Genomic DNA, 67,670 nt, shown 5'->3' on the forward strand with positions numbered 1-67,670 from the left:
AAGTTGTTAAAGGAAATATGATGGAAGAATAGGTGGGAACATTATCAAAGGAGTTCATAAAACGAAAAACTAGGTTAAACCCATTTGTTCCTCCCTATGTTAAATTATCAGATTCGGGCCCTACCTCCTTTTCTAATAATGTGACCAAAAGTCAAAAATCTACAGTGGACTCGTTGGAAAATAAGTTATGCTTTGGATGTCACATTAAGGGACACGTGGCAAGTATTTGTCCCTTGAAGAAACGACTACAAACAGAAGAAAAAGGTAAAACAAACGCCGAGGCAACAATAAACATATCACAATACAAATTCTCGCAAAATGTATGTTCCAAAAACTAACCAAAGGATTTGGTTTGGTCCTCGTTTCCATAGAAACCAACCACCATTTTTCGTGAACACTAAGGTTAATTATATTAAACAAGATTTTATAATAATCGGCCTTGTCAACCCTTTTTCAACGCTCGTGGTCATTTAATAAATTATATTAGGTCCCAAGGAACACCAATTATGCAAAGTAAAATAAGTGGACGACCCAAGACCTCAATGGCTTGGGTCCCTCATACTAATTAAGTTCTCTTTGGTGTGCAGGAACAGTCGGAGAGAGCTGTGAACAACAAGTGGGTTGTAGACAGTGGCTGTTCGATGCACATAAATGGCAACAGAGATTTGTTGTAGGATTGGAAAAGTATACAGGGAGGATGAGTTAGCTTTGCGGCTGAAAATGGCGACGCTATAAGTGGTATTGGTATTATGACAAATGGAAAGTTCAAATTGGAAAAGATCGATTCGGAAGAAGAATTGGCAATCAAGATGATGATCATTGAAGGAGAAGCTTCAATCCTCAAGATCCCAGACACGAGTGATGTTACACGAAAAACACCTAATGTGGAAACAACAATCAACTATGACTTTCACAATCCTTTCCACACTCAGACATATACTGATGAAGTTGAAGCGAACTTGGGCGAGGACTTGGTAGTTGATCTATTTCCAAACCTAAAAGTTCACAAAGATCACCCAGTCGACGACATAATTGGTAATCTGAACGACGGGGTACAAACAAGAAGGAGCATTGTAGATAATGTGTGTATTTATGTGGAGATTCAAGAGTCGTTAATCATTGATGAATGTCTTTACTCGTGCTCCATTAGTCAAGTAGAGCCTAAGAATTATCAGATGGCTCTAAAGGAAAGCTCATGGGTTGAGGCAATGCAAGAGGAGCTAGCTCAATTCAAGAAAATGGATGTATGGACGTTAATGGAGAAACCGGATAATGTTCATGCCATTGGAACAAAGTGGATGTTTTTGCGCCAATTGCAAGACTGCAGGCTATTTCTAGCCTTTGCAGCCTGTAAGGATTTCAAGGTGTTTCAAATGGATGTGAAGGGTGCATTTCTAAATGGAGAAGTTGATGAGTTGGTATATGTTGAGCAGCCACTGGGGTTTACTGATCCAAACTATCCAGACCATGGGTATCGTTTGAGCAAGGCTTTATATGGGTTACATCAGGCACCTAGAGCATGGTATGATACATTGTCAAAGTATCTTCTAGAAAATGGTTTTGTGATAGGGAAGATAGACAACACTTTGTTCATCAAGTGACACAAAAGAGACTTTCTGTTGGTCCACATTTACATAGACGACATTATCTTTGGTGCGTCAAAGGTTGAGATGTGTAGAGACTTTGAAAAGGTAATGAAGAAGAAGTTTGAAATGAGTGCATTCGGGGAGTTGACTTTCTTTTTAGGGTTGCAAGTTGATCAGAAGGAAGATGGATTGTTTATTCATCAAACCAAATATGTTTATGATATGCTTAAAAAGTTCAACATGACGGACAGTCAACCCAACGAATCTCTAGTTTGCGTAAATCATAAGCTAGGACCTGATGCAGGCAGTCCAGAGGATGTGGAAACAATAATCAACTATGACTTTCACAATCCTTTCCACACTCAGACAGATACTGATGAATTTGAAACTAATGTGGGCGAGGACTTGGTAGTTGATCTATTTCCAAAACTAAAAGTTCACAAAGATCACCCAGTCTACAACATAAATGGTAATCTGAATGAGCGTACAAACAAGAAGGAGCATTGCAGAGAATGTGTGTGTTTATGTGGAGATTCAATAGTCGAGAATCATTGATGAATGGCTTTACTCATGCTTCATTAGTCAAGTAGAGCCTAAGAATTATCAGATGGCTCTAAAGGAAAGCTCCTGGGTTGAGGCAATGCAAGAGGAGCTAGCTCAATTCAAGAAAATAGATGTATGGACATTAATGGGGAAACCAGATAATGTTCGTGCCATTGGAACAAAGTGGGTGTTAAGTGCAAGAAGTATAACAAAGGAGTAGTGATCAGAAATAAAACACGTCTGGTGGTAAAGGGTTTCAACCAACAAGAGGGTATAGACTATAATGAAGTTTTTGTGTGAGTTGCAAGACTAGAAGCCATCAGGCTATTTCTAGCCTTTGCAGCCTGTAAGGATTTCAAGGTGTTTCAACTAGATGTGAAGAGTGCATTTAATGGAGAAGTTGATGAGTTGATATATGTTGAGCAGCCACTGGGATTTACTGGTCCAAACTATCCAGACCATGGGTATCGTTTGAGCAAAGCACCTAGAGCATGATATGATACATTGTCAAAGTATCTTCTAGAAAATCGTTTCGTGAGATGGAAGATAGACAACACTGTGTTCGTCAAGTGGCACAAAAGAGACTTTCTGTTGGTCCAGGATTACGTAGATGACATTATCTTTAGGGCGTCAAAGGTTGAGATGTGTAGAGACTTTGAAAAGGTATTGAAGAAGAAGTTCGAAATGAGTGCAATGGGGGAGTTGACTTTCTTCTTAGGGTTGCAAGTTGATCAAAAGGAAGATGGATTTTTTATTCATCAAACCAAATAAGTTTATGATATGCATGAAAAGTTCAACATGACGGACATCGCACCCTATGAATTACTCCAGTTTGCGTGAATCATAAGCTAGGACCTGATGCAAACAGACTAGAGGATGTGGATCCAACCCTCTACAGCTCAATGATAGGTTCTTTAATGTATTTAACTACTTCTATACCTGACATTATGTTTGCAGTTTGTTTGTGTATTCATTTTCAGACAAATCCGAAGGAATCACACGTGAAGGCAGTAAAAAAGATCTTGCGGTACGTGAAGGGAAAGCGGAAACTGGGATTGTGGTATCCAAAAGGAGGCATTTTGGATTTGGTTGCTTACACAGATTATGATTATGGTGGGTGTAATCAAAACCGGAGATCCACCACAGGAGGTTGTCAGTTTCTGGGCGTAAGGCTTGTTTCATGGCAGTGCAACAGCAGACCTCTGTTGCGATATCTACATGCGAAGCTGAATATATTGCAGCCTCTAGTTGTTGCTCACAAGTTTTGTGGATACAATAACAAATGCGTGATTATGATCTGAATTTCACTCATACTCCTATATTAATTGATAATATTGTTGCTATATCCGTCACTAACAGCCCCGTTGAGCACAGTAAAACTAAACATATAGAAATTAGACATCATCTTATAAGAGATTCTGTTGAAAAGAAGTTAATTGTTTTAGAAAAAATCGACACGTTGGATAATTTGGCAGATCTTTACACTAAGGCATTTGACCGAACCTGCTTTTCTAAACTAATCCAACTGAATGGCATGATAAATCCCGAGTAACTAGTTTTTCTTGTTTTTGTTTGAAAAATTTAGGGAGGGTTTGGCTTTGAAAGTTGCTCACCTTGCTTTACCTGTTGTACCATTTTACTTCTCTGCTATAATTATACAAGTGTCTGTTAACTTTCCACGTGACTTCTACACACTGGACCACCATCTCCACTCTATCTCACTCTCATTTATGTTACTGAAGTGATTTATTTTATTTTTATGATTGTTTCAAATTTCAATATTGCAAAATAACCTCTCGCCGCAATCATCATTCACTTTCGTTCCTCAGCCGATCTCCGGTTCATCCCGTCATTGTTGGATGAATGTTTAAAGTTTGGTGGATGAGGTATCACTATAAATAAAAAGTCATTTAATGGCACACAAAAAGTGTCACAAAAAACCAAAAAAGTGTCACTAAAGAGCCTTGTTGGAATGAGTGACACAAAAAAAGCCCACTAGAAGAGCTACCACTAAAGCCTTTAGTGGCACTTTTTTCGTCTGCCACTACAAATTTTTAAGCTTTTAGTGGCACTTTTTTCGTATGCCTATAAGTGGCATAAAAACATTTTTTTTTATGCCATTGAAAACATTTTGGACTTTAGCGGCACTTATTTTTGTGTGCCACTACAAATTTTTTGGCTTGTAATGACACTTTCTTTTGTCTGCCACTACAACTTTTGAGCTTTTAATGGCACTTTTTCGTATGCCATTAAAAATTATTTTTGGACTTTTAGTGACACTCTTGTTTTCAACTAACACTAACAACTTTTTGAATATAAGAATCATAATATCTTCACCACAAATAAAAGTTCGATCACATTCCAAACACATAGAAAACACCTAATAACTCTCAAATCAAGACAAAATATCTAACATATAAAAAGGAAAGTAACATATTTGAATAAAACTGAAAACTTGCTCACGCTCAAACAACCTCTTTCACTATCTTTAATCTTTAGGTGAGATACCTAATAAGAAAAATAAGACTTTTAAATATGTAAACAATATGGACACTGTTGAATTATTTATATACTTTTTATTTAAATACCAAAGTGGTGCGCTAAAAGATGGGATGTTTTGTTGCATAAATGAAATATACATAAACCTACAAAATCGGTATATATCTTAAGTAAACTCTTGAGCCCCTAAAAGAAAAGTCTGCATTTGTACCTTCTTGTTTGCTGTGTTTCCACTTTGAATCAGGAAGAGTTTTTCCCAAATGAAATATATCAACCAACAATTAATAATAATTTCGAATTCCAAAACCAGATTAACTAAATTCAAAAGGCAAGTAAATGATAGAAAAACAAGACCAACATACATTTCTAGTAGATAAGAAGAGGAAGGAGAGCATGATACCATTTTCGAGAGTTGACCGTACACATGCATTAACCATGTATCCAGATATCTTAATGACTAATACATAGCCAGAAATAATGCTAGATTTTGTTAAAATTGTGTTTGACATTAAAAACATATCAAATAAAACCAATCAAACCTTGAGCTCTAGGATTCGTTGAAACTCAAAAGGCGTTCCCTCATGTAGTAGTGCACTATATGTATCTGCCACTGAGTCAACCGGGGATATAATAACTTGTACATGACATGAAAAAAACATTGCAAACAAAACTTCAAATGCAAATAAAGACTTTTTAAATAGTTTTATGAGAGAAAATGAGACACTAGGTTAATCACAAACCTTTAATAGTGCTTCCGCTTTGCTAATCTCATGACTCACAAACATTGAGTAACTAGCAGCTCCTGATCTCTGTTCAGAGCAACTTATAATAAAATAAAATTATAATAACAAAGATATTAAACTTATCGTAACAATAAAATAAAGTATATCAACATACTTGTTGAGCTCTGCTCAGATATCTGCATGAAAAAAACAGGTTATAAACCAATGGGCATGCACATCAATAATATTATAATATAAATATGAAATAAGGCTATTCATCTTGTCTAAAAAGAACGGGAAACAAACTGAAAAAAGATGGCTTCCAAGTACAGGGAGGCCACCATCTAGAATCATTTTTATGTTTGTAACATACCTGCAAATACAAAAAAAATGTAAAAAATAATGCGTTAGCAAAATAATTTTAAGTTTAATATGCACGACTCGCGATTTACTCTAATTTTAAAAAATAATGTCTTAGTGCAATACTTTTAAGTTTCATATACACAACTCACGGCTTACTCTGATTGATCTCCCACACTTTCAAGGGGTACCCCATGGTACACGTGCCATTGCAGCCATTTCAATGTCAAAATTGGTTACTAATGGGTCCAATGCTTTGGCTGTAACTGCTGAAAACTCATCTTGTACGTACAATACTATATTAAGTATAGCTATAAGAGGCAAATAATTATGATATACGTGTGTGTATTGACATAATAATAATAATACAAATTTACCTGTGCTTCTGACATATCCACCACATCAGCCAACAAAGGGTATTTTTTTATGGCTCTAAACTTGATGACCCGCTAGCAGTGGCTCGAGCCCGTGTCACATGGCAAGTGGACTCTCTACTAACTCATTTCTTCATATGAATAAAGTTTAGTTTTGAAATAATTTCACTCTATCTGCAACAATATAAAATGCCATCAAAGAAGAGATCCGTAACTTTCGAAATCAAGTTCAGTTGCAAACAAATTTGAAATAAAATTGAATAAACTGTGTTATTTAACTAACTTTTATCTACTATGTACCTTATAAATTGCACAACATATTTAGACCCAATTAGGAGTGTAAATGAACCGAGTTGAGCCCAAGCTCGACTCATTTTTGACTCACGAGAGCTCAAGCTCGGCTGAATTGAAGCTCTTTCTAGGCCTTGAGCTTGGCTCATTTCAAGCTTATTTTCTAAAGCCCGAGCTCGACTCGGTTGAAGCTCTTTTTCTAAACCTCGAGCCCTGTTCGTTTAAAGCTCGAGCTCGGATCGAGATCCATTTTTTCAAACTCAGGTTCATCTCGTTTATTATTTATTAATTAGTTTACATACACTTTTAGTTATTTATATCTTGAGAAATCACGTAACAAGCCTAAGCTTGAAACGATTTCGTGTGCAGTACCATAAACAGGCCAAAGCTCGGCTCAAGATTGTTATGGAGTTAGAACTTAAAAATACATTAGGCTTGCTACGGTTCAACAAGCCTAAACAATCTTCCCATACAAAACTCAAATTCAGGCTCAACACCTCAAATTAAAGTTGCATAACTCAAATAAATTACCTGATTCCATCCTACAAGCATGAATTATGTAACCTTCACTCCAGCATGGATGTGTTCATCAACTTGCCTAATTAATCTTTCAGCTCGATGTATTAGCATCAAAATTACACCCTAATTACCTCAATAATTCTTCAACCTATCTATATTAACTAGTTTTCCAAAATCACAATAGCAGACATCACAATTCCATAGCTAACCTACATAATCTTCCACTATCAATCAAATATTAACAAATCTAACAATTTAATCAATAGATAACAAATCATCAACAAAGCCTCTACCTTCGATGGAATACACCAAGCGACACCACGCTCCTCGATACACGTAGTTTTGAGCCCTAATTGATCCACGTTAGTCGCCACCACATATTCGCCAGGTCTCTCGCCGATAATAACGATGTCCTTCTCATCAGATCCAACGCAAATGGAGAGATGGAGAAATGGAGTTCACATGGACTCGTGGTCGGAGATGGAGAGATGGAGCATTCAAGAGCCCTAACCCTAATTTTTAGAATGTGCGTGGGATTGTTAGAAATATGACACATTATCAATGTTGTCTCCTATGCTTTTTTGTTTCTTTTTCATTTTTCATCATGACGTTGAATGGTGAAAATGCCTCTCCACTTCACTAAGGCCACTCCAAACCAGTAACACGAGCAGGGCTAAATGTTATTAGAAACTTAAATTTGTGCATATCAGCTCAATGCCATTAAAAATATGTGCCATTATACTTTTAGTGGCATAGGCAAACTGCTACGAAAATCATAGATTCGTGGCATTAAAACTAAGTGTCACTAAAATGTGTTATAAAAAATTAATTATTACATATATAAAGTGTCATAAAAACCCTAAATTAGTAGCACAAAAGCTATATGTCATTAAAAACATGTGACACTAGATCTTTAGTGGCATAAGCAAAGTGCCACTAAAATACAAAATTAGTGACACTAAAACTAAGTGCCACTAAAAATATGTAATAAGCAAAGATGACATACGCAAAGTGCCATTAAAAACAGAAATTACCATCACAAAAGCTAAATGTCATTAAAAACGTGTAACACTGTACCTTTAGTGGCATAAGCAAATTGACACTAAAATACAAAATTAGTGACATTAAAATTAAATGCCACTAAAATGTGTTATAGGCAATGATGGCATACGTAAAGTGTCATTAAAAACCTAAACTAGTGACATAAAATTTAAATGCCACTAAAAACATGTGACATTAGATTTTAGTGGCATACGCAAAATGCCACTAAAATACAAAATGAGTGCCATTAAAACTAAGTGCCACTGAAAATGTTTTATCGGCAAAGATGGCACACGAAAGTGCCATTAAAAACTAAATTAGTGGCACAAAAGCTAAGTGCCACAAAAAAATGTGTGCCACTAAATGCCTGATTATTTGTAGTGTATGTAGTACTTCCTGTAAGTCAAGTTTTGATTATATTTTCTTCAACAATAATATTTTCTGCATCATTTACAAGTAAATTGATATGTTTTTCTTAGCAGGAAATCAAAAAATATAATAATGTCAATCATAATCAAAAAGAAGAATTCAGAAGATCAATATCATGTGCTAAGGCGGTCTTCTGGTGGTAGAGGTGCTGTCACGATGGCAGATGGTGGGGTTTATTGTTGGTGGTGATAAAACGTATAAGATGGTTTCGTTTTTGTACATAATAGTCTCAAATGCTATAAATGAATGTTAATCATCATCTAATGTCGTGGTAACGCTTAGACGTCTATTTGCTTACGGTTTGACACCCCTCTCCCCCGCAACGCGGGGGGTCAAGATCCTAGTTAAAAATAAAAAAAAGGGGTTCCTTGTTATGTTATATCTGGGAAATAATATAAATCTTCGTGTGAACAGTGAGATCAACACCGTACGACATTGTAGCAGAGACGGACAGACTCTGTCATCCATGTGTCGGTAGACTCAGCCCAAGAGATGAAAAGTTGGTCTGACCGTTGACTTGTTGGAACCTAATTGAACTTGTTATGTGTTAGATCTTGAGATTATAAGTTCATTTAAAATTATTACATTTGGTTCACACTTAAATATACTTATATTTCCAGACCCATGAAGATCACATACTTTATATATTTGATATGCAATGTTTGCTCAAATTAGTAACATGTTGGTATCAAATCACCAACTAGTTCATCCTTTTTTAGCAAAAGTCTCTTGTGTAGACATGATTAAACAAATTCATACAATATTTTGAAAACCATGTCACATTCATACAAGATAAACATGTAAACTTTAGAGGAAAAACTTGTTTTAGTTGTGTTAATAGCCTTCCTTCTATGATTTTATGCATTATTTTGTGGGTGATCTATCATACAAGATTTCAAGTCTTGTAATATGTCAAGAGAATAAAAGAACAAAAGGGGTAGAAGCTCACTCTGATTAAGGAAAGAGGAGATAACAATATAGACATATGTAAGAACAAGTAGAGATCTTCAAGTTCCTAGCTCCAAATCCTCGCTAGTCTTCGTTCTTGCCGTTAGATCTCCATCTTCATAACTTGTAGGCTTGATTTGCACTTGAATCATGAAATGTAAGTTGAAAAATGGATGAAGATGTGTTTGTGTGTGTGTGTGTGTGTATGTTGGGCCGGTTACAAAGGAGGAAGAGAGAGAGAGAGAGAGAGAGAGAGAGAGAGAGAGAGTTGTTTGGAACTTTTGAAACAATGAGATTGAGTGTAAGAAATGTGATGTCTTTATGTGTTTGTGTAGGAGGAGACATAAACTTCCTAGGGAATACAAGATAGAAGAAAGTTTTACAAGAGGGAGGGGTCCCTTTGGGGACATACAACCAAGAGGGATGGGTTGGGGGTTGGTTTAGTTTTTTTACTGGTGTTAGCATTCTAGTTAGTTTGGTTTAGTTGGTTAAGGCCTCTGGTTCACTTGGTTTTTATTTATAACTTGTTTAGGATGTAATTATAACTAGGTGTGGTAATACGTAACTAGTTGCCTAGTAATATGTTTCATGTGTCTTACATGGGTTATACACACATTATACAAGTTTGATCATGTGTAGATAGAATTTTTGACATAATTAAGATCATGCATTTACGATCATGCGGGCCATTTGTTGTGTATTAGACGATATAATGTGAGATTTCAGTGCATGATATATTGTTTGAGTGTTATGGATCAATGGACTCCATTTTAAAAGTTTATATTACTCTGGGAAATTTGTATTCGTGATGCGGTAATTCCCTAAATTACCTAATGTATGATCAATAGTGATGTGTATGGCTTTGCTAAATCCTAAATGATCTAATTAATTCAAATTAAGTCGAATATGAACTTGTGACATGAAATCACTTTTAAAAGTGTCAATTGTCACAACAACTTTGGACAATCGGTTTTGGTATCTTAATTATATTTAATCATCCCCCACTGGAAATTGTACTAGGCAGTGTTGTGAATCACATCATCTAGAAACTAAACCGTTTCAACAGCAAACTACCAAAATGTTTACTTAAACCTTCTGTTGGACCGTACCACAGTGTCAAATTTTCCGGTAAATTTTGTAGCTGACCCGCTTATGAATAAAACACGAATTTGTGACCCAAAATAAGAACCCGTTAACAAACAAATAACCTTTTGATAAATCTGAAATCCCAAATTTGGACCACTTAACACAAACTCAAATATGAACTTAGTTAAAATTAAATTTCCAGCAGCAAACTTCTAACACCTTGTAGTTTGACTTCTAAAAGTCAAACTGTCAAACCAATTGTATAAAGACCAGAATTCTCCTTTTCGACCTTTAAAACCCCGAACCGATCATAATCCGCAGTTACTGGACACACCTGCTGCAGTCCGTTAACTCTTTCAAATAATTACAAAAATTCCCCTGCTGTTACCAAAATACTGTTGTTTCTGAAACTAGAACCGAAAATACCCTATATTTGAATCGTATGATATTGACTTATCAGAACCCATGAAACAAGAATCAATTGTTTTGTCTACAATCTATCATGGAAGACTTGTTCACATAATCTTTTCGATCTACTTTTCGAAGTAATATGCAAAATAGATATTTGTTGCCTTGATCCAAATTTTTATATTGATCATAAGATATCTATAGGCATGTTTGGGTTTGACTTTGAGAACAACTTATTGGCTTAGGTTTTTCGAAAAGGCATTCTAAAAAGTCATGATTTGTGGTTTTAGAAAACAACTTTTGACCTTATCAAAAAGCTAAAATAAAAAAAAACTTTAAGAATTGCCAAACATTTTTTAAACTTATTGATTTTTTGGAAAAACATACAAGCCAATAAATTGTTTTCAAACCCAATTCCATATATGCCCCATATCTTTTTAACTATAGAGTATTTTAAAACATCAGGACAAAAACACACACACACACTCCTTGGATCTCAGAATCAATATTTGTGATATTGTAGAATAATAATTATACAAGTGCCAAATGGTTTATTACAGCCGGTATTAAGATGTGTGAGAGTGAGTTAGTTATACATGAGATTTAATGTTAGGTCGTGCTTTGCCATAGGGCTGGTTATTATGCGAGTGAGTGTTAAAATTTTCCATGCTAGATATCAAAGATATGTTCTCATGTGCCCAACCCGTAAAAAAGATAAAAGACAATTATACTGAAATGTAGTAAAAAAAACGGAAGCTTCAACCACGTATACGTGTGTGCTTCAACGTGTTGTACATTATCACCTAAGGCTCATTTCTAAAAAAGGATTGAACGTAGATAAAAATAAAGACATCGTAGCAGGACGTGGAAATTGAAAGGATACTAGAATTGATAAAAGTCATATAAATGATTGTAACATCTATGAATTTGAAGATACATAAAACACTTAATAACTTTATAAGGACACATTAAAAGCTTTTATTACTATTAGGCCACAAGGAGTTCTCCCAAATTTTTCATTTTTCTTATTTTATCATGCTTGCCACGTCAGTGTTACATCAGTTTTTTTTTTTCATTTTTCCCAGTTTCCTCTCATTTTGTTCCAAGCAACGCCTTGTCGTCCCATTTTGTAGCAGCGTTCTCTATTTTGAGTTATTTTTTAAAGGGATATTGGTTTTTAATACTCCTAATTTTCACCCATTGGCTGATACACACCTAACTTTCAATTTGTTACCCACAATTCCCAACTTTCACCCTATTTATTTCTGGCAGTCCTGAACTTAGCGGACCCTAACTATGTTAGTTTCTAGCTAACGTGGCATTTTTAAACACATGTGGCATGCTTACGTTTAAAAAAATAATTCCATATAATATACCACCACCCACCTCCACCGCCTATGGCCAGCCACCACCAACCTCCACTTAATTTGAAGCCTTAGTTTCACAAAATCAGTTCTTCCTCTTTAGATTATTACCAGTTCTTCATCCGTTGGATGAAACCAGAAACCAAGCCGAAAGCACTTCGTCTACTATCTTGACTCAGAACCCATCAAAATCAGGACAAATTGGTACCTTTGTTTGCTATATTATTGATTGATTGACAGAATTTGAGTGGTGGATTGGAGTAATTGGTTAATCGGAGATGAATTTGGGATTTTAGTTCTTGTACTTTTTCCATCGTATTCTTTTATTAACCTTTATATTGACAATATTGTATCGAACAAATATAATTTATCGTGATAATCAACTTAATTATTTATGTCTCATAGGTTTTAAGTTTGATTTTTTACCTGTTGATTCAAATAGGAGAATTGGAGGAAACGTGGAAAAGAATGAATGAATTGAGACCCCTAATTTGAGATGAATTGTGGTTATGTTGTTACAGTTTTATAGGGGGTTTATGTGGTGTTGCATGTGGAGGTGGTGGTTAGGGGTGTTCAGGAAATCTGAAATCTGTAAAAAAAACCGAAATTCGTACCGAAACTCAAATAAACTGATCCGAATTCTTATTCGGATCAGATCAATCCGAATATCCGAATAACTAATTCGGATATGAAATTTTAAAAAACTCGGATTATTCAGATATCTGTTTAATCCGAATAAAAAACATGTTTTTAGTGATATTTTCCGGTTTGGTATATTTATTAGACTATTATTTGAAGTTTGAACTTTTAATTTGTGCTAAGAGTAATTGGTATTTTTTCGGTTTGTATGTTTATTGTAATTCAAAACAATTAAATGTTAGGAACAAAAAATTAGAAAACATTTTTAGGTTTATTTTGGATTATTCGGATAATTTCGGATTATTCGGATATTATCCGAATTCGATCATAATTGAATTCGGATATTCGGATGGGATAGGAATATTCCTAATTCGGATCGGATCGGATTTCGGCAAGGTCCAACAATTTTCAAATCCGAATAACCTGAACCGAATAAACTGAATAATCCGTTATCCGATCCAATGAACACCCTTAGTGGTGGTGGTGGGGGCCGACCATAGGTGATGGAGGTGGTGTGGTTGTATATTATATGGAATTAGTTTTTTTAAGATATTTTCACACAAAATGTCACGTGTGTTAAAAAATATCACGTCAAAAAGAAAACTAACGGACTTGAATTTCATTAAATTCAGGAGTGTCATAAACAGATAGAGTGAAACTTGGAAGTGGTTGGTAACAAATCGAAATATGGGAGTGGTATTAACCAACGTATGAGTTGGAGTATTAGAGACCAATATTCATTTCGTAAATAAAAAACCAATTATTTTTAAATTAAACTAATATTAAAGAACATGTAAAAACAAATTAAATGATCAATTAATTCAGAAATTAAATAGCAATAAAAATGTAAGTAACTATTTAAATGGTTCAACTACCTAGTTGAATATAATTGAAAATAATTAATAACTTAAAAGACATTAAAAATAATTTACTTAAAAAGTTAAAGCATCATAAATAGTAAAGGTAATGAAATTGTTTTTAGCGTGAAAGTGTATTTTAGTTTGAACTTTTTTTTCTTTGATTTAGAATAAATTGAGAGAGTATAAATATGTAAGAATGTTGACCAAATTGAGTGATATATATATATATATATAATAAACAATAATGATGGTTCAACCACATATCCCTTAATTAGCCTAATAATTTACCAAGTGTCACCCCTATCTTTTCATCTTGAATTCTTAATTATTTTATTAATATAAATCATTTAAAACATTCCATAACTTGTTTATTTATCCCTATCACATCAAAGCACCAAAACACCACCACCACCACCACATAATATTTAACTTTAAATAAATGAAAATGGTTCTTTCACTTTCCGACTATAATTATAACTTGTATTATATTCTAAAAAAATTATAATAATAACATGGTTAAAAGCTTAGAAACTAATTTTTATATAATCTTACCATCTTATGTGTTTTATTAACATTTGTTTATTTCACATAAAAAACAAATGTTTAAATGTTACAAGTTTTGGATAACCATTCAACAACAATAATATTCATTGTCGGCCATGCAACATGCTCATCTGCATCAAATCTATATAAATACATTAGAGGAAAATACATGTGAATATGACCAAAATATCTTGCAGTCGATGTTATCCAAAACCTATATTGGTTTCATATTGTTTGAGATGTTTTATTGTTTTGAAATAGTGAAGCGGATTTTTATATTTAAGATAATATTTTTTATGTTTTAAAGTACTTTTTCAGTTTTTGTAGATTAGTATTGTTTTAAACTCTTAGTATCCGGTGTTTTGATTATATTTTTTTTTTTAATGTTAAACACAAATATTAGATGCATTGTTTTATATGATAATATATTTATTTAAACTTTGAGTACAATTTATTTAAGTATTTATATGAATTGTATCAATCTTTTTTTAAACATCGTTATTCTTAAAAATATAAATCCTTATATCAAATTAATATTAGTACTAAAGAATTTATGTTTTTAGTAACAATCGTGTGTTATTAATAAGAAAAGTTGGTTAAATAATTTTTAAACATTATATACAAGGAAAGCTTTTAGAGATTTATGTCGCACTTTTATATATTAACACTAGGGGTGTGTGCGTGGTACGGTTTGGTGTGCTTTTTTTGCTAAAACCAAACCGAAAGCAAAAATTCGGTTCTTGGAGTTTTTGAAACCGTTCGGTTTCGGTTTTGTTTGGTTTTCTCTTTGCTTTCAGCTCGGTTTCAGTTTTTGCCATTTGAACATGCAAATTTTAGGCCTAAAGAAAGTTGACAAAAAATAATGAATTTAGGTATAAATAGTTTTGATGAATTTATGTATAATAGTTTTGTTAATTGTAAATAATAGACTATTATATATATGATCAATAATATTTGAGTTACATATATATTAAATAATAATAAATTATTTAATATAAAATATAAACAAACAAAAATTTAGGATTTCGGTTTAGTTCGATTTTTTACATACAAAACCAAAACCGAACCGTGAGTGCGGTTTTTACAAAAAATTTCGGTTTTTTTGGTTTTCGTTTTGGTTTCGGTTCGGTTTTGGTTTTTTGGTTTTTGCCATTTAAGCTTGAAAATTATAGGCCTAAAAAAGTTGGAAAAAAATAATTAATTTAGGTATAAATAATTTTGTTAATTGTAAATTAATAGACTGTTATACATTTGATCAAAAATATTGGAGTTACATATTTATTAAATTCTGATAAATTACTTAATAAAAAATATAAAAAAAACAAAAGTTTTGGAATTCGGTTTAGTTCGGGGTTTTCGGTTTTTTTACATGAAAAACCAAAACAGAACCGTGAGTGCGGATTTAAAAAAAACATTAAACCAAACCGTCAGTTTTTGTTTTGGTTCGGTTTTTCGGTTTGGATTATTCGATTAATTCGGTTTCGGATCGGTGTTTTTTTTTGTTTCTTGGACATCCCTAATTAATACTAGAGATGGAGTCAATCTTCTAATACTCAATGAAGAGTAACTACAAAAATGTTGTATATGAAGAAATTTTTAGAGATTAATGAAAATTAACATCTAATTTTCTTTTCTTTTTTTAATTTTATGAAAATTTTATTGTATTCAACATTGTAATACATATTCATATTCATTCATCTAATACCATATTAGTACAAGTATTTCACATTTGTGTCGTTCTTTTGTTAATATAGTTTATCCGACCCGTGTATACACGAGTATTTAACCTAGTATATATATATATAGGATTAGGTTCATTTCAGAAGTGTTTCTTAGTGCGAAAAGAGATTTTAACCGGTCACATTATTTCATTTTAATTTTTGATTATTTAAATAAAAGGGTATATTAGTAAAATATGATTTACTATGTTTTTGGTAACTAATAGTAATTAAGCTACATGTAAGTTACAATGTATTGCTTTTATATTCATTAATATTTATACAATCTTTAATTCCACTTTTCCTAATTAATCAATCTGCTATACTTTAGATATTGTTGCAAAGTTGAACATTATCGATTGAATTTGGGTTATTAGTTTGATCAAATAATTTTAATATTGCTACTACATTAACCTAGCGATTTTGTATTCCCATTTTATTATTGTATTTTACACAAATTAAACCTAAGAAGAGAAACTAATTTTGCCTCCATCACCCAAATCAAGATCCAAATATTTGTATGTACGTGATTATTAAAAAAATTACATGTGCGATTTTGCTTGTCCCACATACCAAACAAAAAAAATTACACAGTATCATTAAAAAATCGAACCCATACTACACAACATATGAAACTTGTATGTACGTGATACACTTTGTGAATGTATACGTATATATGTAGGCTCGTAGGTACGTCCACACGTGGGATGTAGGTGCGTACGTACGTACGTAGGCATGTAGGGTACATCCGCATGTAGGGACATACATATGTAGGCACATAGCTAGGTCGCCTGCACGTAGTGACGTAGAATGTATGGACATCTGTGCGTACGTATGTATGTACGTCTACACGTGGTATGTACCTACCTGCGTGTGTATGTATGTACGTACGTACGTACACTTCATAATGATACAAGATATTTTTACCAGTTCACCACCATTAACTCTTGCAAATAACAATAAATGCATTATCCATCAAATTAGATGAAGCATTGTAAACCTTGAAAACGAGTATACCAATAAATGATTTTCCAAATATATACTTAATTGTGGCTTTAATTGAGGGAGACTAGAGCTGCACGTTTCTTTTAGGTGATGGTACACCAAAATCACTAATATACCTTTTTGGTATTAAAGTTCAATAAAATGGTGAAACAAAAATTACAAGAATGCCATTTTGAGTTATGACCATTGATCAAACAAAATCAATGGATGAGATTCACTTCTCGCACTTCTCGCTGTAATATCACTTCTCGTAAGATCCATCCTATATATATATATATATATATATATATATATTTGAGAACCGCTTTGAATTTTAAGAACTCGAAAAAACTCAACGTAACAACTTTTTTTTTGAATTTTTTTTACACATGTGTAATACGTAAGTGTAAATAATGTACAAAAAATTACGGTAATTTTTTACACACCGATTAAACTTTTTACACATATGTAACTAAAGTTTAAACTTGTGTAATCAACAAAAATCTGTATTCTCTCTCCTGATTCATTTTTTAATCAAATTTAATCTCAGCCACATATTCTAACTCATTTAATTAAATGTGTGTTTTAAAATTAAGTTCTTACAACTCATCAAGTTCTTAAAAAATATCTCCCCTATATATATATATATAAACACACCGTTAATTAAAGTGTCTTTCTTTCTTAAATAGTTGGCCATATCACACGATACCATCCGCAAGAAACTGGTTACCAATAACCAAATCCCATGAAAAACTCCTTAATTATAATTACAACTTATAAAATTATTAAATGCATCTTTTTTATGATTATGAAAAAATTGCATGAAAATGCATCACGTATTCGTATGAATATTACATTAGAAAATATAAATTGAACTTATTAAACTATTTAATTTAATAAATAATTTTTTTTTAATTTAATCATTTAATTTCTATTATTTAGTTGTATTTCTTTTAAGTTTCCTGTGCATCATGGGTTCTAAAGCTAGTAATTAAATATTCGTTAACACAAGTTTTAATAGTAATGTAGATTAGAGGTGCACACACCGGTTTAAAACTCAAAACCGGTTTGGGTTGAAACCGGTTCGGTTTGGTAAACAAAAGTCAAAACCAGTTTATGATCGGTTTCGGTTCGGGTTGAAACCGGTTTCTCGTCCAGGTTACGACCGGTTTCGGTTCGGATTTTGATCGGTTTCGATTCGGGTTTTGAAAGGTTTTTGCCCGGTTTTGAGGGAGAAATTTACAAACCAGTTCCAAACCGACGGTTTCAATCGGTTCCAAACCGATTTCTACATAATCGGTTTCAAACCAGTACTCAATTTCGATTAAATTTTTGGGTCGGTTCGGTTAACCGTTTTATTTGCCCACCTCTAGTGCTGTAGTATGTAGATTAGTGGATGATATCAATTAAGCTGGCCTTAACTTTTTTAATAAGCACATGTGGATCTCCACTGATCACCACTATATATAGAAACCCATGCAACCCTTTGATCATGAAACTGTGTAGTATACATATATATCACCCAATTAAATCTTTAATTCAATATGACAACCATGCAAGAGGAGGCTATTCGTCCCATTGCAAGTTTCCCTCCTAGTGTCTGGGGTGATCAGTTTCTTGTATATGATATCTTCGTTGATATATGTATATAAACAAAATTCATTTATTTATAGAACTTGCATATGTGTAAATTATGTACCGGAGTGTGTAAATCATTTGCATGTGTATTTTCTACACATATATAACTACATATGAGCTAATTAACGTTTGAAAAATAATAGTCATATGAACACAAGTTAGTTTAATTGTTCTTTTTATGAACATAATATACACATCTGAATGTAAAAAGTGAAAGTTGTTAAACAATATGAATTATTGCTAGAAAAGTTTTAACTATTTAGCTTTGTTCTTTTAGTTTTAGCAATAGTAGTGTGTGTGTGTGTGTGTGTGACGGTGTCACATGTGTAGGCGAAGCAAGAAGAAGGACATGAAATTGAACAAGTTGTACAAGAATTGAAACATCAAGTGAAAAAGGAAATATTGGCATATTTATATGTTCAGGAGGAACATGTAAATTTATTAAAACTTGTTGATGCCATACAACGACTTGGCATAGCATATTACTTTGAGGAGGAGATTAACAAAGCCTTGCAACATGTTTATGAAACTTACGGAGATAACTGGAACGGTGGTTGCATTTCCCTTTGGTTTCGGCTAATGCGACAACAAGGCTACTTCGTGTCATGCGGTGAGTGGCATAACTAATGTAATATACTAAACTTATTGCAATGAAAATTTATGATAACGGCTTTATCAATTTAACAGATATTATGAACAACTATAAGGACAAAAACTGAGCGTTTAGTGAGAATTTAACCAATGATGTCGAAGAAATGCTTAATCTGTATGAGGCATCGTTTCTAAAGGTACCGGGAGAAGTCATACTCGATGATGCTCTTACTTTTACAAGAGCTTGTCTTGATGACATGGCAAAAGATCCTCAATTGGTGGAGAATATGTTTTCTAATGTAATACAAAGAACACTAAAACAACCTCTGCGAAAAAGATTGCCGAGACTGGAAGCGGTACACTATATACCTTTCTATCAACATCAAGCATCTCATAACGAGTCTTTACTAAAGCTTGCCAAGTTAGGGTTCGATTTGCTAACGTCATTGCATAAGAAGGAGCTTAGCCAACTTTCCATGTACAATCATATAACCCCTTCTCTTGCTTAATTCATCAGTATCAATATATGTTCAAATTATATATTTTCTTAAAATTTTTACATGTGCATTGGTGCATTGTAGGTGGTGGAATACGTTCGATGTCCCAAATAATTTCTCCTATGCAAGAGATAGATTGGTTGAAAGCTACTTTTGGGCACTAAGCGTGTATTTTGAGCCTGAATATTCCCACTCAAGAATTTTCTTGACGAAAATAATTGCAATGGCTACCGTTCTAGATGATACTTATGATGCTTATGGTACCTATGAGGAGCTTATGATCTTTACTGATGCAATTGAAAGGTATATATTACTAGTTTTTATCCCCAATATTACGAGGTTGTTTTATATTATTTGTTTCTAATATTTATTTATTTTTTAATTTTTATTTTTTAATTGCATGGAATTTAATAATATATTTATGGTTTTATGATAAATTGTTTTACAAATAAATGAGATGTTATAACCCGGTTTAAAAGCTATATGGGTTTGATGAGACCCAAGACCCCTTTATTCTTTTACTATAAAATTGGTTTTTTAATTATAAATAATATATATCTTCTTTTAAATAAATCAGATATTAATTTTTAGTATATCTCTAATTTATAGGATTTTTATAACAAATATTTGGTGAGATTAATTTTTATTTAATGAGATGTTATAACTCATTTAAGAAATAGCTGGGTTTGATGAGACCCGTACCCGTGAATTCGGGTCAAATACATGAGAAGTCTCCATTTAAAAATCAAGCAAATCTGTGACTTCGAAAAAAAAAGGAGCGACCACATCGCGACACGTAGGATTTTTATAGTTTCATTTATATATATTATAGATATGCATGTCACAAGCATATAGGCTAGTAATATTCCACCGTTGGAATAAAAGGAAATTTTCTAACTTATTAACAACTAGCTTTTGAACCCGTGTATTATACGGGATTTGTCAAATAATAAAAATAAAAGATCCATTATTTGAAAGAAATGAACAAAACTAAAGGTAAAAATAAAATATATAGTACAGACAATAAGAAGTCTAGAATCTCAAATTTACAAAATCGATTTTATATATATAATATTTGCATAAATTGTTTTGACTAATTACCCATGGATAACTATGATGAATGAGATGAAATATTAGAAAATTAGAATGAAAATTATAACTCATTTCTCAAAATTGTTTTGTCCCATAACCTATGGATTGTTAGAATAAATAAGATGAGAAATTAAATAATTAAAAATGAAATTATAACCCATTGCCAAAATTATCTTAATCCATGACCCATGGATTGTTAGGTAGAATTAAATGAGAGATTAGAAAATTGGAAAGGAAATTATAACTCATTTGTCAATATGGTTTTTCTCCATAAGACCATAACCCATGGATAAGTCAAATGAATGAGAAGAGAGATTAGGCCAAGAATGAATGTGAGATTGCCACATCATCTTCATTATTTCCTTTTATTAGTATAGTTAGATTAGATTGATAATATTATTCAATTCACGCATAGGTGGTCAATTATGTGCTTGGATGTGCTTCCAGAATACATGAAGCTATTATACAAAATGGTAATGGATGTTTACAAGGAAATGGAGGAAATCATGGAAAAGAATGGAAAACAGCATCATCTTAAATACTGGAAAGACGCGGTAAAGTCTCCATGCCTTCAATTGTTTTTGTTTTTTTCCATTTTATCACCTTATTTGTTGGCTTAATTGTTGTTTGACCCAAGAGGAAGATACAATCGTTTTAAAGGGTGGAAAGCCCAAGTAGCTACAACAAGTTGGTTGTGCCGTTGTGACCTTGTGGGGTTAAGGGGTGAATAGGTGTTTAATGGGTTTCTAATTGACCAAGTTAGAGTTATTTAAATATCTTGTTAGCTAAGTTGAGTTAATATTACAAATACATAATCAACCCTAGAGTTATGTAGGAGAGTTGTAAACTTGTAATAGAGATTTTCTTGAGTTATATTTCATCTGAAGTATAATATTGAGAGTTGTCCGATTTTCATATTTGTATGTTTATCATTTGATTTGTATCGATTTACTCCTTGATTATTTTCAATTTTAGACGAAGGAATACATCAAAAGTTACATGACTGAAGCCAAATGGGCACATGAAGGGTATATACCAACAATGGAGGAACACGCATCAGTTGCATTCATCAGTTGTGGCTACAAATTCGTTCTAATATCAAGTTTTGTTGGCATGGGTGATATAGTCACAAACGATACATTCGAATGGGCCCTCACTTTTCCACCTCTTGTTAAAGCATGTTGTGCGGTTTGTAGGTTTCAGGATGATATAGTTAGCTACAAGGTACATCCAATCTACCATTGAAAGCAACATATTTAGTTAACCTCCATGTACGTGTGAAGATATATTGAAAACCTTATATACTTTACTAACACTTGATCAAACTATCCAAGTGTAGGAGGAGCAAGAAAGAGAGCATGTTGCATCTAGTATTCATTGCTACACAAAGGAATTTGATGCCTCTGAGGAACTTGCCGTTGATTTGTTCCGCCAAAAAGTCGAAAGTGCATGGACTGAAATGAATCAAGAGTAGCTTATGTGCAAAGATGTTCCTATGCAGTTAATTGTGCAAGTGATCAATTTGGGACGTGTAATGGATCTCTTGTTTAATCATGAAAATAACTTCACACATGTCACGGAAGAACAAATAAAGATTATAAACTCTCTTCTGGCTGACTCTATGAGTAAATGAGCTCAATGGTGTCGTCATGGTGTAATCTTTGAACAAGATCTTAACTTCTTTGGTGTGGAGTGTTTAAATAGTTACTACTTATTTTGTTTTAATGTGTGTATTTCAGTGTTCGAGTTGCTCCGGTGTGGACTGTTCTGTGTGTTCGTAGTTACTTGTTTTAACGCCTGTAATTCAATGTTTGAGTATTTAAGCGTGTTTCATGCTTTCATAAATTAGACAAATAAAACGTGGCAAGTCTCGTATTCATTGATGCATATATTTTAATTGACAAGCTGATACGAGTTGTGTTATTATCAACCCAAAGGTGTAATTAAGTGTGAATAACGATTTGAAACAGGAACACCATTTAGTAAAATGTAATCTCGTAAATGAACCGAACGTTCAGTGATCCGTTCATGAATCGTTTGGCGGGAAGTACGTTTATGTTCATTTATTTAATAAGCGAACGAACATGAACACATATTCCGTTGGTTCATTTATGTTCATGAACATTCATTTATGTCTGTTTATTTATGTTCGTTTATGTATTAACGGAAATAATTAAATATTATCTGGATGAGTCATCTACGTAAAGATTTTATATTTGTTAATTTGTGTTAATTATTATATATGTTTATGTTTGTTTGCGTTCATTTACATCTCTTCATGTATGTTTATTTATGTTCGTTTATCTTTGTTCAGTTATGTTCGTTTAAATTTTAAACAAGCGAACATAAACGAACACAATTTTCAACTTTAAAATAAACGAACATGAACATAAATATTTGTTCGATGAAGTGTTCGTGTTCGTTCAAAGTTAAAGTGTTCGTGTTCGTTCAAAGTTAAAGGAACGAACACGAACATACCCTTGTTCTTGTTCGTGTTCGTTTGATTTATTTACAAACTTGTATTATTCACATTGATGAATACATATGTCTCAATCTTTAGTCTCTGCCGATTTTATTTGTGTTCGTGAACCGTTCGTGAACACATTCATTTTATTAATAAACAAATATGAACATAAAATCTCGTTCGGTAAGTGTCTATGAACCATTCGTGAATACATTATTTCCTTAACAAACGAATTAACATAAACAAGAGTACAAGACCTTGTTCGTGTTTGTTCGATTCGTTTACAACCTTAAAGATAAAACGAGATGGCTAGTTGGAAAGTTTGTTAAGAAACTTGGTTGCCTTTGAGGAAACCAATTTTATTCACAAAGAAATTAGTGAGTGTTGTGTGTGTAGATACATGAAACGAGAAGAAGAATAAGAAGAAGGAGGAGCAAATTGGGAGAACCAGGATTCATCTTTATTTATAGTCGCAAATATATTATTATACAGTAATAAATAAAAATTATTATTGTGTCACATGACACCTAATTGTCCTATTTTTTGCCAAGTGTTATTATTATTGTTCAACTTTGAAAGTAATAAATATCTAATTAAAATAATTAATAAATATTTTAAACATTTTATATTAATTATTTATTTATAATTTTATAGTAGTAAATAAAGTAAAAAAAACAACTAGAAATAAAAGAACGCATGTATAACTTTTGAAACTCATTTTAGTGTGTGTAAATTTATGTTGTATTTTTTTAGTTTATTAGTGACCGATTTAGAATGTGCCACGATTCGTCTTTACTCTAAGCAATACGAAAATGATTCATCTCATTTGATTATTTTTTACTATTAATACTATATAATAAACTTTTTTATATGTATTGATAACTTTTGTTAAAGTGACATAATTCAACACTCAAGAAGAATGGTGGATTGATGATGAAGCATACCAGTACTTTTTCTTTCAGGTCTAATAATTATGTGCATTTTTTTTAGTTAAGTGTTAATTGATAGTGAAATTCATTGTGATTATTCATTGTCACAAACAGTGTTGTAAAAGTCGGATTCCAAGGCCTTGGAATCAGCGATTCCAAGGTCCTCGGATATCAACCTTGTCGCCTTTTCCCAACTCGGCCACAATTACTCGCCATGATAAAACTCGGTCAAAAGTCGGAGTACTCGGGATTACTCGGCCTCCAAGGTCAACTCGGCCAATTTTTTTTTCTATTTTTTTTATTTTTTTATTTTTTAGTAAAAAAATTAAAAATAAAAACAAAACATGAATTTTTTGAATTATGTTTTTTTTTTTCATATGAATTATGCTTATTTACATTAATTATGCTTAACTTAACATATATATAATATCCAATAATTATTTTATGTTATATTTATCATGTCCGAGTACAAGCCGATTACTCCCCAAGTACTCCGAGTACTCCCTACAAGGAGGTCGGCCGCCTAGGGACCGCCTAGCGAGTTTTACAACATTGGTCACAAACTTGCATCAACTAGAATTTCAGACCAAGCTGATATGATATAGAAAATGAGTTGTTTTAATCTCTAAAATACAGTGATGTCATGGTGAGTTTTGTTTCCTTGATTCCATTTAATTCATGAAGCAAAAAATTTATATCTTAGAATAGTATCCTAGTGGTGATGGTATTGTGTTGTCTATTATAGGCACAACACTCAGTTTTTTTTTGTTTTTTTTTATGTTTTACAAATTAAGGTCATAAAGTATACATAACTATTATAAATGATTTGAAAATGGTTGTAATTATGGGTCTTGCAAATCGATTTTATACAAAATCATTGTAAGGAGTAAGATCATGTGTTCGAAATACTAATATGTTTGGTTTAAAAAGGCACGTCTCAAACGTGAGGCGGTTAAGGCGATTTAAATAAAACGCCTTATTTTACGTAAGGCGACAGTTTACATGAGGCGGCGCTTTAAGTCGGAGGCGGCGCTACATGAAGAAATAGGCCATAACAGGGTTAGATTTACAGTTTACTTACCTGGAGATGGATAATATGTGGATAAAAAGGCTGGGGAACTTTAAAGACGATAAAGAAGTTTGGTAGAAGGTGTCGGCGGAAGTATGAAACCCTTTTTTTTACCGTTAAGTATGAAACCCTAATTCTCTAATATTGTTCTATTTATATAATCTTATTTATTATAAATTGGCTATTAAATATATACAGAATTAAGTTTCCTTCTTTAAAAAAATTATCTCAATTCTCTTCTATAATTGAGGAAATAACTTTTTTTGAACGGCACTTGAGGAGATATTTTTATCAGAATTAAGTTTCCCTTAGATTATAAATCTAATTTTCTAGTAACTTATATAGTCACAAATTGTGCATAGTTCTTTTTTATATATATATTTTTGGTATTTAGGTATTTAAAACATAGTAAATACTATTTTAAAAATATTAATAAATATTATATAATATACCACGCCTTGCTTACGTGAAGCTTTCGTCTTGCGCTTAAGGCGATCACCTTATTTTTTGAGACCAAAACGCCTCGCCTCACTTAACGCTTTTTTAAACCAAGCTAATATGTCTATTTTAAGTTGGTTGTATATTATTTTGATTTGTTTGTGTTATATCTTCTAACAAGAATCTCAAAATTGTTTGATATATGGGAGGAATGATGGTTTGGTTTTCAGTGAGATACTTATTTGATATAAATAAAATCTTTGCAACAGTTTTTTACTCTGATTTACGTAATGAGTGATGTACATATAATTATACATCTTTTCGTTATCAAATAATCTTTAAAAACTGAAATTTCTATCTAAAAACATAGCATAAAAGGCTACTTATCATAATAAAACATAATTTCAGGTGAAACCAAGCCCCAAACGAAGATTCAAGCAAAAAGACGAAGAAAAACACAAGAAAACAAAGAAACACGCCCCTATGCCTCAAGAAACACACCCCTATGCTTCTGACACAAGAAAAGACAAAATCTGGAAACAAAAGCACGGGGCCGTGCTCATCATGCACGGGGCCGTGGACGAGAATGCAGAAAAGACAAAGAAGAATTGAGCACATGTCACTAAAAACCACGGGGCCGTTGCCACCTCACACAAAAGACAAAACAAATCTGGCAAATGTCATAGAAAGGCACGAGGGCGTGCTCATCAAGCACGGGGCCGTGCCTCACCATCCAGATTGCCTATAAATAGTGGCTCATGTTGCACTCATTTGGTGTGCCTTGAAAAGAATTCTCTCCGGTTTTCACTTATAAAAACACACACTAACACTCACTTTGAAGATCAAGTGAAGAGTTTGATGGTTTGGAGGTCATCACCACTAATCATCATCATCAACCATCATTACCATCATTAAGAAGAAATATTCATCTACATTTGGTTAGATTGTTCCAAGTTTAATCATGTATTTGTTATTATCAATCATCGATCTTAATGTTTATCATCATGCTCATTATGAGCTAAACTCCTTTTACCATCTAAAATCTATGAAGAAGCTTTGTTTTACTTGATAATTAATCAAGACATATGATGTAGTCTAGTAAAGTACATGGTTATATTACAATTATCTTTTGATGAGAAATGTTTCACCATCTTAAATTACTAATTCAAAGTTGGTGGTTGTCAATCTTATTGGCAATCGTTCATGATCGATTCATGTTCTTGAAAGATAGAAATACTTTGATACACTATCGAAACATGGATCCTTATATTGTACTTAGAAATGATGAGATATAAGTTATGGTGTATTTTTCTAAACCTTGGTAATCCGAAAATGGCTTTGCTTAGGATATCAAATTAGTTAAAGAAACCATATGTTAACGGAATGTGTAATTATAACCTACATAAATCAACCAAAGGAGGTTGTGTGATGAACTACAACCACCCAAAGTTGTTAGAATTGGTATTCGAGAAATTGAAGTCAATCCTAATCTTTTTACTTTACGAAACTACTTGCCCACTTAAATTGACATCATTGATATGGTATGACATTAGGAAAGGGTGGACTTTAAAATGCGCATATCATCTCCTTAGTGCCAAAGATGCTCACTTAAGGTTTAAGGAGCTATCTATTATATATTTTGCTACGACAAGTTTATCACATGTCTACATATTAACTATAAATGCTAAAATGGAGTGGATTCTTGATCTTAGATGGTAACATTCGCATAATTGAACGACTCGTTTAGAATTTCTTATATTGGTCACCTATATATTATATATAAGTATTCATATTTTATAAAAAGTTCAAAAATTAACCCCAAAATGATTAAAACCTCCGATTGAAGTAAAATAACGATTTATTATTAGAAACATTTGTGTCCACGGATCTATACTTAGTTCTTACCAATACTATTCTACATGTACGATAGGTACACTTGCCTATTTTGTGTGTGTTTAATCTTTGTAGAAATCACTTTTATAAATTTAAAACACGATCTTGTGCAAAAGCAACTCATTCCATCCTTTTATATTTTACGCCACGCACAGCACACATCAATGAGCCACAATAAGTTTCACTTGAAACAGGCCCACTTTTAGTATGACTTGGTACATTTCAAGCAAGTTCAACTTGTACTCGACCCTTTAAGTAAATTGGTCGAATTTTCCACTTGTGTTCTCTTATAGTTGGCAAAATGGACGGGTCGTCTCAGTCGGCGCAACGCATAAGAACCGATTTGGTTGGTAGAAGTTAGAGTCAAAACTGGTTTTATCAAGAAAGATAGTACTTTTGGTCCCAAACATGTTTTCTTTACACTTTTTTTATATTCGCACACACGTATAAAAGTCACTATAACTGTTTAGTTTCTTGTATGTTGTTGGAGTTAAGTAAAATGTGTCAGGATCATCTAAATTTAAAAGTTTAATAAGATGACATATTTATAACTGAAAAAAATTGTAATAAAATACCTATAACTTTATTAGTATTACACTTTCTTTGTTGATATTACCAAATATGCAGTTGTCCTTGCTTCTAATTTTATAACCTAAGACATGAATTAGAAAAAAAAAACATGAAGTAAGCCATACAAGTTTATTTTTTGTTGGTTGTAGATGGTTAATAATTTAATATCATTAAACCCTCAATTTGAATCCTTTGGTAATTTTTTTACCGATAGAATTTTTTGCAACTGTTAGTTCAGTACCAAGATCTGTTGAAACTAACACAACGATATACACAGAAGCAGTTTGTTTACATTTTTCAGCTCTTGTGACTTTTTAAGAGTTTTGATATGTTTTTTGTATATGATTATTACAACTTGAAGAACCAGAATTATATAATAAGATGATGAATGAGATTTAATTTTTCAAACTCATTCAATCAATAAGCAAACATGCAATCAATCATTAATGGAGAAAAACGAACGATATGTGATGTTTGTATTTTGACTTGGCTTTTTTGGTTTAGTATTTACATTTTTACCATTTCAATTTTATATCTTTCACAAAAACGTGAAAATATATGCGTCTTCTTTGTACAAAAGTTGACCATTTGACGAGGCACAAACGGGGAAATCGCCTAGATGAGCACAAAAGAAATACAACAAAAATGGAGGTTGTAATTTTATCGTTATCTTTTATTATGTTTGTAAGTATGCCTTCTTTAATTCTTATGTTTTCTAATTAATGTTATGAGTTTTAACCAATGTTATTTATTATTTTTAAATTTAAAATAGAGAAATTTGCAATTTGCCTCCCTGGGTTATATCGTCACTAGATGGAATAGCCACTGAAAAAGAATTTGCGCATAATGGACCACTGGATTTCTCGGGCGGGCTTTTTTACTCCCACCGTCAGTTGACTGTTGGTATTATAGTAATAATACCAACATATTAAGGGTATTTTAGTAATCTTCTTCTAATAAATAATAAATATAATAATAGTAATAATAATAATAATAATAATAATCATCCATCATCCTATGGCAACAATAGCAGGAGCATCTCATCAGCAGCAATCCATATAACAATAATAATAATCATCATCATCATCATCCATCATCCTATGGCAACAATAGCAGGAGCATCTCATCAGCAGCAATCCATATAACAATAATAATAATAATAATATCATATAACAACAATAACATCTCATCATATTAACAGCAGATCATCATTATCATCAGTCATCTTCATCATCATCAACGTCAAACATACTAGATCCTCAAACCCTAGATTTCATCACTCAAACCCTCAAATCTCCCAAATCCCACTACCAATCGCTTCAATAATTCAATCACCGCACCCATAAATCATTCTGATCAAAACCCCTAACCTCCGGCACCACGCCACCGCCACGGCAGCTACCGTCGCCATGGATTCCGACCATCTCATTTTTCCGGCCATCGCGGCGCCGAAATCCTTCGGCTCTTCGTCTTCGTCATTGTATTTACATAACATTGTGGAGTCTTTATGGGTTGTTTGTGGTGAGTTATTGTTATTGTTATGGTTTGTTGGTATATGTCGGGTTTTGTTGGGTTTTTGGCCGGCCGGCGAGTCGCCGGAGAGAAAACCATGTCTTCGGTTTTTTTGGGTCTTCGTCTTCGTCGCTTGGGGTTTTGCCATGGTGAGGGTTGAATTGAAGATTGGTGGGATTAATTTGATGGATCATGAACGGTGAAGGATTTGGTCAGTCGTCTACATCAAGAACACCAAGAACACACACTAGGTTAGATGATGAAGATGAAGATATAAGGGTAAATAGGCCATTTCATAATTTTTAACAGGTTAAAGGAAGGTCAACTGACGGTGGGAGTCAAAAAAACCCACCCGAGAAATCCAATGGTCCATTATACGCAAATTCTTTTTCAGTGGCTATTCCATCCAGCGACGATATAACCTAGGGAGGCAAATTTCAGATTTCTCTTTAAAATATTTATATGATAATGCTTAAGAAATATTTTCCAATACAAACTAGAAAATATAAAAGTGCTAAGGGGAAACATTAAAGTACATCTTTGAGTGGGATACTAGTGCTCGCTTAAAGTAGTGTTGATTAGGTTGTTCAAAAAATTTCGAATCTGAATCCGAATTATCCGAAAATCTGAATCCGAAATATCTGATAATTCGGATATTTTTGTCACACCCGACCCGGGGGGGGGGGGGGGGGCTAGTCGTGACCGACAGGTATCAACCATGAGCAGCGGAAAATAAATAAACTTAAAAGGAAATTCATAACGTGCTAAGAGTTTGCAAATTCAAAGATACAACTACAGCAAACGGGTCAACGATGACCCATAAATTGTCTTAGATGCATAGCACCATTAATTAGTCTAGGATGTCATCTAACGATTACATCTTTATTTATCAAGTAGTCTTCCATGACTACATTACTTTATTATTGAAAACCATGGCTTCTACGGTTCACTAAGGCGACTAAGGCGTAACCTCATTCCCTTCCCCAATGGCTAAGTTACCTGAAAAGTACATACTAAAATACGTCAACATAATGTTGGTGAGCTCGTGAGTTTAAGACACATAATAATAAAGTTGACACATCATGGTATATCACATATCAAGTCCACAATCAAACCTGCAACTAGCATAAGTATCCCCCATCTCATACTAGAAGTTATACCGTCCCAGACTATCGCCCTGCTAAAAGCAATAATCAAACACGTAGGTTATATGCCGCAACGATCCGCAGATCTCAGTGTGGTTTACCCAACATAGGGTCACTGTGCGTGGGGGTCTCCCAAATAGTACTACCCATACAAGCCTCCGGCCCATCACCTCGGGCTAATGATTGTGTAAAAGTTGGGACAAAATTTAGCAGTAAAACGCCCCGATAGTTCCATACCATATAAAAAGTTTAGGAGTATGTACTAGTTCCCAAAAAATTAAGTAAAAAGGGATTACACGCGAGACTCACCGAACGCTCCAAGTAAATCAATGACTGACTTCCCGAAAGTGGTGGTTCCTATGGTAAATAACGAATTATAAATACTTAACTCAACTAGTTTTAACCTCAATAACGATTGAATAGTGAAACGGGTATTTATCTCTAAGCGTTGGCCCAAGTGTTAAGTTCTCGGTGGATAAAGTTTCCTTTTATGGAAAGTTTACTCTTATACAATTTATAATATTGATGATGTGTGTTCAAGTATTTAGTTTAACATCTAAATGTGTTAGATATCTCGTTTTACTTGGCCGAGTTTTAATAAAGTTTCTATATTTAGAAAGTTCGGCCTTATGTTCAGTTGCGGTTAACCGTACGACCATAAAAACAATATAATTTATTCACATCAGTAGCATGATCATTTCTAGTTGGAAATTTAAGGCCTCGGTTTTCAAAAGTTAACAATACAGGTAGTTATTAGTGTTGTCGGTTTTTATCGACAACCCTTTAAAGTATGGTTTTCGTAAACAAATTCCCTTGTAACTAAAATTCCAAATTTTCCAGAATATTAAGGTATACGAAAACATATTATTTTCAGATCTGATATTTCAGAAAGTTTGGTTATGTAAGGACTTTGTTCCCGTATTTTCGTTTAGCATTCGTTTTGGTGAAAACCGGGTTTAAGACTTGTTTGATTTTTAGAAAATAAGTAAGTACTAAAATTATAACTTTATTAAAATATAATTACTATAAAAAAATCAGAATGTTCATATTATTGTATTTTTGAAACTGCCCGTTCGGTTTATGTCGGTTCACCGCAACTAGCGGTTAAATGTCGAATCTTGACCAAAGAGGTGTTGTTTTTCTATAAAATGTTTTATACATTTATATTAAATATTTTAAACAAAAATTTCTGGAAAAATATGAATCTTACCTTTCTGTAGCGTTTTAGTCTTAAAAACTGGCCCGTTCGGTTTTAAATGAAACAACACTTTAAAGTTTGTAAACGGGCCCGTTTAGTAAATCCGATTTTCCTTATCATATCTTAGCTTATATTTACCTTTTTAAAATTATAAGCTTCTGTTTTAAGGGTTCGGTTTCATAATATTCGGAAGTTACGGTTTTAACTTGATTCTTTGTTCCAAAAATACCCTTTTAAACAAAAACCCACTTTTGGTCATTAAACCACTTAAGACCAGTTATAATACATAAAAATAAGTTGTTTTTACATTCCATGGGTTTTAAAAACATACCCTTGGCTGTATTAATGCTAACGAACTCGGTTTCGGCCCGTTTGGCTTCTAGTTCGATTTATAATGCGAGGTTTCGCGAAAACAGTTTCGGGTCAGCTTATTATCTTTCAAAATATCATTTTTAGAGTTGTAAAGTAATGTTGTATTTTTATTTAGGTTTACGGGTTAATTTCTTAGTTAAACGATTTACAAAATACGGGTTTTAGAATGTTTTTAACAAACGGTTGATGTTACTTTTCGGGGCTGAACTTGTGCAGGTTTCTGGGATTATTTTTACTGTTTTACACTTCTGGAAATTATGTTAAAATCCAGAAGTTAAAGTGGTCACTTGTCGGTGCGGTTTTTAAACTAGTTTATCTATTAAACGAGTTACCGGACGGTTTTATTGTTAGCTTTTGGGTTTGGTTATTTTCCAGGTTTAAGGACAAAAATAAAATGCTTTTAACTTCTGCAACCTATGTCAACAGTTCAGAAGTTAAAAAGTCGCATATTTATCCGGTTTTCGAACTAGTTTGCCTTTAAACGAATAACCGAATGGCCATTATTTTGGCCATGGTTTTGGTACTGCATGACACGTGATTTTTATGGTTCCAGGCCCGTATTATGTTCTGTGGATTCTGGTTATTTAAACGAGGTCTTATTGTTCAGTTTTTAGCCCGATTTGTTAGTTTGAAACCATAGTTTTTGTTTACAAATTCGAACTTATTCAGAAAGTTAATTTACTGATGCTCTAAATCAGATTTATTATTATGTTTGTTAACAATGTTTAGATAGATTTTAAGCAAAGTTATTTACTTGTTTGTTCACGGTTTAACATGCGGGTTTAACACGGAGCCGAAGCTTAGAATAATATGCAGACAGAAACGAATGTTGGCTATAGTGGTACCTGGTGCAGGTTAGGGTTTCACGAGTAATCTGATTCCTTGCTTCTGGACTGATTCCACGAGCAAGCCAAAGACAAACACGAAGATGAAGGTTGTTGTAAGTGACAAGAATATTAGAACAATCGAGTAGGGTACGAATCAAAATAGAACAATAATAATAGAACACTGGATTACCAGATTATGGATGCTCCTTGGCTGGTTCAGAATCTTCAGCAGAGAGACAGAAAGATAAGCAGATAACTGATAGTTTATTTTGAAGATGTTGTAAGAATAAAGATGATAACATTGATTTAAATTGAGAAGAGGGAAAGATTTGATCAGAGAATTTCTTGGATACTGAAGGCATGCACAGGCTCTGATTGGGGAAGAGAATTGGTGGAACGTGAATGGGGGCAGAGATGGTTAGCAGATTTAATTGGGCTGCAGGAGATTTGTTTTGATTTTTGGTATATAATATCTTTTGTTATTATTATTATTATTATTATTATTATTATTATTATTATGTTCTAGATAATTAACAATGGGGCTAGTCTTTGTATAAAAATCATGGGTAATATATTGTAGGTGATTGTATTACAAATCACGATTCTCGTTTATCGGTTTTTGTTTCATTTTATTCGGTCACCGGACGTAACATAGAATGTCGTTTGGTGTTTGAGTTATATGTTTTGGATAACCGGTATGATTAAATAATTCTTGGAATGTTTCTTAAAACTTTCGAGTTATCGGGCTCGGGTTCGTTTCGGTTAAACTAGTGCTTGTTCGTTTTGTTTTTATTTGGCCAAGCCTATCGACATACGGTTCGGTTCGACCAACACTATGTTCGGTATCTATATTAAAAAAAATTAGCCCTATACTTGGGGTTGTCACAATTTCAAATATATGATATTAAATTTTAGTTTTTTAAATTATTTATTAATTTAAAGACATGCCCATTAAAACCCATATATCTGAACTTATCCCATTCACTCGTTTTCTGTTATGCTGCCATCAATCTTATATTTCACATCACGCTGGCGTTGCCACCAAATCTGCTCATTGCAACCTTCAACCGTCCATCTGAAATCGCTGGCTTTGCTCAAAAGCATCCACCACTAGTTCATCGGTCACTACCTCTGAAGAATGTTAATTGATGTTCATTTAATTTTAATTACAAAGGATAAACGTACTGCATAATCTTGCCATCTAACTTCGTTTGAGATCCTGTCACTAGTCAGAGCCCTTAAAGACTGTCGACTCATGTGCACACAAAAAACAGTCCTTAGTTTTGTTTTCTTTTTCTAAATAAATGTCAACGTGATTACATTGAGTGAATTGATTTCAGTTGTTATATTATTTACAAAAGACTGTTGCAATATGGGTTAATTTCGGATTTTAAAAACTAAAATAAATAAATGTAAATATTATTATAAAAAATGTTTCGTTTTTTGGAAGTTCAATAACTAATTGGTAAGACTTTCAAGATAAGATTCAAAAATTATAACACAGAAAAATAAAGATTGTTATTCATATAAAAATGAATTAATTTACATAAATTGTCTAAGCTACATAAAATATAAAATGATAGAAAATTAATAACTAAAATACATTCATAATGACCAAAACAAACAAAATCAACATACTCTCAATCAAATATTTTTTCCATGTAATTAGCCAATCCACCAAGTTGGCAACCATAAACTGAAATTATTAAAAATAAATTATTGTTAGATATACTGAACTATTAAAAAACAAATCAGTAAGAATTATCAATGGATGTAATCGGAACAATTATCATAATAATTCCGATAAGGAAATAAAGCAACAATTTTTTCGTATATCTCAAAACCTTCAACATGTCAATTGAATCTTGGAGTTTGATGTAAAACCTATATAGATTATAGTAAAATTAGATTACAATTAAAAAGAATACAAAAAACAAAGTGAAAAGAAATTGAAATGACAATGAAAATAACGAATAATTTTTGGTATGACAATATATCTTACCAAACGATCCTTAATAAGAACTTCAAGAGAATTGTTATTCACATGGTCATCGTCAATATAACAACCACGTCCAGATCAACAACACCAAAGCTATCATTATCTGATTATATAAATATGAAACAAAAGTTAGCAACAACTAATTTAAATAAAAATGACTAATATATCGAATAAATACTTTACCGGAATGTTGTGTCCGGCTAATCGAAGCAATGGACGACTGAAATGAAAACGGATTCATCTTGAAGCATAAATATATCGTATATTGAGAGAGAGAGAGAGAGAGAGAGAGATGGGGGATAAAAATGAATTTGAGGGGTTGAATGTTAAGGTTTATATAGTAGTTATGGGTGATTTGACATTAATAAAAAAAAGGTAATATGTTGCATGGAATCTATGTGGCATCATATGTGAATGCCCTAGTTGAATGCCATGTGGAATATTGTATTGCTTTAATAGTATTGTTAGATGATTGATTCCATTTCATTCCATTGATTTCATTCCATGATTTCTATTCTCAAATACTAAACACTACCTAAGTTTTATACCATAAGCATTACGTATTGTATTACTTAAAATTTAAGATGCCCATAGGTCTTGCATTATTATATTATTATAGTGTGTGTCTGCATATAACAAAAAAAGGTTTAGAACGTATATACGATTATAAATTAGCTTATGCTAACTTAAATCGCTAGACTCTATGACGTGCATATTTGAGGTCGCCCTTAGTTGATATGGAGGTTACATGCTAGACATGTGACGTTATTCCCTAGCTGCCCTTGATGCCTCGTTCTTGCCACACGTACTGGTACCGAACTTTTAGAATTCAAGATCGGTACCGATTTACATTATGTTTGGGATTGAGTTTGAAAAATGCTTATTGATGTTTTCAAAAAGGTAAAAAGTTTAACTGTGTTTGGCAATCAAAAAAGTTTTTTTATTTTAGCTTTTTGAAATTATTAAAAAACAGGTTTTCCAAAATTCCAAATCCTAACTTTTCAAAATGATTTTTTGACCAAATAAATATTTTTCAAACTGAATCCCCCTTTTAATACCATGCTCATCCATACACCCTTACTAAAAAAACTAGTATTTAATTAATTGTTGACCATAAACTAACCCTTTTTGGTATTAATCCATCATCTCCAGCGAACAAATCTATAAAATAACGGCTCCCCTGCGACTTGTTTTAATATTATATTTATAAATCTGAAGGGCTTGGCTTGAGTTGGTGGTGAATGAGATCGCGTAATGGCGCACCTGAATTCGTCACTCGTACTCTTTCTCTTTCTCTTGCTTCACCTTTTTCATACGGCCATCGCCAGAGGCGGTGAAAGTCATTCAGGTCAACTTCCTTTTCAATTATTATTATTATTATTATTATTATTATTATTATTATTATTATTATTATTATCATCGGTTATTGATCATATACAACTTGTTTATCTGCTGATTTATTTCGATTTTTATGATCCTGTTGTTTTGTTGTTCGTTTAGTGCATCTGCTTCTATTTAGTTAACACTTATTATTATTATTATAAGAATTTGAATGAAATGAAATGAATTGAAAGTTTTTATATTAGATTTATATTTGTGTTGATTTGTTTGAAGTTAGGTCAAGTTGATGAGAAAGATAAATGCTTGTAGGGCTATAATCGAACAAAGACGTGTTCTGTTCGTCCGTTAAGCTTTTACCGGCCAAGCGAACGGTTCACGAACACCTAACCGAATGAAATTTCTTGTTCGTGTTCGTTCATTAAGAAAATGAACTTGTTTGTGAACAGCTCACGAACACAAATGAGCATAAACAATGTTTCGTTTGATTTGGCTAACCGAGAATAGTCAGTGTTAACGGCTCAGTTTGGCTACCAAATTTGTGTTGATGTTTTTCAACATTTATTTTATATGTTAATTTACATATAAAATTTTCACATAATACTCTCGGGTATATATATATTTTTGTAGTTAATAAATTTGCTTAAATCTATATGATAAGATCATAAAAGTCATTAAAAAAGATTAAAAGCCGTTAATGAACAAACATAACACACTAACATTCACGATCATAAATGGATTTAAACGAACACATTATCGAATGTTCTTGTTAGTTCATTTAGTTAATAGAACAAAATTCCGTGTTCATGTTCGTTCATTTATTAAACGAATGAATGTAAATGAACTTCCCGCCAAACAGTTCGCCCAACATTCAGTTCGTTTACAGCCCTAAACGCTTGCATATAACATATTTTCGCGTAATCTTAGTTGATTTATGATCAACAGGTTTTGTGGATAATTCATATGCTGCTGCTTCAAGAAGACATCTGTCTGAAGAAAATCACTTTAAGAAACTGTACAGTAAAATATGATATATTTAGAATACTATTTGAACCATATAATTAGTTCTCCAGTAGTTTGATTTATCGCAATTTCTGAATGTCTGCATTACAGTGATAATTTAGCTCATGGATATATGACTAATTCTGATCTTGAGAAGGCTATGAAGGCATTTCATGGTAGATGCAGTCGCATATCAAGGATATACAGGTGACTTATTCTATCGATACATTTAGATTTTGTTTTATGTTCTGCTAGATGTAAAAATTTTGTTGGGAGGAAATAGTTACTGTTTTTTTAAATGATGTTTGTGTAATTAGCTGACTCGTTCTTGATTCTCTCTTTGAGGGCTTTTAATCATCCACCAGTATTGGGAAAAGTGTCTTTGGAGTTCCACTGGTAACATATTCAAAAGTTATATGTATTTTCTTGTAATAATCACCAAGGTTATACTTTTTTATATTTTCTTTCAATTTATGTAATGTAGTGGGCGATGGAAATATCTAACAGGCCTGGGAAGGAAGAGGCTAAACCTGCTTTCAAGGTAAAATAATATCATATTGTAGCATATATTATTAGTATACACTAATTCATGATTGGCTTAAATATTATTAATTGTTATATATCTTGGATGTTGTAGTTTATTGGGAATGTGCATGGAGATGAACCTGTTGGGCGTGAACTTCTATTACTTCTAGCAAATTGGTTGTGTGACCATTATATGAAGGATCCCTTGGTAACTTTTTTTTGCTTTGAAATATAAATTTGTTATAAATAATGGCATCAGTTGAAGCTATAATAAACTTTGTGATCTGTATAGCTTATTTCCAATTTTGACACAGTCTGACCTCAAAGTCAATGGTCAATGCAGGCGACACTGATTGTAGATAATGTGCACCTTCACATCCTTCCATCCATGAATCCTGATGGGTTTTCACTGAGGAGGCGTGGTAATGCAAACAACATTGATCTCAATCGTGATTTTCCAGACCAGGTATTACATTTACTTCACTTTTATCTTATATTTTTTCCTTTGGTTATATAGGTGATTGTTGAAAGCACTGAATTGACATTACATGCAGTTTTTCAAAATTAATAATGATCTCACCGAAAGACAACCCGAGACAAAAGCGATCATGAATTGGATTAAAAGCATACGTTTCACAGCCTCTGCTAGTCTTCACGGGGTAATCATAATCTGAAACTTTGTAAAAGTTTAATAAAGCATACATGCGATAGTTTTTTGTTTTGAGAAAGAAAGTTATGTCATGGTCTTTTTACATATTTAAAGAAAAGTAGCTTGTTATGCTATGCATACTTTTTTTTTTCTTATATACTTGTTATGCTTATATGTGTTAGATATATACACTATAAAACTTTTTCAACCTGTTTAATAGACCACCCATATTACAATGTATCCGCCGCTGAAATAAATCAATCTAAAAGTGTATCACGACTCTCAAATTATCCAGGCGTAATTGAATCTCACGAATTCCTAACAGAGTCAATCTTCATGTCAAATCTTTTAACATATACTTTCTTATTTCTCAGGGAGCACTTGTCGCTAATTATCCATGGGATGGGACCCAAGATAAGAGGTGAGTTTTCAAAATTGTGATTTATTGTTGCTTTTAACAAACCATGCTATAATTCATTGTTTAAATTTTGTCATAAAATTTAAAGTACCATCATTCTATAGCATAAATATTGACCATTGATTTTTTTTTCATATCATAATTCATAAGTATGTTGACCATTGATTTTTTTCACTATTGCAGCAAAAGTTACTACGCGTGTCCTGATGATGAAACTTTCAGATATATGGCAAAATTGTATAGTGAGTCGCACTATAATATGTCTCAAAGTCAGGAATTCAAAGCAGGAATCACAAATGGGGCCCTATGGTATGTTACGTGTTCCAAAATTTTCAAAATTCAGAAAGTGCCATATGATTTTACTGAAATTTGACTCACTGATGTAAAATTAGAAAATAGATGATTGTAGAGTTATCTTTTACATGTTTCGTCCTTTCCACTAACAGTCGTTAATTTTTTCAGTTAAGTCATGTGAATTGCACAAGAGTGCATTTTCGTCCTTTGATATACAGTAAATTTTTCCATTTAATTTTGATTTTATATGTTTTACTTGATAACTATTTAGTTTTTTCAGTTTTTACATTAAAGGGCAAAATGACAAAAATGCCCTCAGGTGCAATGCACATGACTGGACTTAACAGAAAAGTTTACCACCCATTAGTGGAGAGGACAAACTGTGTAAAAAAATTTGAACATAAAGGACAATTTCCTGAAATTTGCTATATACCTAAAGGATGGAAGGGTAATTTACCTATTTTTAATCTTTTAAATATAATTCTGCTGCAGGTATCCCATATATGGCGGCATGCAAGACTGGAACTATATTTATGGCGGCTGTTTTGAACTGACTTTGGAGATTAGTGACAACAAATGGCCTCCTGCTAACGAGGTCAGTTTTGTTCATTAATCATTGACCGGAATCAGTCAATGTTTGACCAAAAAGTTATATTTTTATTTCCTTCATGATATGCAGCTTCACACGATATGGCAATACAATAAAAAGAGTATGCTTCATCTTGTTGCAAGCCTTGTGAAGGTAATTTTATTTTCATTTTACTAGTTTTAAAATCTAAATAACTGAGTTTATTTCATATTATTTTTTTAATTTATGATTATTATTGTGTAGTCAGGAGTTCATGGGAGGGTGTTTTCATCAGATTGTGGGGAGCCTTTACCTGCATCCATTGCGATAAAGGGTATGAATTATACGGTGTGTTGACTGTTGACTCATAATATCTTATTATTTTGCCTTTGTTATTAAATATTTAATATTGAAATGGCATTCACTTTCTTGCAATACTGATTAGAAGTTTAAATACGTGTGGGCCCATGTTATTATTTTTTTGACAAATAGCACACATAATATTTGCTAGGGGTGGTCGTCTTGGTGGGTTGAACCTAACACATAGGTTTGGTTCCATTAAACAGGTTATTATTATTAAATATAATTATTTTGCTTTTATTATTAAATATTAAACATAGGTTTGTCTATACATTTACACCGGTTATATTATTCGGTTATCCGATTGAATTTGGTTCGGTTATCAAAATAAGCAAGATTTGTGGAACCAAAAATCAATTCACAATTCAGATATGGTTAAGAACCAAACTGAAAACCTAATTCAGAATTCGCTTTGGTTATTTACGGATACGGTTTGGTTTTCGGTTTTTTTGCACACCCTTACCGACACAGACCAGAAAAATTACACGAAGCTAGTAATCATGTAAGGCACATGAACCCGAACATGAAATGCGTATTCACGCCTTCATGGGTTGACACGAATGTGACTTGTTTTACCTAGAATATTGTTTGCATACCAGAACTCTAGAATTACAAATTTGTAAAAAACACTTATGTTTAATATGATAATCTACAGATAAAAGCGAGTGAAACATTAGCTGATTATCATCGGTTACTGGCTCCGGAACATCAGTATGAAGGTACCTTTGATTTACTTCCCGTCTATTTTTTTCTATTTTTAATATATGTTCTCTTTTATTTATATAAAGATTCTAACTTGGGCCTCAATTGTGTTTAAATGCAGTAATAGCATCAATGCCTGGTTACAAAACTCGAAGCACAACTATCAATATGGGTGAAGACCCAATGACAGTTGATTTCATACTTGAGCCGATCAATAGTTATCTGCCACATCAGCTCTGCAATAGGAGCAGTATAAACATATTAGAGGTTGTAGCAAAGCCTCATTTTCAGGCTGCTCTAATTTTAATGTTAGTTTTGACTTTTCTCTTTTTCCTAATGAAGAGAAAAGCCATTTCTAACCATTTTAGAGGGCGGAAACAACGGCGCGTGTCGGCTGTGTAAATCCCTTTTAAGCTAATTTTTGTTTTTTGCTCATATTGTTTATTACTTTATTAGCATTGATATACAGAAAGTTGTTATTGTGTTATCATGGAAGCATAGAAACAGGAGTATAGAAAGGTTGAGGAGTGATTTAGTCCATCTGGTTAGTCTTTCTTATAAATAGCTTGTGGCTTGGAGCTCACTTGAATCTGGCCCAGATTGAAGCCTAGCCAAACCGAGCAGAGTCATGAGCTCTTACTTCAAAAGATCCCAAAAATGATGATATATTTAACTTGAACGTGCGTATTATATTTCCTTTTTAAAACGAGCACACCTGTGCTTGAGCTCAAATTTTTAGCTTGGTTTACAATTTGAGTCGAGCCAGAGTTGGCCCTGGCTAGGCTCGTGACCAGTAATAAATAATGTAAAATATAGTTTGTTTGCATTTGTGTGTTAATGCATTAGGAAAACATTTATGCATAATCTTGATTATTCCCCTTTATCATTGTCACAAGTTGCCACTTTTAGCCTAAATCTCTTCATTTTATGTTGGTAACGGCACGATGACTCTGTAGCCCGTTGGTGATCCGTTAGTAATAATAGACGAATGTCTTTGTCATGCTTTTCCATGTTTGATTCTGGATCATATGTCTTGTTATGGTTTGCAATGGCGTATCGTAGTTTCCCATAACATATTCGTTTGAAACTTCACATTTCTCAAAACACGCTCTCCCATAAACAGTCAATTTTCAAAGAAGGGGCACAATTTATTTCGACAATATTTTTGATAGTCTGTCGTTGGGAACTCAACTATAACCATAAATATCAACCGGGTGTGTCCGTTATCGATTGTGTATGATACAACACAGAAGAGTATCCATACAAAAAGTCATCGATGTTCCATCAGATATGGTCTCACTTATCGTCAGCAATGGATACCTATCGGAAATGACTATCATTGATAGAAATTTGACAAATAGGCCTTCGGTGATACCCAATTACCCGTGTTTTCTACTAGTGAAAATCTCTAATTTATCCTTCCAGTCTCAATTAACTTTTAACTAATCATAAAACTGACACTGATTTAATCTTAACCATTAAACATATTTGATCAAGGATCTAGATTGTTTTTTAGGTTTATCCAACCAGGGACGGCCCTATAGTGATATCGGGTGAAGCTAGGGCTTGAGGCCTCTGGAAAAAAATAAGGCCCTCATTTAAAAACTAATATTTATGTATTTGTAGAAAATCATATTTAAATCGTATAAGTGAAAGTAAAACAAAAACTATATATTGGCCTAGTGGTCACTATGAGGCCTCCAACTTTGAAGTCTTCCCAACCCAGGTTCGATTCTATATGATATACTTTTTATTTTATTTGTTACTTTATTTTTTATTCACTCAGTTACTAATTTTTTCCCAATCTCAGTGTTACATTTTTCCACCGGGAAAGTTATTTTTCCTAAATTCTCCCAATCATACTCTTTTTCCCAATTAATATTGATTATTAAAATCCAATAAACCTATATAATTCAAACTCCTTTACGAAAACAAAAAATCAAAAATTTTGTAGTTTCATATACAAAACACGACAATCACTCGATAAATTCTACAAATTAAGCTTATAAATTCTATAATTTCACCTCTCTAACGTTTGATAAGGCCTCAATTTTTCGTACGCTTTAGGCCTCCAAAATGGTTGGGCCGCCACTGTATCCAACTCTATGTATGTATGGTGACATGGCGTATGTTTGGGTGTCAAGAAAAGAGACTTTAAATATACACAATGAGCCATATTAGATCGATTTTGGTTTCCAGTCTTATGTATAATTTTAAAATCTGTAACATACTTGTCATATACCCATTACTTAGTATATTTGGGCAACTGGCATGTATCACCTGATGTCATACTCGTCCAAAACTAAGAAAAAAAAACTGTGAAACATATCGTACCCGGTTCCGTACTCGAAAAGTAAATAAGACAAAAGTTCCTTTGTTTAGACTAAAACGTAAAAAAGAGAAACCCAGTCTGAATAAACCGAATCTGCCAGTTTACTAAAACTAAAGGACCTGATATGTAACATAGTAAAAAACAGAACTAGAATAGAATAGAATAGATCGAATGAATGAATGAACGTTGGCGCCTGTTATTTGTTTGTTTGTTTGATGATTCGGCTGCCATGTCCTTCCGTCGAAGAACCTTGCTCAAGGTCATTGTCCTCGGCGACAGCGGGTACGTATACCTTCTTCATCTATGATCATGTTTTCATCATGTTTGTTTATATTATATTATTTGTGATTTTGTAGGGTTGGAAAGACGTCATTGATGAATCAGTATCCTTTATAAACGTTAAATTATATTGTTCATGCGTACGCATATAGCACCGATACATTTTGTGTAATTTTGATTGTGTTTGTTGATTGTTTGGATAATAATGTTACGGATTTGGATGCGAAGATTGTATTCGTTATCAGATAATTGGATGATCTGGTAATCGGTTGCTTACGCGTAGAGATAATAATTAGGTAATTCGGTTTTTTTTTTTATTATTATTTTAATCAGGAAATTTGAACAACAGCTTAAGAATCACTAGGATTAAATGGGCTATTTCCAGCTTCAGGTTGATGTAATATATTTGTATTTTCTGGAAGAAAACTAATTTAAAACATATCATATAAATAATACCAATAGAAAGGTACCAGTGATAATTATGTAATAAAAAATGTAGTTTCTTTGGAGATTGATAGCTTCAAGATGTCATTGTAGAACTTTGATCCCAGTATTAATTATTTCATATGTTTTATAATTTATCTATATTGAAATTTAACAAATACTTCAAAAAGCAGTATTTTTATTCTGAAATAAGATTGAAAAAGGTGATATTATTCATGCATTTGAAATGGAATTGTAAACTGTTGATCTTTAACTTCTACTAAAGATATGTACATAAGAGATTTAGTCAGCAATATAAAGCTACAATTGGAGCTGATTTTGTGACCAAAGAGTTGCAGATAGATGACAAGATTGTCACACTGCAAGTAAGTTGTTCTATATAACTGAATGCATGATCTTAAAGTTTTTATTTATTTATTTATTTTATTTATTTATTATTTTTTTTTTTTTGCATTTGATTTAATAAAATTCTTTTTCTTTTTCTTTTTTTTTTTACAAAAAATGATTAGATTTGGGATACTGCTGGACAAGAGAGATTTCAAAGCCTCGGGATTGCATTTTACCGAGGAGCCGATTGCTGTGTTCTAGTTTATGATGTAAATGTTATGAGATCTTTTGAGACACTTGACAATTGGCATGAGGAATTTCTCAAACAGGTGTTGCGAATTTGTTAGAAACATTTATATATATGGTCATACTAAACAAATTCCACTGTTTTTCAGGCAAATCCATCGGATCCGAGTTCTTTTCCGTTCATATTGCTTGGAAATAAGATTGACATAGATGGTGGAAATAGCCGAGTGGTGAGATCGTATGTTGATGATTTTTGTACTTCTAGTATGGTTACTTAAACGCTTTTGAAATTAGGTTTCCGAGAAGAAGGCAACAGACTGGTGTAGTTCAAAAGGGAATATACCTTACTACGAGACATCTGCAAAGGAAGACCATAATGTTGATGATGTGTTTTTGCGTATTGCTAAAAGCGCGATGGCGAATGAGCATGACCAGGATCTGTAAGTGCACATTTACAATATTCAACTTTTGGCTATTGTTTCAATTTTTATATTGTGAGCGCGACACGAGTAATAGAATTACTATTAGGTTGACTATGAAAATGAAAAATCATAGATTTACTTTTAAGCTCGCAAGCATAGTCAAGCACTGAAGCTCGATGTCTGAAGCTAGGACTCTAGCACATTTATTGATTGAGCTCCAAGCTCGGGCTTGAGACAACATTAAGTGCTAGCACCTTCTATAACCTTGTTTCAAAATATTAATGCTACCTCCGTAGTTGACTTGGTCAACATGATCAGAATATGAGCCACAAAAATGGTTTATAGAACTTTTCAGTTAGCATATAATATAAGTTTGGCTGCTGCCTAATTCATTTTGGTTGCTTTGATATTCTACAGATACTTCCATGGAGTCCCGGATGCTGCAACAGAAACCGAGCAACGTGGTGGATGCTCATGCTAAGTTTAACATTTGTTCCTTTTTTTTATTTATCAATTCATGAATTCTAAAGATGGTAATGTTTACGTTATGGTTCTTTGATATCCAAATCTTGATACTTGCTTACATGTTTTTCTTTCCTTAGATTTGGCTCAGTTTTTTGTATAGATCTCTATAACTATTATACACTCGCATATCTAATAAAATCCATGTATAGAGCCTTAGCGTAGTTTTTGTGTGCTTTGGTGGTTTCATTTCCTTGGGTTATACACGCAGAATGTGCAGGAGAGGAGGGTTCCTTAAATGCCCAACTCGGTTTTGACTTAACTAAGTGTCTGAAAGGTCTCGCCCAATGGGAGACGACTAGACTCGTGATCCATGAAGTTGGCCACCAAGCGTCGGCTCTATGAACTAACAAGTGAGAGATTGATGAGGTGGTCTGACCATTAGGGTAGAGGGGGCTTGTTAGGCCGTTAGGGGGAGCAGCAAATATGTACCAAAGGGTTTGTAGTCTAACAATATAAAGGTGTGTAGTTATTGGGTTTCTTCTCAACTAGATTTTCGAGTACGTTTAGAGTAGTACTAAATTGTTCTATGGCGTCGCTGCCAAAAAGAACTTAGGGTGTAGCTTGGGTTTCAGCTCTAGACATTGTATACATAAATCTTTTTTCTTTCATGGGTGACACCAAATATCACTGTAATATTCAGTCCCATTCTCTCATCCTCATACTATAAAAAAGATTCAGTTATTAGCTTTTTACTCGTTCTCTTTATTCTAACCACTCTAACTGTAACCAGATGCTCATAGAAAACTAAGTATGATATGTATACCCATGCTAATGAAAGTTATTATCATTAGATGGTCAACAGACCTCAGATATTAGTTCTACTACGGATATGTAGTTACTAGTTGATGGATGGCACCCAAGGATTTGCGAAGTATGCTCTCTCAACCAACACTAAGGACAGCCAAAAACGTCTAAATCACCATTCAAGGATGGCCAATCCATGGAAGATATTCTAGGTTGCCATTGCAAATTATAAACTACGTTTTTGTTTCTTTTGTTTGTTGTAACAAAATCTACTTTTGTTACAATTCAGTATAACATGTGACTATGTTAGCATTAACTTTTAACAGGTTGATAAAACAAACGTCAAAATATAAAATTGACTTGGCAAAAACAAAACAAGTACCGTCTCATCAAACAAGTATACTCTGTATATTTTATCATTCATCACATTTAATTTAGACAAAATGACAAAACACGTTCTTTATGTTTGAACGTTTTTCAGTGGTAGTCCTTTGGCAAACTTAATATCAGAGAGGATACTTGATGTTTCAAATCCCTATCATGTTACGTCCTTTGACGTTAACCCCGTTAACTTTTCTCGTTAAATATGGTAATATGCATTAAGGATGAGGCTAATTTTGTAAATTCACATCTTTATTTAATAATTAAATAAAACAATTAATATATTTACAAATAAATACTTTCTCTCTCTCCTTTCTCTCTCTATCTCACAATCTCTTTCTTGAGTTTTTTTCAATTATTAAATAGATATATTAATTGTTTTATTCAATTATTAAATAAATATGTGAATTTACAAAATTAGCCTCATTCTTAATGCATATTACCATATTTAACGAGAAAAGTTAACGGGATTAGTGTCAAAGGACGTAACGTGATATGGATTTGAAACATCAAGTATATTCTCTGACATTAAATTTGCTAAAGGACTACCACTGAAAAAACGTTCAAACATAAAGGACGTGTTTTGCCATTTTGTATTTAATTTAATAAAAAGCACTTTATTTCTTAAATAATAAATATAAATATAAATAAATTTAAAAAAAAGAATAATAATAATAATCCCAAGTCTCCCAGACACTTGAACCTCTTTCTGGTAAATTACCTTCCCAATCCCACGCCTTTATTATTTCCATCCAACACCGTCCTCCCTCCGGCTGACTTCCGTCGTCTTACTCCGATTGTCCACGTCATCATCCACGGCTTCATACTTCTCAAACACTGGTACAATTGCTGCACTAATCACTTCACACACACTCTCTGCGTGTTGTTTTCCCCCTTTTTATTAACCTAGGGTTTGTACTGCTGTCTGTTTTTGAATGAATAATTTCATAGATATAAGCTAACCGAAAGCTTGAATACAGTGCATGTTTCTAATGTATATGCCACAATTGGATCAGATATCAATCTATATTAATATTTTCAAGGTTGAGGAATCATGTGACCGGTATTACATTAGTAGTTAGACAGACAGCATAATCCTCAATCTGCTGGATCAATTGCATCTATCAATGTTTTCAATAGCTTATTATAATATATGTAATTGCTAATTAATTGGAAGCAACGCTGATTTTGATATTAAAAGTGGATGTTATATGTAGGATTTGGAGGGTAAGGTACTGTTTATTTGAACATCACAAGGCTGAATGATGCAAACAGCTGCTCATCATTCCGTAACTTTTCACTTACATGCCAGGTAATGTTCTGCTGTTCAGTTAATATGTGTTTGTGTGTGTGAAGAAGCTTCATTTGATTGGTCTGTTAAAGATAAAGATTTGAATATTTCATATCAGTTTTGAGGTTCATTATTTGGTTTTAAATGCTTGCTTTGAGACATTTAGGTCTCAAAAGCCGAGGCGAGAGCTTCAAGCACACAAGGTGTTGCTTTATGTACAACCAGAAGCAGCATTTCTGTTCTCTCTTTTAAATATCAGCCTTTGTATAAAGTTTTGTTTTTTTACTTATCAGCCTCCTACAGCCCTATTTTTTATGCTTATTATGTGCATGAGGTGCCGCCCCAAGGCCTTGAAGCATTTTCCAAATTTTAAAACCGAAGATAATATTCTGTTTGAACTCAAAATCAATTTTTATTTTAGGTTTATAATAGAAGCTATGGTTGGCTCACTTGAAATCGGATCGTTCACACTGAGCCTGCTCGCTTTGTAAACGAGCCGAGCCCAAGCCAATATAAGCTCGGCTTGTTAAGCCCGTTTAGCTTTCTCGTTGACTTGTTTAAATTAAAGCCCAAGTTTAAAGTATAAATATTACAGTTAATTAAATATGCCTTAACTGTATTATTTTTTAATCATATATATGATATTATATTAATATATAGAAATTATAAATATTTTAGTTTATTAATCATGCAATATACTTCAAATATAAAATTTATTTTTTTTGTAATAAATAAACCGGCTCGAGCGCAACACTTAGCTCGTTTAGCTCAGTTTGTAAATGAGCCGAGCCAATAGAAGCGTGTTTCATTTCTTTCGAACTGAATTATTGTGCAATTTGTAACAAACTACAGAAGAGACTATACAATGGCATGTGGTTGGATGAAAACTGGGAACACAAGTCAAAGTCAACTCCATCAAAGACACAAGTTGGTGAGACGAGTTGACCATGGTCAGAGTTTGGTACATTTGAACCGATCCAAGTTCTTCCTAACCGCTGACAAAAACATGGTCTTACCTATCCCGAACGCAATGACAAACGATGGTCATGCGTCATCTGTATCTGCATCTGAAGACATTATAGACACAAACGACACACCAAAGCAAGAACCAGTCCCGCTATTCAGCAAGTGGACACCTCCCAGATATCTATGGAGAGGGCTATCAGTTTTTGTGTTGACGGGTCAAGTTATAATGAGGATACTAAATCGTAAAATCCACTGGAAAAACACCCTCCAACAGCTAGAACGAGTTGGTCCAAAATCAGTAGGCGTTTGTCTCTTAACATCAGCATTTGTGGGCATGGCTTTCACCATCCAGTTTGTGAGAGAGTTCACTCGATTAGGTCTAACCCGAGCCGTGGGTGGGGTCCTAGCCCTGGCCTTTATCCGTGAGTTAAGCCCCGTGATCACTTCCATCATAGTAGCCGGTCGAATCGGTAGTGCATTTGCAGCGGAGTTAGGGACCATGCAAGTATCTGAACAAATCGACACTTTAAGGGTTTTGGACACCGACCCGGTTGATTATTTGGTAACCCCACGGGTCGTTGCTTCGTGTGTGGCGTTACCATTCTTGACACTTATATGTTTTACGGGCGGGATGCTGGCTAGTGCTTATTTGGCTGAAGGGGTTTACGGGATTAGTATTAGAATAATTATGAATTCGGCTCAACGGGCTCTTAGACCATGGGATATTGTTAGTGCAATGATCAAGTCTCAAGTGTTTGGTTTGATTATCTCGGTTGTGAGTTGTGGGTGGGGGTTTACTACTTTGGGTGGGGCTAAAGGTGTTGGAAAGAGTACTACTTCTGCTGTGGTTCTTTCGCTTGTCGGTATTTTTATAGCCGATTTCTTGCTCTCATATTGTTTTTTCCAAGGGACCGGGGATTCGCTTAAGAATTTGTGATGTGTTGGATTATGGTTGTTAGGAGGGTTTTTATTTTTTATTTTTTAATCCATGTTGGAACTTGATGTTTGTTTGCTTGTTTAAAGTGGGTAGTTTGCTGTTGTTTGTATCGGCTAATGGTTCTTGGTTGACCCTGGACCAACTTGGACCTGAGTCAACTAAATCGGAAGTTGAAACGGAACAGAGTGGACTAAAAGATAGTGGTCCGATTCTGGTTCTGGTCTTTATTACAATTTTAATATATGGAACTTTTAGATGTGCAATGTGATGTAGCCATGATAATATGATACGATACCAGTTACTGTGATCTGGTTTGGTTGGTTTAGGGTAAAATGGTGACATGATACATTTTACTGTAGTTTGTAATGTGTCACGTGGGTTTTTTTTGTTACATTTATATTTTATTATTGTTTGATTATGACATTTCAACCATACAATTTATGAAGATTTATGAAGACCTATTGACATGGCCTTTTCGTCACCGGTCCTAAACATACCTCATCTTTCTATTCAGACATTATTAAGGGATAGGAGTATGCAAATATTTGTAAAATTGTAAATTATGATGAAACATTAAGCACAATTTTTTAAGGGATAGGAGATAATCAAACTTTAGCACCCTAAAACAAGCGTCACTTCAACTTTTTTTCCATCAGCTGCCATGAATACATGTGGTTATGACATGTCACCTCTTATGCTTCTGTAGTTTGATAAGTTGAAGATGTGTTATAAAACCACTCGCATGTCTAGCCGATCCATATGCTACAAACTAACCATGAATCTCAGTTGATCTTATGATTCTTAATACCTCTTATATATTTGGATCATAATCATTGATTAGAAGGCCTTCAAACAATAACTTCCGTGTGTAGAAAAATATGAACAGGTCAAAACTGACCAAATACTAATTTATTCGACTAAATATGCTTAAAAAAATATTTCATGAAAATATTTAAATAAAATGCATTCCATTCGTTCTAACTTCACAAAGTCTCCTACTATTACTTCTAATACTTGAAAATTTAGATACAAGAACGCTGCTCTCCGATTGAGATCCGTTGCACACGGTTCTCAACATGCTACTGCCCTCTAGTAAGTGCCTCTTCAAAAAACAAAAGGGTCCAACCTTTTTGTTTCAAGATTTAAAATGTTGAGTGAGCTACACAGCCCTTTGGAGTGACACTGCTTGTTTAACCTATCAATATGAAATGACTCATTTACTTATAACATTGTAATTCGAACGCAACCATATTATTGATTTGGTTTAGATATAACAACCCGAATTATATAATCATAGATAAATAATTCACAAGTAGAACACTTTGTAACAGTTTTAGTAACCAAATAAAAATAAAAGGTTATCTTATTTAACATAATCATAGAAAAAAATAAAAACAACATAATATGAATTACATACACATCGACTGATACTGGTGTGCAAGAAATAGAAAAAACATATTCGAAACCAAAATGTAACATCTTGAAAAATACCATATTTATTTTTGGGTTAGTATGTCAAACTTTGAAAATATAAGGACCCAAAAATAATTTAATAATAAATATGGTAAAGAAATAATATATGTGGAATATAATAAGTTAAAAGAATTCATATTAAGAAAATGATGGAAGCGAGGTCAATAGGTGTCAAGATGTAAAAGTTCAAGGACTAAAATGAAAAATCTTGATTTCTAGACCCATCGCGATACGCGACGGGTCAGGGGAGTAACCCATCGTGATACGCGATGGGTACGTCACAGTGCCCCAAAATGGGCGGTGCCGCGATACGCGATCGCCAAACCTATTGGGTCATCGCGATACACGATGACTAGGCAAAGCAATCGTGACACGTGTCCAGCCACGTGGTGCCACGTGTCCACACGTGGCAGGTCTACTAGGTGACAATCAAGCCTAGTGAGCGGCGTCGCGATACGCAATGCCAGAACCAAAAATTCCATCGCGATACGTGATGGAATAAAATAATTAGAGGCGGTTAACAGGTCCATCGCGATACGCGATGGATCCCTTTTTGACCCATCGCGTATCGAGATGGGTCACAATTTCAGCCCTATAAATAGGGGTGTCGGGCTCTGCTTATTGCATCCCAAAATCAGTTCACAAATCACTTTCTCAATAATCGTATCACGATCCCGTTGTTCCGACGATCCATTCTCGAAAAACGTGCAAGGCGTAGAAGTGTTGTGAGATCATTCCCTCGATACCGACGACAAGTAGGAGTGCTGCCCACGTCAAGCTTAGGCATTTCTAGAAATACAAGCCATACAAGGTAGGGGTTCTGTCCGAATATTTTATTATATATGACTTAGACCCTAGTCGATGTTATAGTCTATACCTTGATTATATAAAAAGAAAAATATAATTTTTATAAGACGCGGGTATATATATATATATATATATATATATATATATATATATATATATATATATAAATTCTTTATAATTATAAAGATTATATATTGTTTCTTAAGAAATAAGAAACTTGATATATATATATATACGTTACTTCATAAAGAAGAAACGTAGTGTTTAAATGATAAACTTCTTGGACTAAAGGTTCAAGTATTTTATAAAAGAGGAATGGATATCAAGGTAATGATTATACAAATAGACTAAAGGTCTAAAGCTAGATCACTGATCTAGTATTTATAAAAGTTTATTCTCGTACCGTAGGTCCGAGGTAATAAGAAGATTACATCAGTTTGATAAACTGATCATAACAAAGGTGAATATGTCCAACTTTTTACAACTTTATAAATTGAGTCTTATAAATGATTACATGGGATTGCGTATTCCTAAAACGTTATAAACAAAGGTAATCGCTGGCCCTCAGGCTATCATATACGTTTGTCTAGATCCTTTCATATGTGGTTAGACGGTGGGCACACCGCACCATGCTGGATTATGCCTCCGTCACGTTGGGCCGGACCTACGATGTTCGAGTGGGGATAACCTTGTGTATATAGGTACTGGCTACGATCTCGAACGTTGCGGTGTTCACTGAGCGGTTTCGAGTTAAGCCGGAGTTTGTAATAGTTACTCAAACTTTCAGAACTTGATTGTTTACTAAGCCACGTTGGGCCGAGGCCTACGATGTCTCGAGGGGATGATTAAGTATCAAAATATTTTGTGTCAACATATTCACCAACATGCATTGCTAAAGTATTTTATAACTGTTTTTCAGGTAATCAAGATTAGGTGTTTGAAGATGAAGAATAGCCATTAGACGATCTGATGGCTCAGATGGAATTTTTATTAAAATAATGTAAATTATGGTTTTCATGTTTCAAACGCTTTTGTACCAAACTTCGGGTCTTTAATTCCCGACTTTTGAATTATATTAATATTTTAATTAAAACTTCTACTTTAGAACCTTAAACTCTGATATATTTACAAAACATGTACCAACTATTGGTCACACGCCTAGGCCCTAAGTTGGGTGTGACAGGTTGGTATCAGAGTCAACGATCTTAGCAAATTAGGTATTTAATCGTACCTAAGTTTTGATCAAGGGATAAGTCTCAATATTTTATTATATTATAGGGATAAGATAGGTTGGTATCCTTTCTAATCCCTCATCATTCTAAAAATTTCAAAAAATAGATGTCATTCCAGAAAGTGATGAACGGCTTCATGAGCGACGCGAGAAGAGCTGGCATCCCCAAGCCAATACTCCCGGAGGACAACAAGAATGCAGATTAATATGAAGCTTTCTTTAAACAAGACCGTCCAATCATACCGATAGTTCCATATGGAAGTCAACCCATCTATTTTCCGGGCACGGAGCAGATGCCAATTCATGTTCCAAGTTCTCCACCAACTATCACCCATCTGGTATTCCGGACTATCACCCTTCCAATGAAATACAAGTTGATAGGCATATCAAATCGGAATCCGAGCAAGACACATCCAGTTGGATGCAGTGTCATTCCGATCAGCGAAGATGGCACTTTGGAACTCCAACTTATAACCAACCAGATCCCAACAATTATACTTTTGCAGGTCCATCAAGGAGACCTAAGATGAGAGTGATGCAACCTCAAGAAAAAATAAAAATACAAGTGGATTTGAACAAAGATGAGGAAGAGATGTGGATTAAAGAAGAATCAAAAGAAGATCTGGAGGAGGAAGAGGAAGAAGAAGAGGATGATTCCGAAGAAGAAATTTCGGAAGAGATAAACACGGAAGAGGAAAACCCTGGTATTCAAAATGCTCCAACGTGTGATTGTCCATCGAATATTGGTTGCCAACACACCATGCTTCCTATGACCTATTACTACACAACTCCAAAACCACCCACTCAAATGCCTTTTGGGATTCCAGAACCACTCATTCAAATGTCTTTTGCAGAACCACCCATTCAAATGCCTTTTGGGTATGTTCCTCAAGACCCTTATATTCAAATGTTTCCCCCAAGTTTTCCACCATACCCTGGAGTTGTTCCTACCATCTCGGAACAAGCCAATGAAATAAGGGAACATGAAGCCACTACTGAAGCTTTTTACAACTTACCAATTGAAGCAAGTACCCCACCACTATACCCGAAGAATCACTATGATATTGTGATGATGGGGTATCGTGATCCACCACCACAATATGGATACCCTAATGTTATACCTCAGTCACAAGAGGAACACCTTGATAGAGCCCTGCATGAAACCGGCGACTTGAGGAAGAAGATTGATACTAGTGGAGGCAAAAAGAAGAAAGTGGGAAATAAATTACTACGAAAATGTAGTGAGATGAAAAATATAATCATAGATTACATGAAAGATTAGGAATTCCGCTTGTTGGTGTTGTATCGTTTGTTTCAAGTGTCAGTCTTTGTAACATACTCTATCCTTAGGTTTCGTAATCGTTTGTATGATATTGGAAGTTGTGTTTATAAGATATTCCACCCAACGATATATAAATAAAAATCTTTGGTTCTAAATCTATTCTTCATAATTTCAGATGTCGATCCAAAACAATCCTTCACAAAACGAAGAGGCTTCTAATGCAAATAGAAATCGAGATAGAACCGAACCTGTTCAAGCGATTCTTGAAAATCTAATGATAAAAATGCAAGAAATGATAACACAAGCTATGAATCCATTAATTCATGCTATGAAATATGGTTCAATTCGCAAGAGTGAAACTCGAAAATCCCACAAAACCAAACGATCCGTCAAATCCAAGACACATCCTAACCCTACTCACCAAGATGAAGGAAGTGACCAAGGATCAAATGTTGGTGATAACTTTAACCGAAACTTTAAAAAGAAACTTAGGATCGAAGGTTGTCTTTTTAAATATTTCAAGACTTATGGTCCAAAAGAGTTTCATGGCGACAAAGGCGCCATTGCTGCCTTACGATGGTTAGAAGAAATGGAGTCAATTATGATAATCAGCAAGTGTTATGAGAAGGAAAAGATTCAGTATACTTCTCAAATGTTTAGGGGTGAAGCGTTAGAGTGGTGGAACACTCTAATCTTGTCTAAAGGAAGAGAGCCCATGTACCAGTTAACGTGTGAAGAATTTAAGGAATTGGTGCTTCAGAAATTTTGTCCAATGCATGAGACGGACATAATTCAAACCAAGTTCCTTAACCACAAGGTGGTTGGGACTAACTTGAAAGACTACAATACTAAGTTTCAAGAGTATTGTAGAAGTGTACCTCAGTTGGTAACACCATAATCAAACAAGGTAACCCGTTACATTTGGGGTTTGCCTAGGGAAATACGAGACATGGTGAGGTCTCATTTACCGCAAACTGCTGATTCTGCCATGGAGCTGGCAGGGTATTTGATGAATGGTCTTATCCGAAATAAGGAAGAGGATAAGAAAGTTGACACAACCAGTGATAAGAAGGGAAAAGGGAATACTCGTTTTAAGGGGAAGGAGGTTGATAAAAGAAAATGGGGCTTTAATTCTAATGTTCCATTGTGCAAGATATGCAAGAGACGTCACTTCGGTCGATGTAGATTTGCAGCTTCTACTTCTGCAGTCTGTGATTCGTGCAACAAGCCTGGACATGTTGCAGCCGACTGCTGGAAGAAATCTATGACTTGCTTTCACTGCAAGGAAACTGGGCATCTCAGTTTTGAATGCCCCAGGAAGAAAAATGTTGTTACTGGAGGAGGTGCCGGAGGAAGCGGCACCAAGAATGAAGGGAAGAAAGGAAATGCACGAGTCTTTGTACTCGACACCAAGAAGGCTGTAGACATACCGGACACCATCACCGGTACGTTCTTAGTTAATAACGTTTATGCTAGAGTTTTATTTGATTCGGGTGCAAAAATCAAAGTTTTATAGATTATAACTTTTGTAGTCTATTAAACGAACATTTAACGAAATTAAATAAAACTTTAAACGTTGAGACAGCCAATGGTGAGGTAATTAAGATTTCCGAAATCTTAGAAAATGGAAAGATCTTATTAGTAGGTTATGTCATCCCCGTTCAATTATTACCCATGACATTAGCCGGCTTTGACATAGTTCTAGGTATGGACTGGTTATTTGATAACCATGCCCGTATCATCTGCAATAAGAAAACCATATAACTACAAGCTCTTGATAAACGAACAATTCAAATTGCCGGTGACAAAAATGCTGGTCAAGTTAGCCTAATTTCCATTATTAAAGCTAACAAATGTCTAAACCAAGGTTGGTTAGCATTTATGGCATATGTTACCGAGGAACCAAAACCAAGAGAGATAAAAGATGTGCCTAAAGTTACCGAATTTTCAGACGTCTTTCCAGACGAGTTACCAGGTATTCCACCTAACCGAGAAGTCGAGTTTAGAATAGACTTGATTCCTAGAACTGCGCCCATAGCCAAAGCTCCATATCGCTTAACTCCGACAGAAATGAAAGAGTTGAAGAAACAATTGGATGAGCTGCTAAAGAAAGGATTCATTTATCCAAGTTCATCGCCTTGGGGAGCTCCAATATTATTCGTCAAAAAGACAGACAGATCCATGAGATATTGATTATAGAGCCCTGAACAAAGTAACTATTAAGAACCGATGTCCGCTACCTAGAATTAACGACCTATTCGATCAACTGCAAGGAGAGAGTTATTTTTCCAAGATAGACTTACGTTCGGGGTATCATCAATTGAAGGTGCAAGAAGAAGACATTCCGAAGACAGCGTTTCGTACAAGGTATGGACATTATGAATTCACCGTGATGCCATTCAGACTCACTAATGCCCCCGCCGCTTTCATGGACATGATGAACAGAATTTGCAAATCATATTTAGATAAATTTGTAATCGTATTTATTGAAGAGAAACTTATTTATTCTAAATAGGAAGAAGATCACAAAGTGCACCTTAGGATTCTACTTGAAATACTTAGGAACGAGAAATTATACGCTAAGTTTTCAAAGTGTGAATTCTGGCTTCACGAAGTACAATTTGTTGGTCATGTGGTTAATGCCGAAGGAATTCAAGTCCACCCTTCCAAAATCGAAGCGATCGCTAAATGGGAAATTCCAAAATCGCCAACCAAAATCAGAAGTTTCTTAGGTTTGGCGGGATACTATCGCAGCTTCATTGAAAATTTCTCACGAATAGTCGTTCCTTTAACTTCATCAACTCGAATGAACGTCAAGTATGAATGGGGAACTAAACAACAAGAAGCATTTGACTTGCTCAAAAAAAAGCTTATGAACGCACCTATACTGGCTTTTCCAGAAGGTACATAAGATTTCGTTGTATTTAGTGACGCATCCCATTCGGGTTTGGGTTGCGTATTAATGCAAAGAAAGAAAGTAATAGCTTATGCTTCTCGTCAGTTGAAAGTACACGAAAAGAATTATACGACTCACGATCTAGAGTTAGGTGCCATAATTTTCGCCTTAAAACTATGGAGGCACTAACTCTATGGAGTTAAATTTATCGTGTACACTGATCATAAAAGTTTAAAGCACATCTTTGATCAGAAAGAGCTTAACATGCGTCAAAGAAGATGGATGGAAACCTTAAATGATTATGATTGCGAAATCATCTATCATGAGGGCAAAGCCAATTTGGTGCCTGACGCATTAAGCCGAAAGGAACATGAGAAACCCAAGAGGGTTTGGGCTTTAAGATTAGAACTTCAAATAGATCTAATCGAATAGATTAAGAAAGCTCAAGAACAAGTTATCAAAGAAAACAACATCTCCGAAGAAAAGCGTAATGGTACCATTGACTCGTTAGTCAAAGGTGATAACGGTATCCTCAGACTTGGAAACAGGATTTGGGTACCAATCATTGGAGAATTACGCGAAAAGATAATGAGTGAAGCCCATAAATCCAAATACATGATGCACCCCAGTAGCGACAAAATGTATCAAAATCTCAAGCCTAACTACTGGTGGAATGGAATGAAGAAAGACATTGCTCTGCATGTTGCTAAGTGTCTAACATGTTTACAAGTAAAATCCGAGCATCAAAAGCCATCGGGTTTGCTTCAGCAACCCGAACTTCCTGTTTGGAAATGGGAAATGATAACCATGGATTTTATAACAAAACTTCCTAAGACCACTCGTCAACATAATGCAATCTGTGTTATCATCGATAGGTTAACCAAATCCGCTCATTTCTTACCTATCAACTAATCTTACTCTATGGATAGTGATGTGCAAAATGGTCTATTAAAACCTAACCTAACTTAGACACTCTAGTTTTAAATTTATAAATCTAGACTCTCCTAATGCTAGACCACTAGACAGGCAAGTGTACCTATCGACTGTAGTAAAGCCTAATGGAGTCCGGATATCGAACCCAAAGGACACTAGCGACACCTAAACTAGACTCTAACTAATAACTTGAATAAATTGATTTAATTGATTTTTTTGTATTTTTTAATTATTAACTATAAAAATAAAAAGATACTTAAACTAAACTAGACACGAACAAATCGGTTTAGAACTCAAATAGGGGAAACAACTACCTAGGTAAGGAATCCTACTATTCAACTCGTAAACTCTCGGAATTGGATTTATGATTGGTAACCGTATTCTAAAAATATAACACTAAGGAATAACTAAAGTATGCTAGATCTCCTCCCGGTCTCACCAACAATACTTAAGAATCCTAAATATCATGTAAGCTCAACGGTTTAATGGTTCGGATCATCTCCTAGTCTCACCTTACCTAAATATGCTAAGGTACCCAAATATTAAATCACCTCCCGGTCTCTCTAATCACAAAGCACCCTAAGGCGTAAAGGGTTATTTTTATTGAATTCGGTTATAACTCGGATCTGCAAGAATCTAAAGGAATCTAGGGTAACTCACTCCCGTGCAATCACTACCCAAACCCGAAAAATACCAAAACAAGCGACACTTAATTACCTCCCGGTCTTTCAAGTGACATAATATAATGTATATCTAAACTCTCAAATACCGTTCCTATGGAATACGTTAACTATAAACCATAAACTAGTTACAAACACACAGTAAGTAACCTAATATGCATCCATACATGAAAGACATTCACAAAGACGCATATGAAACAATAAATTGATAATAAATCAATACCAAATACGCATATTCATCACAACCAAATAAAATAAAAACTTTACCAAAACATGAACCAATCAATAATAATCCAAAACTGAAAATAAAACGAGTCTAACAAGTATTCATCCAAACCCAAGCAGTATAAAAGTTTAGTCAATCATAATAATTGATGAAACAAAAATATAATAATTATTACAGTTCATCATAAAAGAAATAATATAGTTGAGCTACTAGCCTGCGAGTTTAAATTAATAGAGCACCTAGTCTGCTTGCTTGATTCCTTTTAAAATTGGTCGTTAGACTTTAGGTGCTTGCCTAAATGCTAGCTTTAATCAAACAAAGATGGCCCCTGCCTTGACTTGTGTAATTTTTTTATTACTTGTGTTTTGGTCTCCCAACAGAAGACGACAGAGGTGGTCCCCCCTATGCGCTTGACCTCCTGCCTCCAACTTCTGTGTTGTGGCCTCATAATCTTTTTATATTTTTCGTTGACCGCCATATGACTCCCAAACCCAAACCCTCCAGATTCCTTCTACGTGGGCCTTTATTGAGCTTAGTCCATCCAATTATAATAACAACTAACGTGGGCCTCTTATAATCCCACCAACACTTTACTTGGTTGTTTTAAATTAAGTTGTCTTGCATTTCTCTACATATCAACGTGAAAGAAGTTTATCAATTGAAATCAACATCAAATAAATATAGATATGGATATACAAACTTAATTTCAATCGAGTAAACATGATTTAATTAATTAAACGTCTTTCTTTTACATATTAACTTTCAAAACTTAAAGATGTAAATATGATCCAATTAAATGCATTATCTAATAAAAAGTGACCAAAGCCATTTAAAAGTGTAACATATATATATATATATATATATATATATATATATATATATATATATATATATATATATAATTATATGTATATTTTGTACCATATCAGATAGATTGGCACGAATATACGTAAAGAACATTGTATCATTACATGGTGTGCCATTATCTATCATATCTAATCAAGATAGTATATTTACATCTCATTTCTGGTATAGTTTCCAAAAAGCGTTAGGAACTCAATTAAATCTTAGCACTGCTTATCATTCTCAAACTGATGGGCAGAGTGAAAGAACAATTCAAACGCTTGAAGATATGCTCTGAGCTTGTGTGATCGATTTAGGAGGAAGTTGGGATGATCATCTTCCCCTAATGGAATTCTCGTATAATAATAGTTATCACACAAGTATTCAAACCGCGCCGTTCGAAGCTTTGTATGGACGAAAATGTAGAACGCCGATATGTTGGTCTGAAATTGAAAATAACCAGATGTCTGGACCCGAAATACGCGAGCGAATCGGCACTGTAGCTTATCGCTTACGGTTGCTGATGCTGTGTGCGCGTAGCGTGTAATTATGAAAGATGGGATGATTTGCTTTTTGCACAAAATCGTGTTTTAAATTTATTAAATTGATTTCTACAAAGACTAAACGCACACACAAAATAGGCAAGTGTACCTATCGTATATGTAGAATAGTATTGGTAAGAACCAAGTATCGATCCGTGGACACAAATGTTTCTAATAACAAATCGTTGCTTTACTTTAATCGGAGGTTTTAATCATTTTGGGGTTAATTTTTGAACTTTTAATAATATAATAAATACTTATATATAATATATAGGTGACCAAGATGAGAGATTCTAAACAAGTAGTTCAATTATAGGAAGGTTACCATCTAAGATCAGGAATCCACTCCATTTTAGCATTGATAATTAATATGTAAACATGTGGTAAACTTGTCGTAATAATATATGATAGATAGCTCCTTAAGCCTTAAGTGAGCATCTTTGGCACTAGGGAGGTAACATGCGCATTTTAAAGTCCACCATTTCCTAATGTCATGTTACCTCAAGAATGTCAATTTAAGTTGGCAAGTAGTTTCGTAAAGTAGAAAGATTAGGATTGACTTCGATTTCTCATATACCAATTCTAACAACTTCGGGTGGTTATAGTTTAGTCACACAACCTCCCCTTGGTTGATTTAAGTAGGTTATAATTACACATTCTGTTAACATATGATTTCTTAAACTAAAATGATATCCTAAGCAAAGCCATTTTCGGATTACCAAGACTTAGAGAAATAGATCATAACTTATATCTCATCATTTTTAAGTACAATATAAGGATCCATGTTTCGATAATGTATCAAAGTATTTCTATCTTTCAAGAACATGAATCGATCATGAACGATTGCCAATAGAATTGACAATCACCAACTTTGAATTAGTGATTTATGATGGTGAAACATTTCTCATCAAAAGATAATTGTAAAATAACCATGTACTTTACTAGACTACACCACATGTTTTATATAATTATCAAGTAAAACAAAGCTTCTTCATAGATATTAGATGGTAAATGGAGTTTAGCTCATAATGAGCATGGTGATTAACATTAGGATGGATGATGATAACAAACACATGATTAAACTAGAACAATCTAACCAAATATATGAATCTTCCTTCTTAATGATGATGATGATGGTTGATGGTGATGACCTCCAAGCCTTCAAATTCTTCACTAGATCTTCAATGTGAGTGTTAGTGTGTGTTTTTATAAGAGAAAACCGGATATAACTCTCTTCAAGACACACCAAATGAGTGCAGCATGAGCCACTATTTATAGGCAATCTGGAGTGAGAAGCACGACCCCGTGCTTACGTGGGCACGCCCCCGTGCTTTTTAGTGACATGTGCTAAATTCATTTTGTCTTTTCTGGTAGACGTCCACGGCCCCGTGGTTGAAAGGCACGGCCCCGTGCTTTTGTTCCCAGTTTTTTTCTTTTCTTGTAAATTTTTGTCTTTTCTGGTGTTCAGAAGCATGGGGGCGTGTTTCTTGTTTTCTTGTGTTTTCTTTCGTTATTCTTCGTCTTTCGCTTGTTTCTTCGTTTGGGGCTTGGTTTCACCTGAAATTACATTTTATTATGATAAGTAGCCTTTTATGCTATGTTATTTTATAGAAATTGCAGTTTTTAGAGATTATTTGATGCCGGAAAGATGTATAATTTTATGTACATCAGTTGCCCAAAGAAATGAAAGGAATACACGATGTGGTCCATGTTTCCAACCTATGTAAGTGTCTGGCTGACGAAACTTTAGCCATGCCTTTAAAAGATGTTGAAATCAACGAGAATCTAAAATTTGTAGAACAACCTCTACAAGTGGAAGATTTTAAAGTTAAGAATCTTAAAAGGCGAAAACTGAAGTTAGTCAAAATAAGATGAAATTCTCGAAAAGGCCCAGAATTTACTTGGGAATTGGAATCGGAGATGAGAAAGAAATACCCGCACCTGTTTAACAAATCTCGAGGACGAGATTCATTCCAAGGTGGGGAGGATGTAACATCATGAAAAATACCATATTTATTTATGGGTTAATATGTCAAACTTTGAAAATATAAGGACCCAAAAATAATTTAATAATAAATATGGTAAAGAAATAATATACATGGAATATAATAAGTTAGAAGAATTCATATTAAGAAAATGGTGGAAGGATTTCCATCCCAGATGGAAAGTAGGAAGAAAATGTGATTCCTTTCCAATGGTATAAATAAGGAAGATAAATTCCATCCCACGTGAAAAATGGGATAAATTTGGAAGCTCTTTATAAGAGATGGAGTTTCCATAGTAATATTCTTTTATGCATAGCATGCATCAAGTGGTCCTAGCGGAGGGTGCGTAGCACCCGACGCGCATGGGCTCGGGCGAGGATGAGGACGATGAAGAAGGCGACGATGACAGCGAAGGACGTTGAGCGCAATGTGGCGCTTTGATGGCGCACTTTGCACTTCGCACGCTCGCATGGCTGCGAGCCGCCTTATTGTTTTTGGATAGTGGAAGCGAGGTCAACAGGTGTCAAGATGTAAAAGTTCAAAGACTAAAATGAAAAATCTTGATTTCTAGACCCTTCGCGATACCCGACGGGTCAGGGGAGTAACCCATCGCGATACGCGATGGGTACGTCACAGTGCCCCAAAATGGGCGGTGCCGCGATACGCGATCGCCCAACCTATTGGGTCATCGCGATACGCGATGACTAGGCGAAACAATCGTGACACTTGTCCAGCCATGTGGTGCCACGTGTCCACACGTGGCAGCTCTACTAGGTGACCAATCAAGCCTAGTGGGCGGCGTCGCGATACGCGATGCCAGAACCTAAAATTCCCTCGCGATACGCGATGGAATAAAATAATCAGAGGCGGTTAGCAGGTCCATCGTGATACTCGATGGATCCCTTTTTGACCCATCTCGCGATGGGCACAATTTCACCCCTATAAATAGGGGTGTCGGGCTCTGCTTATTGCATCCCAAAATCAGTTCACAAATCACTTTCTCGTTAATCGTGTCACGATCCCGTTGTTCCGACGATCCATTCTAGAAAAACGTGCAAGACGTAGAAGTGTTGTGAGATCATTCCCTCGATACCGACGACAAGTAGGAGTGCTGCCCACGTCAAGCTTAGGCATTTCTAGAAATACAAGCCATACAAGGTAGGGGTTCTGCCCGAATATTTTATTATATATGGATTAGACCCTAATCGATGGTATAGTCTATACCTTGATTATATAAAAAGTAAAATATAGTTTTTATAAGACGCGGGTATATATATATATATAGGGTTGGTATCATTTAAGAACTTTAAAAAAATTAAGAACTGGTAGGAACCCTTAAAAACTAAACAATTTTTTAATTTTTTTTATATATTAACATTATTTAAGAGTAGTTTTATCATATTTTATATAAATTTTTTGATTACATATATTATTCACAAGTTACATACATGTAAAATTTATGTACTAACAAATTTACATAGGTGTAAAACAAAAACATAGATATGTATAAAAACTAATTTTCAAAATTGTAATTGTAGATATAGATATAAAAAATGATAAAACTACTCTCAAAGAACATTAACATACAAAATGTTTTATAAAAAACGTTAGTTTTCAAGGGTTCCTTCAAGTTCTTAAATAATTTAACAGTTCTGTAATGATACTCATCATATATATATATATATATATATATATATTAATTCTTTATAATTTTAAAGATTTTATATTGTTTCTTAAGAAATAAGAAACTTGATATATATATATACGTTACTTCATAAAGAAGAAACGTGGTGATTAAATGATAAAACTTCTTGGACTAAAGGTTCAAGTATTTTATAAAAAGAGTAATTACTATCAAGGTAATGATTATACAAATAGACTAAAGGTCTAAAGCTAGATCACTGATCTAGTATTTATAAAAGGTTATTCTCGTACTGTAGGTCCGAGGTAACAAGAAGATTACATCAGTGTGATAAACTGATCATAACAAAGGTGAATATGTCCAACTTTTTACAACTTTATAAATCGAGTCTTATAAATGATTACATGGGATTTGCGTATCTCTAAAACGTTATAAACAAAGGTAATCGTTGGCCCTCAGGCTATCGTATACGTTTGTCTGGATCCTTTCATATGTGGTTAGACGGTGGGCACAACGCACCACGCTAGATTATGCCTCCGCCACGTTGGGCCGGACCTACGATGTTCGAGTGGGGATAATCTTGTGTATATAGGTAGTGGCTACGTTCTCGAACACTGCGGTGTTCGCTGAGCGGTTTCGAGTTGAGCCGGAGTTTGTAATAGTTACTCAGACTTTCAGAACTTGATTGTTTCCTAAGCCACGTTGGGCCGAGGCCTACGATGTCTCGAGGGGATGATTAAGTGTCAAAATATTTTGTGTCAACATATTTACCAGTTTGCGTTGCTGACGTATTTTGTAACTGTTTTCAGGTAATCAGGATTAGATGCTTGGAGATGAAGAATAGCCATTAGACGATCTGATGGCTCAGATGGAATTTTTATTAAAATAATGTAAATTATGGTTTTCATGTTTCAAACGCTTTTGTACCAAACATCGGGTCTTTAATTCCCGACTTTTGAATTATAGTAATATTTTAATTAAAACTTTCGCTTTATAACCTTAAACTCTGATATATTAACAAAACAGGTACCAACTATTGTTCACACGCCTAGGCCTTAAGTTGGGGTGTGACACAAAAAAACCTAAAAATCCAAACTGAAACAAAGAATGATGGTTTGGTTTTATATTTTTTTTAAAACCGAACCAAACTGAATTTCTATACCTTTGTTTTTTAGTTTTTATTTTAAACAATACATAAGAATTTAAAAATACGTAACTCAAATATTTTTGCCCAATTATATAATAATCAATTAGTTAATAATTAACACAATTATTTATGCGTAAATTCATTAATTTCAACTAACTTTTTTTTTCGGCCTAAAAGTTCCAAGTTCAAATGGCAAAAAGCGAAACAAAACTGAACCGAAAAATCAAAATCGAAACCGAACAGTTTCAAATATCCAAAAATCAAAGTTCCGGTTTTCTGTTTGGTCTTAGCCGAAAACCGACCGAAACCGAACCGTAAGCACCCTACCAACCAACTTAACACCATACTAAAAAGGTTAATAAGTAATTTAATTTTACCAAAAATAGTAAAAGTTACATTTTAATACACTGTAGGTTATCAGGAGATTAGATACGACGTCGTGGTTCCAATCAGCCCCCTTTACATTGACATTGTGCGTCAAATCACATTTGAGCCCTAGCCAGCAAGCAAGCAACCGGAGGCGCTGCATAACATTCATTGTTTGAAATCCAATCCGATGGCTCGACTTCTATCGAGATCCACTCGCCAGGCATTCATCTATCCAAACCTTTTCTAATTTGCATATCATCGATTCGTCATTTTGCTTATGATTTTTATAAACAAGTCGAAATGTAGCCTACTTATTCCACGTATGTTTACTGCCGATTGGATTAATTGGAACATGTAGTTCAAGTTCAAGGCAATTTTTAAGCTTAAAATATGTATATGGTGGTCTAGGCGTTTGATTTAGGGTTCAGAATTTATATTTATGTAGTTGATTTGGAAGTGGAAGTATGTATCTAGACATTTCAAGAGTCGAAGCTGATGAATGTCTTGAAAAGTTCAATACTTTAGGAGGATAATGGATTGGAACCAGTACATCCGATTAGTTGTTTAAACTTTAAGGAAACCCTTTCCTTGGTAAAGCAAGAGATTTGTATGTTGGATCAAATTAAAACATAAAATATGCGTACGATTATCTACATAAACTTTAAGTTTACAGTAAACAAATAGAAACTTAGCTCACCTCACCTGAATGAATGCATCACTGCTTTCTGCACAAGATCATGATTTTCCAATACAGAAATTTTATTTTATTTAAAAAGTTTACTTCACTTGAGTTGTTGATGGGTATATTTTTGTTTGTTTATTGGACTTGGTAGCTGCTATTTGATGTAACTATATGTTTTAATGTCAAGTTCTATAACCCTTCATGAACTATTTGTTTCTTTCTTGAGATGCTCACGCTAGCCTTAGATAGGAAGGGCGTTTTATAATCCAAGACCTTATATATCAACTTACATCTATGTAAAGACCAGTAACTAATCTTTTAACAAATTGTTCTGTTTTTAAGTACACTACTACATTTAATGATTTGAGCTTGCCTACTGAGAACTCAATGATTTTGATGCAAAAAATTAACCATGAGTGTTAAACAACATATTCATTTGCCAGAAACATCTTTCTTTAAAATCTTTTCCCAATAATACTATTCTACATCTTAAATTAATAGGGAATTTGAAATGAGTTATTGCATCACCAAGAATGTTCTATGTATACATGTGTATAACATATTTTTTTTGTCATTATACAGTTATATGGTAGTCAATCTATTCTGCAACCACAGCAGCATGCAGTCCCAGTTCGTTTCTATGCCAAAGAAGCTGCTCCTCAAGCTCTCAAGGGTGATGGTGAGTTGACGTGCTAGCTGAAATTCTTTAGATTCTATAAAAGTATAAAGTAATAATGGTTAAACCTTCACACACATTTGCAGAAATGTTGAAAGGTATTTTTCTTGAGGTGAAGAACAAGTTTGAGACAGCAATCAGTATTCTTCGCAAAGAGAAAATTACTATTGCTCCTGAAGATCCTGCAGCAGTTGAACAGTATGCTAAAGTGATGAAGACTGTAAGGGAAAAGTAAGTTCTCAAGAGTGATGATGATTGATGTGTGTGTGGCTGTGTGGGTATATATCACACACGGGAGAACATTCAATTCCAAACCAAAAATACGCTGAGAATTGCAAGACCGCGTAATATACTTGTA

The 67,670-nt window shown here is 33.9% G+C and overlaps 4 protein-coding genes and 1 pseudogene across 4 annotated transcripts in view; all 5 read left to right on the plus strand.

Annotated features, from left to right (window-relative positions):
• The first annotated feature begins 18,458 nt into the window (after positions 1-18,458).
• On the plus strand, positions 18,459-22,365 carry LOC143588264 (beta-caryophyllene synthase-like; annotated as a pseudogene).
• Positions 22,366-36,332: 13,967 nt separating this feature from the next.
• Positions 36,333-41,796, plus strand: LOC143588265 (carboxypeptidase SOL1-like). The gene is made up of 15 exons (XM_077069321.1): positions 36,333-36,496; positions 37,432-37,501; positions 37,600-37,695; positions 37,854-37,884; positions 37,973-38,029; positions 38,126-38,221; positions 38,357-38,479; positions 38,568-38,672; positions 39,037-39,083; positions 39,264-39,389; positions 39,867-39,969; positions 40,054-40,116; positions 40,207-40,290; positions 40,958-41,021; positions 41,126-41,796. The coding sequence occupies exons 1-15, from the start codon at positions 36,403-36,405 to the stop codon at positions 41,404-41,406; spliced, it is 1,440 nt and encodes a 479-aa protein (XP_076925436.1). The 5' UTR covers positions 36,333-36,402; the 3' UTR covers positions 41,407-41,796.
• Positions 41,797-43,541: 1,745 nt separating this feature from the next.
• LOC143588266 (ras-related protein Rab7-like) lies at positions 43,542-45,927 on the plus strand. Its single transcript, XM_077069322.1, has 7 exons — positions 43,542-43,618; positions 43,693-43,719; positions 44,325-44,424; positions 44,569-44,715; positions 44,782-44,862; positions 44,927-45,072; positions 45,472-45,927. Exons 1-7 carry the CDS (start codon positions 43,566-43,568, stop codon positions 45,533-45,535), a joined length of 618 nt encoding a protein of 205 aa, XP_076925437.1. The 5' UTR covers positions 43,542-43,565; the 3' UTR covers positions 45,536-45,927.
• Positions 45,928-47,393: 1,466 nt separating this feature from the next.
• Positions 47,394-50,150, plus strand: LOC143588257 (protein TRIGALACTOSYLDIACYLGLYCEROL 1, chloroplastic-like). Its single transcript, XM_077069316.1, has 3 exons — positions 47,394-47,544; positions 47,922-48,016; positions 48,848-50,150. Exons 2-3 carry the CDS (start codon positions 47,967-47,969, stop codon positions 49,896-49,898), a joined length of 1,101 nt encoding a protein of 366 aa, XP_076925431.1. The 5' UTR covers positions 47,394-47,544; positions 47,922-47,966; the 3' UTR covers positions 49,899-50,150.
• A 16,846-nt stretch (positions 50,151-66,996) lies between these two features.
• LOC143588258 (putative ATP synthase 24 kDa subunit, mitochondrial) overlaps positions 66,997-67,670 on the plus strand; it is a 2,365-nt gene continuing 1,691 nt past the window's right edge. Inside the window, exons 1-2 of the mRNA XM_077069317.1 lie at positions 66,997-67,315; positions 67,399-67,543. Coding sequence (XP_076925432.1) covers positions 67,401-67,543 — 143 coding nt within the window. The 5' untranslated portion in view covers positions 66,997-67,315; positions 67,399-67,400. The remainder of the gene's footprint in view (positions 67,316-67,398; positions 67,544-67,670) is intronic.

The sequence above is a fragment of the Bidens hawaiensis genome, unplaced genomic scaffold (genome assembly GCF_021521415.1).
Source record: "Bidens hawaiensis isolate Kalapana, Puna unplaced genomic scaffold, B.hawaiensis_p1.1 tig00036290_1, whole genome shotgun sequence".
NCBI lineage: Eukaryota > Viridiplantae > Streptophyta > Magnoliopsida > Asterales > Asteraceae > Bidens > Bidens hawaiensis.

Excerpts from the sequence above, each read along its gene's own strand:
- LOC143588265 (XM_077069321.1), top strand. The coding sequence starts at position 36,403 with ATGGCGCACCTGAATTCGTCACTCGTACTCTTTCTCTTTCTCTTGCTT. Across the intron at positions 38,030-38,125 it reads AGGCTAAACCTGCTTTCAAG|TTTATTGGGAATGTGCATGG; the intron begins GTAAAATAATAT and ends TGGATGTTGTAG. Across the intron at positions 39,970-40,053 it reads AATGGCCTCCTGCTAACGAG|CTTCACACGATATGGCAATA; the intron begins GTCAGTTTTGTT and ends CATGATATGCAG.
- LOC143588266 (XM_077069322.1), top strand. The coding sequence starts at position 43,566 with ATGTCCTTCCGTCGAAGAACCTTGCTCAAGGTCATTGTCCTCGGCGAC. Across the intron at positions 44,863-44,926 it reads ATGGTGGAAATAGCCGAGTG|GTTTCCGAGAAGAAGGCAAC; the intron begins GTGAGATCGTAT and ends TTTTGAAATTAG. Across the intron at positions 45,073-45,471 it reads AATGAGCATGACCAGGATCT|ATACTTCCATGGAGTCCCGG; the intron begins GTAAGTGCACAT and ends GATATTCTACAG.
- LOC143588257 (XM_077069316.1), top strand. The coding sequence starts at position 47,967 with ATGATGCAAACAGCTGCTCATCATTCCGTAACTTTTCACTTACATGCC. Across the intron at positions 48,017-48,847 it reads ACTTTTCACTTACATGCCAG|AAGAGACTATACAATGGCAT; the intron begins GTAATGTTCTGC and ends AACAAACTACAG.